This window comes from Protopterus annectens, chromosome 15.part0, assembly GCF_019279795.1.
Source record: "Protopterus annectens isolate FY-2018-M chromosome 15.part0, PAN1.0, whole genome shotgun sequence".
NCBI classification, from domain to species: Eukaryota; Metazoa; Chordata; order Ceratodontiformes; family Protopteridae; genus Protopterus; species Protopterus annectens.
Window position 1 is genome coordinate 320,612,652 of NC_056749.1, and position 72,089 is coordinate 320,684,740.

Below are 72,089 nucleotides of genomic sequence, written 5' to 3' on the forward strand. Positions count from 1 at the left end.
TCTGCTAGAGAAGCATTATTCTCCTGCATTATAGCCAAACTCTGGAACTCCGTCCCATCCTCAATTACCTCTGTAACTTCTTGCACCCACTTCAAATCCTTACTAAAATCACATGTGAAAACTTGACAGATATGCCCTTGCAACCCCCCTCTAATACCATCCACTCCACCCATCCACTACCCCTCTCAGCCCCCTATCAACAACCTACTCTTACCAAGCTTGGCTACTCATGTTCCCAGCTACCTGCCACGTAGTACTAACTTCTTGTAGCAACAACTGCTAATGGCTGTTATGTACTTCAAAAACAGATTGTATCAATTGTTCACCGACGAATCTCAACTATGTTTGTAACCATGTTTAGTATATGTCACCATATTTTAAAATTGTACTATATTCTACAGCTGTTTTACATCTATATTTTATTCCTGTCTTATGTCCTCAGCTGGACTAATGTCTATATTTTAAATGCTGTGTTTTTTAACTGTATAATATAAGTACTACTTAATGTGGAGCTTTTCTCCCCATGCCTCCGCTGAAAATGGACCTGTGTCCATTCAGACTCTCCTGGTCAACAAATGTAAATAAATAGAGAGAGGGGGGTACACATACTATAAATAATATATGACAAAAATAAAAATGCACATACACTGAAACACAAATGATCAAGGATTTCATTTTGAGAAAAAAAATCAGAAATACTGAAAAGCAAAAACATTGCAAAAGCAAAATAATTTCATTTTTGTGATGCCCTAACAAAAGCCATATGACTGCATTCTGACCAAATTTGACAAACTAGTGGCAGTGTTATGGAAAGGAGTTTTTGTAAGGTAAGGTACATGATTGGGTTTAGGGATAGGGTTAGTATGCAGTAGTAAGGATTGGTAGGGAGGTTTCTGACAGTATTTATGATGGTAAAATAGGCCATTTTCTACTGTGAAATGTTGTTGAAATGCCATAGCTGGGAACTGTGCTTTGTGTTTAATTGCCTATGATAAGCAAGGTTTTTTTTCATACTAGCTAGCAGAGCTAATGAGAAACTCACATTTAATTCTGTAACAAAATGGCTGACACTATGCATTTGTAACTGGAGAGGTATTATAAGGGTAACTTCGTTTAAAAAAATGGCTATGCTAAAATGTAAAGCATAAAATATTGAGAGCTACCAAAATTAAGCCCTATCACATGGTGTAGAAGGATAAATCCCTGACTACATCTCAGATGTTCTGAGTCTGAGTAGCAGCCTATGTAGTGAAGGCTGATAACTATGAGGTGGATTCTAGCTCACCCAAACTGGTGGACAAGATTTATAATCCAGTTTGACTGTCTGTTATTTAAAAACAGATCCTTGCCAGTGATGAAGCTAAACCAGAAACTAAAGATGTGATAGTTATGGGTATATGTTGGAACCCTCTTGTGTAGACATATGTATCTGTGATTCTAGCAGTGATGCAGCACTCATGTAAACCAGAGCTTTCTGGGATGCCAAAGTTAATGAGAGTTTTATGCTTAGCCTGGTAGACTGAGAGAGGGGGGAATGGTTAGGGCTGAAGAAGGGAGAGGGGGTCATTTTAATGTGACCCTTCCTTATGGAGCCCCTGGTCTGGACAGTCTGTGAGGAAGCTAAAGTGACAAGGCTAATTATCCTCAGAAGGCTATGTTAACAAAGAGCCTTTATGCCAGCCTAAATGACGGCTAACCATGGATGGATATTTTCTAACTTGGTGGCCACATTACCTTTGATACAAAGCAAATAGACAAACACTAAGAAGGAGCTCATGATAAAAAGGTAGTAAGGCAAAAACGACAAAGAGGAAGCATTACATTAACACTGTTGTCAGTCACTTTCTTTCACAAAATTATACCCTAAGTTTGGTTAAGAAACTCGGCACTTGTATTTTGCTTTTCCAACATGAAGGGTGAAGTCACAGTCATTGCTTGCTGTCAAGTCCTTAAGGCAGTCAAAAATACATGCAAAACTGAAGGCACATGGGATGAAACTAAGTACAGATAAGACAGTGGTAATTGCAGCAAACTGGGGAAATCAGAAGAAGCTAAGAATTGAGATAGAAGGGAAGATAGCAGAAAAGGTTAATAGCTTCAAGTACCTGGGAGGGGTGGCTGAGGACAAGGGAATTCTGAATGAAGAGGTCAAAGCAAGAATCAGAGGATTGACTAATTTATGTAACATTGCAAAGGTTATATGATATATAGCAATATATTTGAAGTATAATGTTTGTTAATGTTCATTTGTTCATACAGTTTGATTACTTTTCTATAAATGTAAATTTGCCTATGTCACAAGTGATAATTCAATAAAGTTTAAACAAAAAAGAATCATAGGGGCTACAGCCAATTGGCATAGTGTCAGGTATAGTGTATGATAGAAGTATGCCACAGAAGTTGAAAAGTAAGCTATACAAAACAGTGGTGCGACCAGTGCTACTATATGGTGCAGAAACCTGGGCAGTAAAGGCAGAGCAGTTGAGAAAGCTTGATGCAATGGAAATGAAGTACTTAGGAAGGTTGGTAGGATGCACACATAGGGTCAGATGAATAAATGATGACAAGAGCATAAGCCAAAGTAGCTCCAATTACAGAAAATATAAAAGAAAACAGATCTGCTGAATATTTGGGACAGACAGGAAGTAGGTAAGAGGAAACGATGGAGTCTAGCACCCCACCTAAGTACCATGCTCAATCATAGCCTCTCCTTAGGCTTTGTGCCCGCTGAATGGCACACAGCGACGGTTATCCCTCTCCACAAGGGGGGGAGCCACCATGGACTCCGGGAACTACCGACCTATTAGCCTGATGAGCCTGGTCTGCATGGCCATGGAACGTATCATCATGGAACTTATAAACAAAGACATTGGTAATCTCCAAACTCTGGACCCCACCGAGTTCGGGTTTGTAAAAGGCAGATCATGTCTCCTAACCCTGACAGACTTCTTTGAAGCAGTCACCAAAGCCATAGATGAGGGTATGGTGGTTCACACAGCCTATCTAGATCTTGCCAAGGCTTTCGACACCATCCCCTACTCTGGAATTATAGATAAACTCACTAAACTAGGTATAAATCCCTATGTCACAAGATGGGTTGCCAACTGGCTCACTAACAGAACCCACACTGTGAAAGTAGCAGACTCCAAATCCGACTTCAGACCAGTGACAAGTGGAGTACCACAGGGTTATGTCCTGGGTCCTCTCCTGTTTGGCATCTATTTCTCTGAAGTACAGGCTAACACAGAAGGTCTTTGGCTAACAAAGTTCACAGATGACTGCAAGCTAGGAGCCATAATCGAAACTCCTAACAATGTGGACATCCTACAAAAGGGCCTCACTGAGACAGATGCCTGGTGTCAAAGACATGGCCTCAAGCTCACTGCCAACAAGTGCATTGTCATCCCCTTTGGTAAAAACTCTGTACCCATGAACTACAACATAGGCAGTAGTATACTTAACACTGAAAGTGTGATAAGAGACCTTGGGACACAGGTGGACAGTAGTCTCTCCTTTGATAATCACATCACCACAGTAGTCAGGAAATCCTTCTACATGGCACACCTCATCACAAAAGGTTTCTCATCCAGAAAAAAAAGAGGTAATTGTTCCCCTCTACTCATCACTCATTAGACCCATTATAGAGTACAACGCCCTTTTGGTAGGTACCTCACAAGACATCTACAACAACTGGAAAGGCCACAGAAATACCTCACAAAGAGGATTACCAGCCTCAAACAGATGCCCTATGCAGACCGTCTCCATCTTTATTCCGTTGCATAACGCCTACTCAGAGGTGATCTCTGCCTGACATACAAAGTTATGTCAAACCCAGAACTGTTAGACATGCTCCACTTAAAGAAATCCCAATTCCTCTGAGCTACACGCTCTAGAGACCAAAACCTTGTCACCACAATAAACAGAACATCCTGGAGGGATAGATTCCTGTCCCAGAGATTTCCCATACTCTGGAAGAAACTACCTCTCTATATCAAACAAAGCTGCTCATTAGCACTCTTCAAGAAAAATCTTGATGATTGGATCGGAAATAGGAAATTCATCCCAGGGATCACCGCTGTGGCTCTGCTCAACGGTGGCACAGAAAAATAATTTTCTTGGGTGGCAAAAGCCAGGGTACCTTTTTGGCTGGACTTGTATAGGCCCCAGAGCTGATAGCCTAGTACCTGCCTATGAACCTATGAGCCTAGCAAAGAGGTAGATGGATTGTGTGAGAGAAGATCTATAACATTCAGTCATGAGTGTCAACGAAGGCAGGAGTGTAGCACTGAATTGAGAGAGATGGTGACAGTTAATATGATGCCCTGACCCATGTAAAAAATGGGGAAAAAAGGAGGTTGATGATGATGAATCGCTACTCAGCATGCCAGCCTTGCCTTTGAACAGATGAAAGACAAGCATGGAGATATGGAGAACTGGGTGAGATGACAAGGTGTGTGTGTGTGTGTGTGTGTGTGTGTGTGTGTGTGTGTGTGTGTGTGTGTGTGTGTGTGTGTGTGTGTGTGTGTGTATATATGTATATGTGTATATATATATATATATATATATATATATATATATATATATATATATATATATATATATATATATATAAATATATATATAAAACATGTTCACACTCAAACCCTGTACCGTGATTGCAGGAGACAGGAGCTTCAATCCTTTACACCAACTACCAAACTATCACCAGGGGTGCATTTTCAAGGACTGTTGAGTTTCAATGCATGTTCAAAGAATCTTGCCTTTCAGTGCATTTTTTTTACAGAATGTTGTGTTCTAGTGCATTTTCAAGGAATGTTAAGTTTTAAGGGAAGAAAAGTTTACTGTTTTTTTTTTTCGTTTAGCAAATAGCCATTATTAGTGTTTGTGTTATTAAAACTGAAAGTAGTGTTAGTAGCACACTTGCCTTTGGTGCAGAAGGCTGTGGGTTCTACTCCCTCACCATGTAGATGGAGTACTGATATTGCAGTGCCCTTTAAGGGTGAATGGAGGTGCTGAGTGTGTCCTCCTTTGAATGTGATGCCTAGTAACTATGTACCTGATCTTAGTTTGACAGCCATTCCCTTTTGCAATATTACCAGTTTCTATTTTTTTTTTTTTTTTTTTAATGTAACACAGGCAATTTATTTTACAAGGGCAGCCAGCACTGAATTTGTACATGAAACAGTGATGTGTAAAGTTGCATGCCAGCTGCATCCTCTTCATTAGAAATAGATCTCTTTAGAGTGGAATTATTCAGATGACTTTTACCTCTGCAGAGATCATGTTTAATGATTGATATTGGTGGATTTTAATGACACGTTTGAATGGTCTTATGTGGTTAAAATGTTATGTGGCGAAAATGTGGTTAACATTGCTAGTTTTGTCATTACTGGTTTATATGTTTTGTTTCATTGCTTACTGAAAAAACATGTTTAAAACTGAGAATATAAAACATGCACTAACAACTTGTACTATATTATTCAAGGAAAATAATTTAATACTATCAGGAAGGTAAATCAGGGAACATATGCTTGGTCCTAAAATTGTGTGCAAGGGGTCTATGGTTTGAAAACAGCCCAAAGGTAAACTTAATCCATCACTGGTAAGATGCATTTTCTTTGAATTTGGGTTTCATTGTGTTTCAATAACTGTGAGTTTCAAGAGCAGAGAAGATTACTGTGCATGCTGAATCAGTTTACTTTATGAGATTGCACTGTTTTGTTTAGCAAATGGCTATCATTGTTTATGCTATAACATTTGAAATAAAAGTTTTAAATATTTCTAATCAATGAAAATTCACCCCAGGGATAACACCAGTGGCTCTACTCGACAGAGGAACTGGAAACTAAGGTCGGGTGGCACTATGCCAGTGTAATCCTATGGCTGGCTTGTAAAGCCCCCAGGGCCACTAGCCTAGTACACACCTATGAACCTATGTAGAAGTAAAGCAAAAAAAATATATGAACACTTACAGGTTTAAACAGTGTTTATGATAACTGGGGGAGAAATAGCCAAGTAATGGAACACTCAAACGTGTTGGAGGTTTGCTGGCAGATGGATAACCCAAATCCATTACCCTGTCTATAGCCCTATTTGACCATGATCTGGCTCTACCTCAGTATCAGCAATCAATCCACCTTTTGTAGGAATTGAACCCACAGGCCTCTGCACCAAAGGCAAGTGTGCTGCCTGCTGTGCCACTGAAACTGTTAATGTATGATTATTACATAGATAGAAATTAAAGTTGCCATATACTATTAGAATTCATACATTATGTACAGCATAATGCAATTAATGTTTCAGAGAAATTTAGTAATTACAACTTAAGGATATGTAAATATTCAAGCACGTAGACTTTTGAATAGGTGATAACACACTAGACATTTTAAATAATGTTCAAGTTACCAGGCAATGTAACACCAATATGCAGTTTTCCTTGATTATATTTGATTTTTTTTTGATTTATCTACTATAATACTTAACTTTAGTGGATTACCATTTATATGTTTATACATTAAGATATCAGTTTAGAACAGCAGGATAACAACAGTGTGCCCTGTATCACTTACAGATGCAGTGTAATGCCTGTAAATCCAAGTATCACTTTTTTACAGGAGCAAGCTGTCCTGCATGCTCGATGTGGGACGATGTATCCCCATACCTCTGCTGTATAATGATTCCTACTCTGAGCCCGCATGATCTTTGAGAGGCTTCTATTTTAGTGATAAGATGTCAGAATAAGAATAATTAAGTAATGGGGGCGGGTTCAAAGTTGCATGGATGCTTGCTGTCTACCAAAAACATGTCTCCAGTATGTCTTCTAGCTTATACTTGTATTAGAAGAAATCACTGGATGTATTCCTTGAATCCAGTGCTCAGACATAGGTTCATAGGTAGGTACTAGGCTATTGGCCCTGGGGCCTATATAAGCCTAGCCAAAACGATTCCCTGATTTTTACCACCCAAGAAAATTATTTTCCTGTGCCCCTGTCAAGCAGTGCCACAGAAGTGATCCCCGGGGTGAATTTTCTTTTTCCCATTCAGTCGTCAAGATTTTTCTTAAAGAGGACCAAGGAGAAGCTTTGCTTGTCATGAATGAGTAGTTTATTTCAGAGTATGGGAAGTCTCTGGGACAGGAATCTATCCCTCTAGCATGTTCTGTTTATTGTGGTGACAAGGTTTAGGTCCCTGGAGCGTGTGTTTCAGAGAGATTGGGATTTCTTTAAGTGTAGCACTTCCAACAGCTGTGGGTTTGACATAGCTTTGTATGTTAGGCAGAGATCACCTCTGAGTAGGTGATATACGATGGGGTAGAGCTGGAGTTTTTTGAGAAGGTCTGCGTATGGCATCTGTTTGAGGCTGGTAATCCTCTTAATGAGGTATTTTTGTGGCCTTTCCAGTTGTAGGTGTCTTGTGAGATACATGCCAAATGGGGCATTGTACTCTATAATGGATCTGATGAGGGATGAGTAGAGAGGAACAATGACCTCCTTTTTTCTAGAGGAGAACCATTTTGTGATGAGGTGTGCCACGTAGAAGGATTTACTGACTACTGTGGCAATGTGGTTATCAAAGGAGAGACTACTGTCCACCTGTGTCCAAAGGTCTCTTATCACACTTTCAGTGTTTAATGAGCTACCGCCTATGTGATAGTTCCTGGGTACTGTGTTTTTCCTAAAGAGGATGACAATGCACATCTTGGCATTGAGGTTGAGGCCATGACTTTGACCCCAAGCATCTGTCTCTGTGAGGCCCTTTTGTAGAATGTCTACATCATTAGGTGATTCTATTATGGCTTCCAGTTTGCATTCATCTGTGAACTTTGTTAGCCAAAGAACTTCTGTGTTGTCCTGCACTTCAGAGAAGTAGATGATGAATAGGAGAGGACCCAAGACCAAACTCTGTGGTACTCCACTCATCACTGGTCTGAAGTCGGACTTGGAGTCAGCTACTTTTACTGTGTGAGTTCTGTCAGTGAGCCAGTTGGCCACCCATCTTGTGACAGGGATTTATGCCCAGTTTAATGTGTTTTTCTATAATTCCAGAGTGGGGGATGGTATCAAAAGCCTTGGCGAGGTCAAGATAGGCTGTGTGAACTACCTTGCCCTCGTCTATGGCACTAGTGACTGCTTAAAAGAAGTCAATCAGGTTTAGTAGACATGATCTACCTTTTACAAACCCAAACTGAGTGGGGTCCAGGGTTTATAGGTTACCTAAGTCTTTGTTTATAGGTTCCAACATATGTTCCATGGCCTTGCAGACCAGGCTCATCAGGCTAATGCGGTGGCAGTTTCCGGAGTCTGTGGTGGCACCTCATTTGTGGAGTGGGATAACCGTCACTGTGCACCATTCAGTAGGCACATAGCCTGAGGTGAGGCTTGACTGAACATGGTACTTAGGTGGGGTGCCAGTTCATTCTGTAGTTCATGCAGTACACAGCATGGGATGTTGTCTGGTCCCATGGATGCTGTGTTCTTGGCTTTGGAGAATGTGGTCTTTACTTGTTCATCTTTGATTACAGGGGCTTTGCATTCTTCCGGTATTAAGATGGGCACTTTGGAGGGTGAAACGGGTTAAAGTTAGTACTGAACCTATCTGCCAGGATGTTGGAAGTATCTGTTGGTTCTGTGTATTTAGTGCCATTGTGCTGTAGCTCAGAACAGATCTGAGTGTTGCCATTGAGATTCTTGACAGAGCTGTAGAATGCTTTGTGGTTGTCTTTGGAATCAGTGGTGATTTTATTTTCATAACTGACTTTGGAGGAATTTATGATGGATCTCAGCGTCTTGCTGAGGCTGACCAGGGAGTTCCACCAATCTTGGGATTTTTCCTTTTTTTTTGCAACAGCTTCTTCTTTCTGTTGTAGAGTTTGTTAATGGCAGGGGACCACCAGACTGGCTTCTTTTTTTTGGAGGATAGCATCTTGGTTCTGTTGTGGATGGCACGATCCATGCACTTGTGTATGTGCTTATACAGTGCATCTGTGTAAGATTCAGCAGTCGTACCTCTATTTTCCATCTGCATGGGTGTCATGAAATTTGCCACTTCTGTCTTAAGAAGCATGAAGTTGGATTTGGAGTAGTTTTTGATGCTGGTTTCATTAATGGGGGGTGGGGGTGGGATATGGATGTCTAGGGTGATTAGCTTGTGGTCAGATCTGACCAGCAAGGAGTTGACCTCTGGCATGAAACACCAGTTACTCTCCTTCATGTCTCTTTTCATGTAGTCCAGTGAGGCACATCTCAGGTCATTCACAGCAACATGGACAATGACAGAGTAGTATTTGTACTTGTGGAGTGACCTAAGTGCATGCATTATGTGGTGGATCCTGGCACCTGACAAGTAGCAGACAGTAACTTTCTCCTTGTTTAGCCTGGTGAGTGGGACATCAGTGTGCCTGATGATAGTCACCTATGACTGGTGTGTTGGGTATGTTGATTTGCCTTATGGACTGAGGTTGAGTGGTACACTGATTTTTTTGGGTTATGTGTCATTTGGGTAGTGTTGGCGGTGGAGGTTGTCTGCATTTCAGCTTGGGAGGTCTCTATTGCTTGGGCAGATTTTTATTGACAGCCTCTGTGAATGTGGGTGTGTGCTTTGTGTTTCTATGTGTAGGTTTTGGTAGTGTGGGTTTGAAGGACTGTGTGTTGAGTGTGATTTGGTGCAGATGTTAACCTTCTCTTCTTGACTGTCTAGTCCAATCTTGGCTGGAAAGAGCTTGGCTTCCAGTCTGGCTATATAAGTGCATCACTTACAGGTTGTAGTGTTGCGTGGTAGGAGGAGAGGATTGTCGGTGTACATGAGGCAATTGGTACATTGCCCTAAGATGCCCAGATTCATCAGGTGGACAGGAGAAAACACTGGCAGCTGACCCATGGACATGCCTGGATAGGTAATTATTAATTTAAGTACTAAGAACTGTTTTCCTCTTGCAAGTGAGGAAAGGTGAGTGCTGTAGTAATTTGTAGTTTATTTTCATGCTTACAATGAGTTCTGAGCAAGTGCTGAGCACAAGGAAACAGTTTTGAGTGCTGAAACAAAAACACTGAATAGTTCTAGCTAAAACTAGCTAGTTTTAGCACCAATCCCAAGAAGAGAAGCGGGCCATGGCCTTTTTGGTGATCCACAGTCTTGTCCCAGATGATGCAAGGGACTGCAGGCTTGTAGCCTTTTTCTGGTAGATGCCTCGAATAGCAACCAGACTAATCTGGTATGTTAAGCACAGATACTCACTCTCCAACCAGAAAGAGTCAAGAATCAATGCACTCTGCTCCTACTCTCACCAGGTCAGAATATAAGCACATATTCTAAGCTGTCACCTATAAAGCAGTTGTTAAGCTTTCTGGTGATCAGCAGTCTCCAGGAAATAATGTAACTGCACTCCTTCTCTCAGCAGGAGAAAACAGAAGTACTAATCCCAAGATGACTACTGAGAGGCAGAATGTGGGCTCTACAATAACTGGTGGTCTTGCAATAGATGCTTAAAGGTAAGATGAAAAAATGGTTTATTCTAAACACTGCAGTATGTACTAGAGGAGTTAGATGGAAAAGTAGGTAACTTAAGTTTTACCTGTCTAGAAGTTAAGTTTTAGTGGAGAGTCACTATTTTTAAAACAGCAAGATTGAAAGGGGGTGGTCACTTTTGTATTCTGGTACTATGGAATACAGTAGGATGGCAAATAAATTTAAATAGTTGAAGGGGAGTGATTTCACAAAATGATAATTTTTTTGCTTACACCAGTCAGTAAAAGCAGAGAGAAAATGAGATATATGGTCAAATTAACATAAGGGGCAGGCAACACAACATTATCTGGGTGGGAGGATGGGAAAAATTTCTGTCTGACTCACAAGAGACAGAGGTGTGGTCTCTTTTCAAGTTTTAGTATGCAGTTAAAAGCAGAATACAAGTAAAGCACAGGGTAAAGAAAACAAATCACAGTATACAAAACAGAAAAATGCAAAAAAGTAATACAAAACACAACAAATAAAAGGCAAACTAACCTTTCCCTCACAGCAAACTGTAGCAAAATCTGGGTGAGCCTTTCCAGTAACAAACCACATATGATCAGTAACCTGGTCATAGTTCTCTGTTATACCATCCTGTATCATTTGGATTCACTGGTATAGCTAGCCCTTTTATTCTCCTCCTCAACGGTAAGTTAAAAGTCTCAGGAAAAAAATGTAACAAGCAGCTTACGCCAGCTAACAGGGGGCAACAAACTCTTCAGCCCTGACTGAAAATGCATTATCAGCATTAATTTTTGAATGCCAGTATTTAGCTAACTAAAGATAAGACTAATAAAGTGCATTTGGAAATGTATTTTCTGAATACCGCTAATGAAGATAACACCTCCAAATAACTTCCACCTAGGGCAGGTACACCCTTCTTACTCCTATGATTTGCCTTTTATCTTTCATTCAGGGGCAAGGTGGTAAAACAGTAATGAACAGCATGCACAAGGAAACGCATTCTTGACACAATTCTCAGGTATCCACCCCCAATTTCTTAACCTGTTCTTTACTTTTTACAGTATATGCAAATGATATACAATAGAGCTGGTAGCTGCCAGGGATTAATCCATTTCAAGGTAGCCACATCATTTAGGCAAATTTTCAAACTCCACTCCTGAGGTCACAAAGTAACATGGTAAGATGATGATATTTACTTTGAGTTGAAAGCCCTGTCCCTTATGCACCAGTATAAAACTGGTACTTCCTGTTAGAGATGCAGTTATGGTCATTCTGAATTACTGGTCTGAGAAATAGAATTACTAAAAATCACATGTTCCTGTTGCAAAGTCTCTGTTCTTTTGCCATATACATGAATCAGCTGTATTACCGAAATGCAGTGGGATTTTTTGGATAGTATCTTTGCATACAGATTAACAACATAAAGTGAATAATTTTTGCATTTGCCAAATCATGTCTAATGATTAATGCAGTTTAAGAAACACTTGATCACTTTCTTATTTAGATTTGCTGTTGCTATTTAACTGGCTAATGAAGTTATAACAAGAATGAATTTTAATAGTCACTGTTACTGAAACACACACTAGAAGTAATGGCCAACATTCAGCAGTACATTAAACACTTGGGTCTTTGGAGATATTCTCCAGAAAGTTATTTCTTAGCAAAGAAATACAAGCTCTGTGGGAAAAGTGAATGCTAGGCATAGATACCTTGGAGAGCAAATTAATGGACAGATGTAAATGGAGATACAGAAATCACGGAGAATACATTGAAGACAGCATGAAAGAAGGGAAAATTATGAACTAGACTTGTGGAAATAATTACTGCCTTCATCACAGCTCACGAGTGTAGCCAGGCATATGACGCAGCATGCACTTATATTTATTTTGTATGGTGAGATGTATTAAAATTTTAATTACAAAATAATCCAATATATATACACCATGGATTAAGTTTATTAAATGGCATTTGCTTTTCAGTCTCACCGGTTGATTACTTTTTGCTTAAGTATCTCATTTTAGTATCTTTTTATAAAGTATTTTGTTCCAAACTTATTCCATCCTAAAATAGGGAGGGTCTGTGGTGTTGGTACTACAGTTGGAATATGGAGCCATATCCTAGAAGTTGCTGTATCAGGTGGTATACATTTCCAAAAATCTTGGACACAGTCATGCAATCACTCCATAAGCATAATGTGCCAAAGAAATGCTGCAAATATTGTAGCACAAAATGTTACCTTCATAAAAATTTTCAGAACTTGTCTCCAGTTTTGTCACAACAGCATGAGAATTTGGTGAGTATAAGTCAGTTAGCATGAGTCATACTGGAGGAAGAACAAATAGAAAATAAAACACCCACATCTGCGTATAGGATACAACATAATAACACAGACAGAGAAGGAGCTGGGCATGATGTCAGTGACATCCATAAATACCTTACAACATGAGTGATGATCCCACAACGTGTAGGAAATACATTTGTTTTAAAAAACATTCTAAGCTTGTTTCTCGCTTTTCCTGTTACTAGAGTAGTCCAGATACAGATTTGCTGTATCAAAGACTGTTTTGTAAGTTTCTGAGTTTCCCAGACCTTTCTGTGTTAGAAGGAAGCCTTCCAGCTTATCAGTGGGAGTGGTAAGCACTATGTAACCTATCTACCACAAGAGCAGTGGTTTCTGGCTCTGAAATTGTAGTTTTTTGGCCGTTTGGGCAGTTTTTCTATTCCTTTCAACTTTCTGGTTTAAAAGTCTGTGTTTGCACGGGTTTGTACTTATTTAAGCTCTGCGGATCCTGTTTTGGTGTTCTGCAGACTACAAGAGCAACAGAAAGGAGAAAGAGAGACTTTAAGTGCCTCAATTTTGATTTTTTCAGATTATACTGCTTTCTGCACTTGATTTAATCATTTTTTCATTTAACTGCATTTATTTTAACTGTATTTGAGGTTGCGGTGGTGGAGCAGTCAGCGTTGTCTCCTCACAGCAACAGGTTCTCCGATTTGATTCTCGGCTGGAGCACCTTCTCTGTGGAGTCTGCATGTCCTCCCTGCAGTCTAGTGATGTTAAATACATGCAAGTAGGTGTGTGCATGAATGGGTGTGTCTTCTTTGAAGGCTGAGCATTGGGCTGGCACCTCAGCACCATAAAAATCTAGTGCCAATCATCAGCGGACTGGAGTTCTGCTGTGGTGACCCCTAACCGGGAAAAGCCAAAAGACATTACTTTATTTGCTTTAATATTGCTACACACTCGTGTGCTAGCTTGAACTGCACTTAATGTATTTTTATTACTGTTTTAACTGTTTTTTCTGCAAAAAAAAAACAAAAAAAAAGTATTAAGCTTGTTTTCCACCTTTCCTGTCACTAGAGTAGTCCAGATACAGATTTGCTCTATCCAAGACTGTTTTGTAAGTTTCTGAGTTCCCAGACCTTTCTGTGTTAGAAGGAAGGCTTTCAGCTTATCAGTGGGAGTGGTGAGCACTAGGTAGTCTATCTACCACAAAAGGAGTGGATTCTGGCTCTGAAATTTTAGTTTATTGGTTGTTTGGGCATTTTTTCTATCCCTTTCAACTTTCTGGTTTAAAAGCTCTTGTTTGTGTGGGTTTGCATGCTGGACAGCGCCACTAAGCTGAAGTAAACCATTAAAGGTGTCAGAAAGTCTGCTCTTCAGATTTTCCCTTAGATCTTGCTAGTTCTCTTCTCACTTGCACTTTAATTAGCTTATTTGCCTAGCAATTCATCAGGCTTTTTGTAGCAATTATTTTAACACATGTAAGTGCTATCAGCACTAGATGTCCTATAAGGAAACAGCTCCAGTACTTAGTAATGATGACTATCCCTCCTGGCATGTCTAAAGGTCAATTCCCGGTGCTTTCTCCTATTAACCTGGTGAACTTTGACATTCTGAGGCAGTGTAGCAACTGCCTCATGTACACAGACAACCCTCTCCTCTTACCTCCCAACACTCAGACTTTTGAGAGATGCACTTGTATCTCCAAATTGCAAGTCCAGCCAAGACCGGAATAGCTGGTCAAGAGGAGAAGGTCAACACCTGCACCACACCACATGTAACACATAGCCCACCAGAACACCCACCATCACAGCCCTCATGTAAAAACACAAACCACACACCCACCTTCGTGGAGGCTCTAAATAGAAAGCTATCAGAACAGCAGAGACCTCCAAACCAGAAACGCACTCAACCACCACAACCCAGCACAAACCACAAGACACATAGATCACCTACACAGTGTGCCCCTCAACCTAAGTCCCTAAGGCAAAATAGCTTACCCAATACAATAATCATAGGTGATTCAATAGTAAGGCATACTGATGTCCCACTCACTAGGTTGAATAAGGAGAAGGTAACAGTCAGCTGTCTATCAGGTGCCAGAATCCGACACATAACATACATACTCAGGTCAGTCCACAACGAGTACAAGTATGACTCTGTCATTGTCCATGTGAATGACCTTAGATGCACTTCCCTGGACTACATGAAAAGAGACATGTTGGAGCTCTTGGATTATGTGGCCCAGGCAGGTATGACCCTAGCCCTGAGCAGCATCCTACCATCTCCCAGAATGATACCGCAGTACAAACAGAAAATGATTGACTTCAACAATTGGCTACGTTTCTGGTGTCATTCTAAGGGGATCTGGTATCTGTCTGCTTGGGATGACATGATTGACAGACCTCGACACTTTGCCAGAGATGGCCTGCATCTGTCACCCACTTGCTAAGGCTCTTGCCACCACTATAGTGCCTTTTTTAGGTGGTGTTCCAAAGAACAAATTACCACCATAACAGCTATAAATAAATGCAATCTGAGGGTCATGCTGCCCAATGCTAGAAGTCTAACTCTCAAGATGCATTTGCTTGAAGCACTCCTCAGTGGAGAACATCGACATTTGTGCTGTAACGGAGACCTGATTTAAAGCAGTAGAAAGCACCCCTGCACTACCAGGTTATAACTCATTCCACACGTTTCATGCCCAGAACAAGGATCAAAGCTCCAAAGGTGGTGGTGTTTCCATATTCATAAAGGATATGCACAACTCCAGACCCAACATAACACATCTGAGATACTCCAGGTGCAACTAACATTGGGTAAGATGGCAATTCAGATCATAATCTGCTATAGGTCCCATCTCCAACCATGTCTCAAGACTCTCACCCCACATTCCTAAGCACCCTGGAAACTATTGAGATCCAACCCAACACTCTCATACTAGGTGACTTTAACTACGCCTCCATCAACTGGGAAAACTACTCATGCACCAATGCACTGGCCCAATGCTTCCTGGAATTCATCAATTCCAGTGCCCTGAACCAGCTCATTCTTACCCCCACTAGATGAAGCAACATACTTGACCTGTTTATTTCTAACATGGGCAACCATTGCTGTACATCAATGGCCAATTACTCCCTGGTTAGATCCGACCACAAACTAATCACCTTGGAAATCCACATCTCACACATAACCCCCCGAAAAGGTATCCCCCTTGAAAAACTTCTCCAAAGCTGACTTTGGACTCCTAAAAACAGAGGTGGCTAACTCCATGGCACCCATGCCAATGGAAAATAGATGCATGACTGCCACATCATACACCAGTGTACTGTACGGACATGTACATAAATGCATGGAACTAGTCATACCCAACAGAATCAAGACGCTCTCCTCCAAAAAAAAGGAAGCCAATCTGGTGGTCCCCTGCCATTAATAGACTCTACAACAGAAGGAAGAAACTGTGCAGGAAACAGGTGAAGTCCCAAGACTGGAAAAATTCCCTTATTAGCCTCAACAAAAAGTTGAGATCCCTCATCAAAACTTCCAAAGCCAGCTTTGAAGGCAGAATTGTGACAGACACTGAAAACAACCACAAAGCCTTCTATAGTTATATCAAGAATCTCTACGGCAATACCCAGATTTGCTCTGAGTTACTGCACAATGGTACCTCCTATACTAAGCCAACAGATATTGCCAACATACTGGCTGACAGATTCAGTGCCAACTTTGCCCCTCTCTCTCTTCTAAAGGACCAAACTCAATACCAGAAAAATGCCAGGCACCCAGCATTACTGCAGCACAGGTTAAAGCTGCATTGTCCAAGGCCAAGAATACAGCTTCCATGGGACCCGACAATATCCCTGGCTGTGTTGTACATGAATTACAAAGTGAACTGGCAGCACATCTGTGTGCCCTGTTCAATCACAGCGTCATCTCAGGCTTTGTCATTACCAAATGGCGCACTGCTACAGTCATCCCTCTCCATAAAGGGAGAGCGACTACAAACCTTGGGCGTTATTGCCCCATTAGCCTGACAAGTCTGATATGTAAGGCTATGGAGTGCATAATCATGGACCTAATTAGCAAGGATATAGGGAATCTCCAAACTCTAGATCCCATACAATTTGGTTTTGTGAAAGGTAGATCATGCCTGCTCAACCTAGTCGACTTCTTTGAGTCAGTCACCAGAGCGGTAGATGAAGGTAAGGCAGTTCATACAGCAAACCTCGATCTGTCCAAGGCCTTTGACACCATTCCTCACTCAGGAATTAATGATAAACTCACCAAACTAGGCATCATCTCCTATATCGTTAGCTGGGTTGCAAATTGTCTCAAAGATAGAACCCACAGTGTGAAAGTAGCGGACTCCTAGTCAGACTGCTGATCAGTTATGAATATAGTCCCACAGGGATCAGTCCTGGATCCTCTCCTGCCATCTATTTCTCAGAAGTCCAGGCCAACACAGAAGGACTCTGGCTGACTAAGTTCACAGATGACTGCAAGCTGGGAGCCATTATTAACTCCCCAAGTGATGCAGACATCCTACAGAAAGGCCTCAGTGAGACCAATGACTGGTCTTGAAACCATGGCCTTAAGCTTAATGCCAAAAAATACGTCATCATTCCTTTTGGGAAAAACACATTTCCCACTAATTACAACATTGATGGGAACCCCTTGAACAGCGAAGGTGTTATAAGAGATCTGGGGACACAGGTTGACAGCAACCTCTCTTTCAACCACCACATTGACACTGTGGTCAGAAAGTCCTTCTATGTGGCAAATCTCGTCACCAAGGGTTTTGCATCCAGGAAGAAAGAGATCATCATCATTGCTATCTCCTCTTCCCTCATTAGGCCAGTCATCGAGTATAATGCCCCAATTGAAATGTACCTCACTAGACACCTGCAACAGCTGGAGAGGCCACAAACGTACCTCACGAAGAAGACCCTAGGCCTTAAACACATGTCCTACATGGATAGACTCAAAAAAACTCCAGCTATTTTCTGTCTCATATCGTCTACTTAGAGGCAATCCCTGCTTGACTTACAAAGCCATGTTTGACTCAGCTCTGTTAGAAATGCTGCATCTAAAGAAATCCCAATCCCTCTACACCACATGAGACCAGAGACTTCAGTCTCATTACCACAATTAAAAGAACATGCTGGAGGGACAGGTTCATAACCCAGAGACTGCCCATGCCTTGCAATAGACTTCCCATACATGTCAAGCAGAGTTACCTCACTGGCCCTCTTCTAGAAAAATCTTGATGAGTGGATGGGAAATAGAAAGTCCACCCTGGGGATCACTACAGTGGCTCTACTTGATAGAGGCACTGAGAATTAACGTCAGATGGCACAGTGCCAGGGCACTTCTATAGGCTAGGCTTGTAAAGGCTCCAGGGCCATTAGCGTAGTACACAGCTATGAACCTAACAGCACTGAATAGCTGACCTTGCTTTGGGCACTGAGAAAGAGATATACAGAGGACAATGCAAAAATGAAAGATTAAAGCAAAATTCAACATGATCGGAAACCAATGCCGAACACAAAGGGAAACATACTCATTCCTTGCTCCCTGGCATATTCTACTGTGGATGTTAATCAATAATAGTTCATCCAGTTCTTATGCAGCTAATAGCAATAGAGCAACATTGTCTGCCATGGACAAAGCAGCAGGAGTACAGAAGAGTCACCAGCACTGCATGGAGACAAAGCTGCTGACAGGAAGTGGTTGTCTGTGCTCCGCATTTGTAGTGAGTGTGCGTGCATGCATACATGCTCCTCAGAAAAGAAAAGTATACCACCAGTATAACTGCATAGTCTCCAATTATATATATATATATATATATATATATATATATATATATATATGATATTAACTTGTTAAACTAAAAAGTTTGGAATGTTAATATAGCTTTTCTCTAGCAGCAAGAGAATGATAACCTTTATTCACAACATAACTGTTGAACTGAAAGTATTTTGGAAAAGGAGATTCGCCTCCAACCAGTAGAAGGGATAATACATGGGCCATATATGACAATGTTCTGGCTTCTTGAGGTCACTCTCCTAACAGTTCAATTAATTTTTATTTTCATAATTTGCCTGTTGTCTACTAACTTCTTCATGATACAGTATCATTCTTAGGAACTGTCTGTTCATAGGTTGGTACTAGGTTATTGGCCCTAGGGCCTATACAAGCCTAGCCATAACAATTCCCTGGCTATTTCTTCCCACACTATTTATTTCCCTGGACCCCTGTCTAGCAGGACGACTGATGTGATCTCGGGGTGAATTTCCTTTCTCCCATCCAATCATCAAGGTTCCTTTTGAAGAGGGCCAAAGAGGCAGTCTGCTTGACATGTATGTTTCTCATGGGTCTGCTTGACATGTATGTGTCTCATGGGTCTGCTTGACATGTATGTTTCTCATGTACTTCTCTTCTTCTTTTTTTTGCCTTGAGGTGATTTTTTTCACGAATGGAGGGGGAGCTATGCTACACTGCAGAAGTCCAAAATTAATGCAGAATCACATCACATGAGGATTTGCTGTTAAAAAACACCTTACATATCCATTTCTCTTCGGCTTTTGAAGGCTCTTTCATAAATATATTTAATTACTATTTGGCATTGTATATTTTGGTTAATAAAAGCTGCTCTTTGCACTAAAGGAGCATCATAAGGCAGTACATGGCATAGTAATTAACATTCCTTCCTCACAGTGCTTTGCCTCTGGTTCTATTCCTGAGTGAGGTACATTCAGTGTTTATAGCATGTCTCTCCTCTCTGTGTTGATGGCTGCCTAGATCTCTGGTTTCCTCCTACATCTGAAATGCATGCCTAAAGAGAATTAGTGAATTAGCAGTATTCTTTATTTCCCATTAGTGTTTGTTTCCTGTTGTGAAATGGAGCCAAAGTCTGGTTATGCCCTACACCCACTACTTCCTATGTAGGTTCTGGCTTTCATTTTACCTTCTATAGAATGAAACAAATATTTGAAAATGAATGAATGAATGAATGAATGAAAGGCTATGTGAGTGAATAAATGAATATAAGCAAATAGTTACCTTTCTTAACCCAGTAAATACAGTACTGAATGGAATTTTACACAGTGTGCATAGAAATCAATGGACAGGCCAACACTTGCTTGCATACGTTCTGGCATAAAAAGTACATGTGTATGCTATCTATGACATGGGACTCTTCAGGAAACAGCCAACTTTAGGCAGTTTTGTATAAACATGTTTTGTATACCCATATTATAGATATTCAAGCTAAATAAGTACAATTTTGTCTAATTTTACTGAGGTGGTTATTTACTAATGAATAGAAATAGTGGAACAATCACAGTACAGATCTGGTATCTAAAAGATTAAAAGCAATATCGACTGAATTAGTAGCAGTCCAGGCATTTGAAAAAAATCGGAATCACCATCATTTGTCATTTAAATAAATGTGGAATGATTATTACACTACATTGTTGGATATTTAATATGTATTTTTCTTTATTATTAACTATATTATATACACATTCAAACTTATAAGGTTTAATCTCAAGCATTTCAATAAATTCCTTACATTCATTAGCAGACCTTCTGTCCTTAGTAAATAATCATGATTAACAAAAATTCTTTTCATCCAGACCAAGTGAAAACTCTTCTTGTGTAAATATGGATTCATGACTGTAGACTTTCCATAAATGTTTGAAAGAAAGGTGCTATATTTTCATGTGTAATTTGTACATCTAAACTGTATACTACTCTCATAAGTTCATGTAAATCTTAAAACAAACTGTATTATGTCCATGTAATTATTTTCATCTGAGCATCTAATTAACCTGAGAATTATCTAGCCTACCATCATTTTTTTCCATCTTCAGCACCTCTAAACCTGTATTCATTTTAACTGCCTTCCAAGTCATAATATTCACTACTTTGTGTCAAACCCTACAACACTGCCAAACTATATTATACTTACCAGCCTAGATGGTACATGCTGCTGCATATTCTCTGTTTTGTCATAACGTTATCGGTCTTCCTGTCCATTTTACTCTGGCAGCTCTTCTATCCTAAATATAAAGTTATCCCCAAATATTTTATTTCCATAACATAGCAACTTGTGTACATTTTTCAGATGAGGGGACAGCTATCCAGATGGGGGAGAGCATGCAGATTCCACAGTGACAGTGAAAGGAGGACAGGATTCAACCTTGGAGCTTTGAGACAGAAACCTCAGCACTGAGACTTCCTGAGTTTCTATTCCAGCAAATATAACTTGTTTTCACCTTTGTCTTCTTACTACTGTATCTGTTTACAAATGTCTACACCAGTATACAACATGTTTGTCTTGGCTTGTAGCACATGCCTTAGCCAACACACTGATATAAAAAGGAGTAATGGTTGTGGTTTTCCAGCGTCCTTGTCAAAAAGTACACATCCCCACTACCAAATGCAAGCAGTTTATTTAGTTTACTTAGTTAATTACTTTTTTCCTTGACTGCATTCGCTAGGACATTACAGGAATTTCCGTATTCTTTTTTTTTTTTTCTGGAGAAGATTGGATGTCTGAGAGGGAATTGGAAGAGACACTGAAGAAGAAGAAAGTGAAATTTAGTAGTTTTGTTGGAGAGGAATAAATAGTGCTAAAGCAATGGTGATTGAGATCTGTGAGGCTGTAATGACATCTCTAAAGGGAATCCAAATCACATTTTGCTTTAAATGATGGATGCCCAACCAAAGAAGTGTTGTGATAAATAAATGTGCCTGTCATCATACTTGAATGAGCCCAGAACATCCTCAATGAGTGATGGAAAAATTGTGTGTGTTCAATCATTTGAAGTGAAAATATATACCATGTTGTATTACACTGAGAGATCTCTTACTTGGCTTGATTTTTCAAAGGAATTTCAATTACAAGACCTGAATAATGATGAAAATGAAAATCATAAGAATGATGAAGTAATAAAGGAGGTGAAATTTGAAAAAAAGGATGATTAAGATACTGTAAATGGGCATTTGGTGGCACAATTATAAGACTTTCTGAAGCCTAAAAAAGTATTTATAGCTAGGGATAAAGTAGATATGAAAAATACAAATGAAGAAATTGAGACTGAGCAAAAACTGGAAAGCAGTGTAGAATTTGTCGAGAAGTGGAAATATTGATTTCAGTTGAGAACAAGTGAATGAAATAAAAGGGTTGGTTAAAATATAAAGAATAAATAGTTTGAATTGTGCATCTATCTATTCTTTTAATGTAAAACATTTAAAAACTGGTTTAGAAGAAAAGAGGCATCATATTATGCAAAGGAAGTCCTCAGCAAGAAACTTTCAAGATGTGACATTCATTTCAGATATCCAGGGGAAAGTAGTAGTACAGAGATAGAAATTAATTGGGTCAGAAAGAATGGGTGTGGTTTTATTAAAAAGAAAACAGCAATCACTAACGTTTTACATATAGTAGTTATAAAAGTGGAAAGCATTAGTTGTAGATTTCATGTGTGATTTGTCATACAGAACTGGAAGACTGTGTACATATACAAATTTATCAGAAATAAAAGATTCATTTCATAAAGCCTTTCCATGTGTGTCAGTTTAAATGTCTATTCAATAACTCAAACTCGACTCCAAAAATAAACAAAAGGAAAGGTAAGAGGAGATGCAAACAAATGCTGAGTGTTACGCAGAACAGGCAACTTGCACTTTGGGGGGTAGGATTTCTGCAGGTCTATAACAGAAGATTGAAGTTTCAAAACTTCAAATCTAATAAGGTAGACACCATATGATCGAAGTCTTGAAACTTCATATTTTTTAACGGAGATCTCTGTACAACACGGAAAGAGAAGATTTCCCTTTTCTGCACTGTAGCGATCTTGGAGTTGGTATATTTAAGTAGCGGATGTGTGGGGGGTGCAGGGGTGCTTGCCCCCTGCTTAGAGCATTTAAATTGTTTGTTTTTGTAGGTTGCTGTGTTTTATTACATTTTTGATGTTTCAAGATTTCGATTATATGGTGTCGACCATATCAGATTCGAAGTTTTGAAACTTCGATAATGTAATATAGACCCAGATTTTTGCATATATGAGGAGTTCATTAAGAAAAAAGAGACAATTTATCATTTCTATAAAGGGATTATAGTAGGTAAATTGAGGTGAATGTGTAACTCTGGTTTCAAATCTTTGCATTTTGGTCCAAGTTTAGAAATGGTAGTTCAGTTAAGTTAAATAAAGGGTATAAGACACACGATCCCTATAAAAACACATCACAAAAGTTTCTATGCAAAACATTATGGGAATGTGCTGATAATTAAAAAAAAAGCTGTACAGGTCATAATTAGCTTTTGATGATAAATTTAAGATAGATGTTTTGCTGGCAAAGAAAGTGTTACTTAAAGAAAGTAAGAACTAAAGAAAACTGCTAGAATAGCACAAATTAGCAGCTCACCGTGATTAGGACAGTGTTAAAAGAAAAAAAGAATTTCTGAAAAAGATAAATAGACGGTAAAAAACTGGGACTAGAGATATAAGTTTGTAATTCAAGGATAAAAAGAAAAAGTTTGTCCTGTTCTAGGTAGTACAGTAAGGAAGGAAGATGGATTAATGTAGTAAGTTAACGATTACAAGGCATATTTCATAAAACAAGAAAAAGCATAATGAATGCTGTGGAGAGTTATATAAGAAACGTATGAAAGTTAATGTGTGGTAGACATTGAGGCAAAAAGAGTCTGTAAGTTATAAAGAGAACTGGAGGGAAAACTTTGGAGTTGGATGTAGTATAACAATTAATAAAGCTGAATATAACTGCAGTTATAGATTAAACTGTGACTGTTGTAAATGCTTAAGTCAAAAAAACAAAATATTGTTTGTAAAGGTCAAAAACAAATGATTAAATTGTACTGCAAAGGATGAAAAAGTAATATTAAAATTTATTAGGAAAAGAGAAAGAGAACTCTTAAAAATAGAGATCTGCTGCTTAAAAGCAATATAAATTCAAAATCTGTTTATGAAGATAATGTAAATTAAATGAGCAAGAATACTGAGCAGAGTTACTGAATAAATATACAGGATTTTTGCAAGAGAAGTCAAGAAAAGTATTGCTAACAATAAAAGAATTGCAGAGAATTTATAAAAGAAAACCGAACAAAAATAAAATAGTTATATATGATGCAACTAAAGCCTTTCACTGAATTAATTATTACCAGCAAATTGTAAGACACTGCATTATTTTTGAAGAACAAACTGCTAATATTTAAAACATGAATTTGGAAAAGTAAAAATAGACTTTCATTTAATCATGAACTGCAAGAAATATGAAATTAAGTATAATTAGTTATTTGGTTTAGAATTTGTTACTTAGTGTACAATTTAGCTGTGGTTACTCAACAAAATAAAATCTAAATAACTATCAAAGGCATCAGTCAGTTTATTGGCGTATACATTATGTAGATGATATTAGTAGGGCATTCAACATCTGATCCCATATCTGTCACTTCCTTTAGTAGCGCTTCCCTGTAACCAAAGCAACGTCATTCTTATATATGGCTAAAGTATTACTAAAGTGTGAGCTAAAGAATGTATATAAAGTCTAATCTATAGGTTCACTTTTTTGAATTGGAGACAATTTATGTGCATACAATATGCTCTGTATGGATGATCCAGATTTGTTTAAAGCAACAATCTCTTGACACATTTAACTAAAGCATTCATCAGGGAACAACAGAAATGCGCATGTAAGGAATGTCACATGATAAAAGTAATTGTACCCAACAGAAACTTAAACTGTTTTAAAGACGTATGATTAAAAACAATGAGTTCATCACTTCATCTTAGATTTTGCTGTTGCTTCTTTATCTGTCTCTTAAAAATGACATTAAGATTTCATCTGGCCAGTATACCAAAGCCTTATGCTTTTTAGAAGGGCATCACACGTATGCTCCCCACTCAAGGCATAGGGAATAAAGGTGATGTACAGACATGCCTACCTCAGAACTACTTTGCTGCCACTCCAAATGCCATCTTCAGTTGTCAGTCTGAATGCACCTTCATTTCTGCTGGTTACTAAGCAGATTTCAGATAAGTCCCCTGTTGTGTTTTTTTTCTTCTTATCTTGCCTTTTTTATTTTAGTTATGAGGTTACATGTTATCCAGAAAGGGAAAATGTCAGTGTGGGAGACAGATTCTCCATAAGGACCATCACAAGCAGTGTTTGTTTGCCTGGGTGCTTCTAACAACTGCATGTCATGCCCAATTTGTCAAATGTTTGTCCCTAAGATTCTTCGTAGTAGTTTCTCCTCCTTGTCTATCTACCTAGAACTCCAATGTCTTAAGCTGTTATCCTGGCCTGAATGTCAGCCATATGCCAAGAAGACCAAAACGTTAGGTTGGATTTGGCTGCTATACTGCCTCCCCCAGACATCTCTATTGAGGCTGGTGAAAGCCCAGAAGATTGTCCAATTATTCTATTGCATTCCTCTGCAGTGACTGTTTCAGAGGCCAGCATGGGTTTGACTTCTCTCACGTTCTCAGAGGCTCTGCAGACATCTGTTATGGATGTTGCGGGGAAATCATTGTGAATCATATCTGAGGGACAGTGGAATGTTCCACAGTTTCTTGTAAGGATGGAGATTCCCACAATGTTGATTAAGTGCTGGCAAGGGTTCAGACCTCCCAAGATCTTCAGGGGTGATGCCCCTTTGAAAAAGAAGCAGAAAACACATTTCCCCTGCTCCTAAGGATCCTCAGCATGAACAGAAGGATTTTACACAAGGGGTTGCTTAATGCTCTCATGGCTTTTCTTTCTGGATACAATCTGCTTTATGAAGGAATTTTTTTAAATGGGACTGTACCCAGGTATCTGATGTCCAGAAGTGGTATTATGAACTCCTCCAAATGGAGACTCCTAAGCCCTCTGCTTCCTGCCTTCTTAGACACTTTTGCAGCAGCTTTTCAGGCTCCTGATTGTCATTCCCAGCCCCAGGCCCTAAAAAAAAAGATTATGTTGTATAAGGTGCCTGATAATTGCAAGTTTCTTTACAAATGTTCTTCTGATGACCCCTCTGTTGTCTCTGTTTCTTCTGACAAACTTTCCAAAGTGTTGCCTTCTACTAAATTGCTTCCATCAGGACAGTAGGGTCATGGAAAAGTTAGACAAACATGTGCACACTGCTGCTGCTGCCCTTGTCTTTCGAGCTATTAACTACCAGACGTTTATGACCAGGTATGTTTTAGTTCTTCTCTTTCAGGGTTATCAGGTTACTTCTAGCTCTTCAGGTTTAAGATCTGGTTATCCATAACACAGACTCATGACAGGATGCTTCACACAGATCTGTTTCAGGACATTGTCCACTAGTGACACACTCCTCAGGAAGATCTTTTTGCCTCCCCTCTGAACAGGCTACTCTTTTGCACCAGTGTCCCAAGTCCTCTGCCATGGCAGGTGGATGCCTTCCCTCCCCTTCCTCTCATGCCGAGGGTCCTGTTCAAGATAGAAGAGGACTCTCCCAAAATCTTGTTGTTGACTCCCTTTTGGCCCGGACAGGATTTTTTCCCTCTTCTGGACTTAGCCAAGGGCAATCATCACAATTTACCTCACAGGGTAGATATACTCACACAAGAGAATGGGTCTCTAATCCATCCTCATCTGTCCACTCTTCAGCTGACATTGTGGGTAATATGGTTTTGATCCATTTTAAGCACCACCTTTTTCCTGAGGATGTGCTTTTGGTTCTGCAGGAGGCCAGGAAACTCAATACCAGTAAATCTAATTTTTCCAAATGGAGGAGATTTTATGTCTGGTGTCATGCCCGTAACCAGGATCCACATTTTGTCAAAGTTCCTTTGGTTCTCTCTTATTTATGTGAATTGCTGGGTTGGCATACTCTTCTGTTAAACCTCACCTTTCAGCTATTTCTGCTTATCTGCCTATGACACCTGCATAGGACGTTTGAGGTCAAATAATTTTTTAAAGGTTCCTTCATATTAGGCCTCCCAGGAAGCCTATTCCTTCTTTATGGGACCTTAATTTTGTTCTTGAAAAATTGACTCAGGCTACTTTTGAGCTTCCTTGCAGCATTGTCATTGGGAGACTGTTCTTCTGGCCCTTTCTTTAACTAGAAGTGTGTCTGAACTTCAGGCCCTTATGGCTGCCCCTCCTTTTTTAAATTTTCACAGAGTGTCTCTTCGTACTAATCCTTCATTTATGCCCAAGGTGGTTAATGACTTGTCTCTTAATCAGTCTATTAATTTGCCCACTTTTTCCCTTCTCTGCAATCTGCTAGTGAGAAGATTCTTCACACCAGATCAGATATTATTTGGGTAAGACTAAGGCCATTCCAGAGGGGGTGATAGTGTGGCTAAATTACTTGAATTAGAAACAAGAATGATTTTGAAGTTTAATACTTTAAAGCCCTTTGGTTTAAATCAGGAATTAGGTACATAATAATTAATATTTATTAATTGATATTTTGTATTTATTTTTGTGTGTATGCATAGTTTTATTAGAATATGCATTCATATTAATATGTGTTTATTTAATTATAAGTTTGTCACTTTAAATGTTTATAATGTTTAATATGCTACTAATTAGTTGATTAATAACAGCTGTGATTTAGTGTGTATTTATACTTGCTTGGAACTTGAAGGAATTGTGATCCATGAAGGTGAATTGCCGATGGATGGATTTGAGTTGCCGGTTTCTCAATTTTGTTGGTGTTGCTGGTGTTTTGTGAATTTGAGGTGCTTGCTGGCACTTATTGACCGGCATTAACATGTCACAGATGGCTGGGGCTCCTGGACAACTTTATTTGCCAGGGGGCATTCATTTCTCTGATATCATAAGTGAACGAGAAAAAAGTTCACCATGATGGATCCTTGGAATGTGGGTGACAATTGTGATTCAGATGGGCGTTTTGTGCAGCTGGAGAGACTAATGGCTAAAGAAGTAGCATTGTTCTTGGATACTCGACTCTTGGAGAAATATGTAAGTTTGAATTTGACTCCAAGGGGGCTACATATAGACAGGCTTCCTGCTACACAGTTTTCGGAAATGGAAAATGACCTCTTTGAAGAGTGGAAGCAAGCATCTTTAGATTGCACTTTAAACAGGCTCCGCATCTTGATAAAGCAGAACATGAGAGTGCATGAAAAGTTAAAAACTGAAATCTTGCTCCTACAGGATGAGGTGGTAGAGGAATCCTGTTACAGGGTGCAGATTTCAAAGATTAATGAGAAAATCTCTAAGTTAGAAAGTGAAATCATTCAGTGTAAAAGGAACAAGCTGTTATGTGATTTAAAAGATTATTTGTTCTCATGGCAACATGAGCCAGTACGTAGCAGGTCAAGGGTCAGAAGCAGAAGCCAGAAGCGGCGAAGCATGTCAGCGTCTTCAGTGGAGCAGAATGTTTCTAAAAATGTTACCTTTCCTACCTCTTTGTCTTCCATGACAATGGAGATTGAGGATAGGAATGATACCTCAGTCTCTCCCACAACTGAACATTTTTTTCAGACTGGTAAATCAAGTCGGGGGAGAAATGGCAGGAAGGAAGAAATCATTTCAAATGATGAACTGGTATGTGAATCTAATGCACAGACTTTACTATTTGTAAACTTATCTGGTCTCAGCCTTACTAGTGATATGAAGGCTGTATTGTCAAAAGGTAGTAAATTTGTACCTACGTATTTTCCCTCTTTGGCTGATTTATATTTAGAGCTTAAGGCATTCAGCAGGAAACTGCTTTTGAAAGTTTATTTTCATAGAAATTTTGAAAATTCCTCTGAGAATGTTTGTTTAAATAATCCAAATATGGATAATGATTTGGATGAGGATTTACTAAATATGTCTTTATATGAATATGATGATGTTGAATTTTCTGATATGGATGAAATAGTGGAAAATACAAGTTGTTATCAGACCAGATATGGGAAGTTACCTTTACCTCATTTGATAACTGAAAACAAGTTTGTACCTATTATTAATGTGCCTGCTATTGCTTTATTTTTAAGGTTCTGTTTAAAGAAATTTCTACAACACTTGATGAATTTTAAAGTAAGAGAAAATGTTATAATTTAAGTAAAAGTGAATGGTTGGCTCTGAAGAGCCTTAAACAAGAGAGGACTAATTTCATTTTCAAGTGTGCTGATAAAGTTGGCAATTGGGTCATTTTGGATAAACAGAAATATTGTGATATGGTAGGTGATTTATTGAAAAATGTAGAGGAATATAAAAGGTTAAGTACGGACCCCGTAGTGGAATTTAATGATCAACTTTTGGCCTTATTAGAAAGAGAGGAACATCTGGGTTTTTTTGAATATAAAGATGTATGTAAATTGTACATCAAAAAACCTATGACTCCTATTTTTTATGCCTTGCCTAAAGTGCATAAAAGTCTACAAAACCCTCTGGGTAGGCCGATAGTTTCAGGGGTGGGTTCCTTTTTGAATAACATCAACATTTTTCTAGATTTTCACCTAAAGGCACACTTGAAGAAGGTTGTAGCACATATTTCTAATAAGAAACAGTGCTGGCAAGAAGTCAGCGTACCAAGGCTTCCAAGACAAATTGTAGTTGTAGAGCAAAATGCCCAAAGTTAACAAATCTCACTGAGAAACCTCCTTGTAAAAGCAGATAAACTGGTGAAAATCCAACTCCAGAAACAGCATAGAAAACAAAATCTTCTTTAATACAGAATAAAACAAGCGCTTTCACCTGGCAATCCCAGGCTTTGTCAAGTTACGATGTTGTTCTGGCAGTGCAGTGCATTTATATTAAACTGCTGAGCCAATTAAACAATTAAAAATCACCAATTACAATAATCAGAGTCAATTAATTAAATAAAACATTCAGTCAAACTGTTTTAAAATGCTTTGCACAACTTAAAAATGCCAATTGCAGCTCTCTAAAACTTGGATTTAAAACCAAAAAATTTCTTTAAACAAAATGCTGAAAATAATGATAAATAATAAACCTTGACATTAGTTAATCATAAATAATAAACCCTGACATTAGTTAATCATAAATAATAAACCTTGACATTAGTACTAATGCAAAAGTAATGATTTTGCAGCTTTCAGCTAATGCTAGCTTGAGTGCAGTGAGGAGTTACAAGATGTTTAAAACCCACATCTATTGTTCTATTGTCAAAACCTATGTGAGCCAAAAAAAATGAGGAGATAAGACTTAAACCGGGCGAAAACACTATGCCACAGTGTGCACCAGCTGATGGTCAATACAAGGACAGTATGTTAATGTAATAAACATAACAAAACCAAATGTTAATAAACTTGTGTTGTGTTGTGCTTTAATTGTGCCCCAAAAAATAGGGTACACAAATAATATACTACTAAGTCAAATCAAAAATCAAGCTTAACAACTTTGACATAACACCCTGAAGCAAAAACTAGTGGGAGATGACATAAGTCAATGAACTTTTGTTTGCACTAGAAATAAGTATTGTGTGAAAAGTAATTTAAAACACACATCAGTTTGATATGATAAACTCCAACAAAATATCATAGTGTGTCCCTGTTTGCCCTAAGGACACAAGCAAGACTAATGCTGTCATTCATACCCGGGAACTTAGTGGCGTCTAACTTAAGCTGCCATGTCAATTCTCTATTGGCAAGACGAGTCTCCCAGTCACCACCTCTGGGGTCTTGAGTTACTCGTTCTAGAACAAAAAACTTTATGTTCATGTGACTACAAGTAAGCGAGTGTTTGAAAAAAGCATTAGTCTCTTTGTTCTTAGCAATTTCATAAACATGTTCGTAGATTCTCTTTTTAAGCATTCTTTCGGTTTTACCTACATAAAAACCGTGACAAGTGAGACAAATCCCGAGGTAAACCACTCCAGAGGAAGTGCAGGAGTAATGATCTTGAGCCCTTAAAGTTATATGTCTAGATGGTAAATGAACATGATCGTCATTTAAAATGTAAGGACATTGGTTACACATCCCACATTTAAACGACCCTGCCCTTTTAGATGAAACAATGGTGGTGAAGGAGCTCTGGGTGTAAGATGATTGTTCAAATATGCCTTTAAGGTTAATGTCCCACTTCCTTATGAAGTGTATTTTGTCAGGTAATGCTATGCCAAGGTCTTCCTGTGATGACAATACGGGCCAAAAAGAACGCATAGTGTTCTCAATCAGTTGTGCATCATTAGTGTATGTGTACACAAAACTCCTCTGTGTGTTCAAGGAACTGACTACTGGCAATGTAGGCAAGGGCAAACCTTTATCTAACAGAGGGGGGTATACAGAATCCCTTTTCGCCTCAATTTCCAAAATAATGTTCTGGATCAGTTGGATGGGATAGCCTCTTTCAAGAAATAAAGTTCTCAAAAATTCTATCTCCTTAAGAAACAAAATGGGGGAACTGCACATCCTAGATGCTCTTATAAGTTGGCCTTTGACTATGCCTTTCTTGATGTAATAGGGATGAAAACTATCAAAATGCAAAAATGCATTTGAAAAGGTGTTTTTCCTGTAAATTTGTGTTTGGAAATCAGTTTTTTCTGTATCCTTAGTTAAGAGTACATCCAGATAGTGCAAAGACACCTCACGGATGTCATAGGTGAAGGAAAGAAAGTCAGTAGTCGAGTTAATGTATTCAAAAAACTCGAAAAAACTTTCTTTGTTGCCCTGCCAAAATAAACAAATGTCATCCAAATAACGCTTGTAAAAGACAATAAAGTCTTTCCATTTTGAAGAATGGATATACAACTTCTACCATTTGTATAATACGATGTTCGCGTATGCTGATGCGCACGGTGCACCCATGGCCACCCCTTTTCTTTGCCTGAAAAATTCCCCATTAAAAAAGATAAAATTGTTGTGTAAAATGATGTCCATACATTCAACTAGTAGATTAACTAGGTTGTTACTCAACCCAGATTCACTAACTAAGATCTCATTGAACCAATCAATACCCGTGGTGTGAGGAATACTGGGGAATAATTCAATGACATCTATTGTGACCATTAAAAGGTCAGGGGTACAGACATTCAAGGGGATGCTGGCCAGGAACTCCCATGAGTCCTTACAAATGTAGGAAAGTGTGGAGACAAATTGTTTTAGGTTGTGGTCCACAAATTTACTAAGAGGTTCTGTGATTCTACCCGCCCCAGCCACAATAGGTCTAAATTTCAGAGGCTCAAGACCCTTGTGGACCTTAGGAATTCTGAAGAGGACTGGAATTTTTGGCTTAGGGACAAAGAGGTAATTAAATAGCTTTTCATTAATTGCCCCTTGAAGCAGATGGTCTTGCAAAGTGTAATTAATGTTAGCATAAGCAATGTTGAGCTAATTTTTCGAAATTTGCTCATAAGTATTGATGTCCTGTAAAAGGTTGTGAATAGAATTTTCATAATCCAAATTATACATGAGAACCACCCCGCCTCCCTTGTCGGGTTTCATAACCCTGATGTTCTCTTTCTTTAGTGAATCAACCACTAAGTATAGTTGAGAATTACAATAATTGTAGGGAATATTAATATTTCTAGAAAGACTTGACCTAAGTGTTTTCTCTACTAACTCTTCAAATGTTTTAAGACTAGGGTGCGTTGGTGGGTTAAATGTACTGTGCCTGCTAATGGCACTATCTGGTGGAGTCAAATCTTTGAAAAAAATGGCCAAGTTCAAATTTCTAATGAACAACTTTAGTTCAATTAGCAATCTGGGCAAGAAAGATGGTCTAGGGGGAACAAAGTGTAACCCTTTTGTGAAAACATCAAAAAATTCAGGAGTGACAGCAGACTCTGTATAGTTGAAAATACTGAAGTTATTACTGGTAACCACCTGGTAGTTTGATTTCAACCCAGCACCAACGTCCACGTTTAAAGTAGAAATTGCAAAATCAGTTACTGCCTGCGTGCCCTCCCCCAATTCTGTTGATGTGATGTGTTGATTCTCCCCGTTGGTCTGCCCTGGGGAAATTGAAAAACCTGTGGTTGATTTCCACCACCTTTTTGAGCTAAACGCTCACTCCTTCTGACTGGCTCCATGTTTGGTGTGCTAACAAAATTCCTATTTTCGTTAGGAATGTGTGAACCATCTAAATCAGGAGCTACCTGCTTATGTCTACCTGGCATTGGATAGGCCTTACCCTCTCTATATTCAGTCAAGTCTCTCTCTAATTTTCTGGCCTTCCTATCTAAAATTTTTAAACAGTGTTGGTCAATTTCCACAAAAACATCATTATACTTTTTCTTATAACCCAAGAAATTCTTATGTTTGACAATGCTATCATTAAGTGTGGTTAATTCATTTAACATAACATTAGATTTATTTTGGTAGTCTTGTACCATCAGGTTTGGCTGTTTCTAAGCCAACCATTTGTTCTTGGATTTCTAAGGTCATTTCCTTTTGTTATTACTTTCATGGGAAAAGTCTTACTGCTTCTATAAAGTCTCATTCTACCAGGGCTATGGCTTCCTCTTGTGCTTTTTTTTTAAAGAGATTGGACACCAGTTCCATTCTTGAGGCTGCTACTAGGCCTTATGTCCTACTTTTACTAAACATTACAAGCTGGATGTGGTTTCCAGGGCTACAGCTAGTTTTGCCAGGGCTATTCTGCATGGTTTTCTTGATGGGCCTTCCTCCTCCCAAGTTTTCCTTTGAGCTTTTGTACTCTCCTTTTAGTAAGGAATACTGCAACAGTGATGTGGAAGGAGCAGTACAGTTGTGTAAAATCCTACCATAACAGTAGATGTCCTTCCTTTGACTATCGCTGTATTCACTCCCTCCCTCCTCCCCATTTTTCCTTTTTTTTTCTGGATGTACATGTTCCTCCATTTTCTCCTGGGGCTGTTGTTCCTCCCGAGGCTTTTCATTTCTGAGGTAGGCATGTCCGTATGTTAGCTTTATGCCCTACGCCAAGAGCAGGGAGCATACATGTGATATATGACATTCTTCTAAAAAACCTAAGGTATACTTGCTGGATGTAGGGCTTACCCTTGGCAGGGGATATCCTTAGTAAGGAATACTGCAACAGTGAAGGAAAGATCATCCACTGTTATGGAAAGATTTTACACAGCTGTACTGTCTGCCATCGCCTTATCCATTAACATCAAAAAGTCAATAATGTGAATCATAAACTTCTTAAAATTATTATAAAGTATACTGCATTTATATAGTGTACTGACAAGCGCTTTTATTTCTAATATTATAGAGCTGTTTATAAATTCTGCTTTTCAGCTCCCTTTTAGTTGTCCCTATATAGAATGTCTCACACCAAACACATGGCATCATATACTGCATATCTACATAGTTACAGGAAAAGGAAATCTGGTGAAGTATAAGTAGTCTTAGAACTGGCATAATAGGAAATAGATGAATCCTTTACAAAAGACCAATTACAGTTAAAACATTTATAAATATGTTTCCCCAGATATTTAACCTCTTTTTTAATGTTTCGTTCATGCAAATCTTTTATATTCATACCCCTTTTCCTGATAAAATGATAGTATTAACCAAAGCTTTCTAATAAATTACAATTAAAAGTTAAATTGTTCTTAATAATATGCTTAATATAATTATTGTCAATAATCTAAATAATTTATGAATGTGTTAATGCTACAGCTTTTTTCCAATTAGTATTAATTACTGGTCTGTATATTTTATTTCCTGCATCGACAGCATCATAAAACAACTCTATACCCCAGGAAAGCTGTATATACAGCATTCCATTTAAAATAATAATGGACCTACTTCGCTAATGTAAATAAGAACTGCTGTGAGAAATCCTAAAAGTACATTAAAATGTATATCATTCAGTAATTTGTAAACTGTAATATCCACGCAAGTAATGGTATCTATGCTCCTTGCTTCCAAACTCTTAAACACTCAGTAGTATCATTAATAAAATCGATAATTCAGTCCAGCTGTGATTTATTCCAACTCAGTGGGTGTTTGTTCATTGGTAGAAGTAGCCAAAGAGGCTCACCTTCCAAAGCATTGTGAGTGCCACTTAGGGAGGTAGACAAGGAAGGACACATCTCTCCCTGACCTGGCAGCCATTGTAAGTCAATAAGTCACCTGTTGGGAATGGATTAGAGGGATGGAGTACCATCTGGCTCATACTGCAATGTATATATTCATATTCAAGGAAAATGAATGGGCTACTAAAGAATCCTCATCAGAAATGAATGGTTCATGGGGCTCTTGCCATGCCTGTGAATGCCTGGCTGTGACCTCTGTAATAGCAGGTTAGGTCCAGGTAGAGGAGCCATTAGCAGAATCTTTTAGAGCAGTAAAAATAAGACATTTATAACTTAAGTTTACAGTAAGATATGGAAAATGAATGAAAGTATACAGAGGATAGGATTCTAGTTGTGCAAAAAGTGTATGGGAAGTGGTAATGAATTATGTTTGCACTATTCTTTACTTCATCCAGCATATAAATATTATGAATGAAAGATTTTTTACTTTATTGTATTCAGTTTATTGGTGACGTTAATGCTGCTGATAATTTTTCATATTATTTTATCTGGTTAAAGTGAATGTAATGTGTGAGTATTGGTGTTGCGAAATAAAATAAAGTGACCCTACACTTTTCTTAAGTGTTATCGGATCAGTTAAGCTACCATTAAGTAAGGCAGACAGGAGAACAATTAAATACTGCATCCAAAGGATGGTACTTTACAAATGCTGCCACCCCTTAGCACTACAGTGTTATTACTGCAAAGTAAATGCAGGTACCTAGTGTGTAACTAGAATCCCCATCCTCCTAACCTTCTGAAAGGAAACATTAGTCTACTAAATGCTGAGCCATTGATACCAGGTTTTGCTCATTGATATGTAGCATCATCAGTGCTAAGATTAGAGGTATGTTGGTCAGTGACATTGGTTTGCAAAGGGAAGTGTCCTTATAATCTCTCTTCCAGACAATGAAACACAGCACAGATTTGCTACATAAAGCTGTCCTGACATCCAGTAGCAAGACGGGTTTACTGATGACCTCTAAACACAATTCCTGCTTAAATGCCAACAACAAAGAAGGAAAAAAGTAGCATGCAGTCACAGGGCTATTCCATTTAGAATAGAATGCATCCAAGCATCAAAAATGGATATTTTTACAAGCCAGGATGGAAAATGACAGTGCATTGCAAAGTCTTGAGAAAATCACTAGCATAGATTATTGTAACAAAAGCATTTACCTTAATCTGAGCCATGTGAAATTGATACAGGGAAAGCAAATTAAACTCCTTGGATATCTTTTTTCTAATAATAATGGAGACTCTATACCCAAGCATGTAAAATAAAGATGTATATGAACATAGTTATGTTGTTTTGTGAGCAATTTCAGTGCCTGAGTATTCTTTGGGCCCTCAGGAGCTGCCTTATAAATATCTAGCTCCCAGGTATCATGACGAATTTAATAAGCTATCACATAGCAGTCATTGTCATTTGGAAACTAACAAAGGTTCCAAGAGTTTTAAGAAAGCATATTTCGTAAAATATGATACAACCACATTCAACTCATAATTGCATGCACAAGACTGGTTTCCAGTGAATAGCCTCCCATTGCATAAAGCAGTCAACTTCTTTAACTCAACGTTATTACTGACCCAAGTCAGTTTCTTTTACTTTGCAAAATGCATATTCAATCTGCAACTATGCCTTGAATCACTGCAGAAATAAAACTAAACGTGCAGAAGAAAATACCTAGATAATGTTTTTCATAAATTAAATGCAAGTCTGACCTGAATTTTAATGTTTCCAGAACTAAGATTTAGAGTGCTATACTTACAAGGAAAATGTTACGTTATAGCTCTCAGTAAAGACAACACATTCAAATAATTTCATCCATGGAATTATCAAACGTCACCCTGGATTGTATCAACCCAACAACCTTTCTTGAAATATCACTTTTGCTAAATGTTTTGCCTGTCTTTACCATAACTGAATTCAGCAAATATCAGATATTCCAAATGACATTCCCACCTCACCCCACTAGTTGAATTAATCTTTCCTTACTGTGTACGCTCCATCTGTATTTAGTACTTTCTGCAGACATAGTAAAAGACTTTAACCTGCCTCAGCAGAATTCAGCAGTCTACTACCTGATGTTTGGGTCTATATTACATGTACAGAAAACATATTCATCGAATACATCTTCCATAAACAACAACCAATTAAAATCACTTCAGCGAACCACGCAAGGTTCCCCACGCTTAGAAAACACTTGCCCACCAACCTAAACTTGCCCTTTTTCCCCAATGTAGTGCAATTTTGGAGTTGGTATACTGTATATAGTTGGGAGAGGTGGTTGGCACAGCCCCCCACTTGGATGGATTTGAGTTAGTCCATTGTGTGTTCTGGATGGTTGGTGGGCAAGTGGTTGTGAACCGTGAGAAAACTTCCGGGGTTCGCTGAAGTGATTTTTGCCAGTTGTTTTTCACGGAAGACGTATTCAATGAATACATCTTTTGCAGACATAACATAGACCCAATTTTTGCAATAAAAAAAGTAATCTGTTATTTTCCTGCAGTCATTGCCTCAGTAGATCTACTGATGATGGATGTGTCCCATTATATTGGAAGAATGGAATTTTCACCTCTTCATTTGGATAATTACTCATTTGCCCTAAATAGCTATTATCCAGTGGAGATCGTTAAACCTGTTTCAAAAATCCTCCCAAATATATTCAACAACTTTGTGATATTAAAGTCTGATATTATTTTTATGATACAGCATACCTGCCTTATACAGGCACAATGCTTATTTGATCTGCTAGAGCATGTCATGGGAAATATGTCAGAGCTATCATTCTTGGTATCTTGATTGTTTTCATAGTTTTCCTTTCAAATATAATGGAGGTCTTAGAAGGGTATAATTTCAAGATATGTGGCACCAAGCTGAGTGGACCAGGATTACATTTGAATGGGGACTTCCTGAAAGCTTTTACGTATTTGGATAACATGGATTCCCAGGAATACTGAATACTGAAACAAGTAATCTTACCAAGAGCTGGAGTTTCACCTGAGGTCCAGTTTGTTAAGCTTCATAACTGGACATTTGATATAGGTAGACCAGTAAAGGTTACAAATGGCTGACTTAATGCACATCTAAAACTGTGGCTAGAATTTCATGGGAAGAATGTAAGAAACATCTTAGAAATATCAGCAGTGCTTAGGATTAAAAGAACACACCCACCCCTTAGTAATTTAATAAATTTAAGAAAATAGTAATCCACGGTGACCCTAAACATATGGAAAAGCCTTTTTTTTTGTTCTACTTTGCCCTTCGGCATGACAGTCATGAGCTCTCTCTCAGTGAATCAGCCATTTGCTCCACCATCACCCATCATCAGTGTTTGGATCAGCCAGGAGAGCCATTGTGCAGGCAGATTTCAGGGGTGGCTTGAGATTTATTTTTATTATTTCCTACCAACATATGGTCACCCACTGACAGTCCTTGGCTGGCAATGAATGGCAGCAAGGCCCTGCCCACTTTCGAGGTGCCACACGGTTGTTTCCTCACTCTCTATCAGAGAAATCAACTTGTTATTACTGTTCCTCAGAGCACCCCCCCTCCCCATTGGAAGGCATGCTGAGCCTGCCTCATTAACAGTTTAATCTACTACTCAGACTCAGGTTGGTAGGTCATGTCAATGTTTTATCCATCTATGCCACCAATACAGGCCCATTGGAACATTTACTGTTAAATGTAGTCACAAACCCTAAGTTAGACTTGCAGACATTAAAGGCTAATAACTTGTGTTCATCTAAGCATGCTGCTTTGCCTGCAAACAATAAAAAAAACTGTCACCAGCTGAAATATTTTATATGTTCTAGATCAGGGCATGTAGCAGCTAATGCATAATTAGTGAAAACAGTATTATGTTCATAAAAAACTGTTAATGTTTGCCAACAAATTGGACTTAAAATCATGTCTTTGAAATTTGAAAGTATGGAATGTGATACTGCATTTTTAGCAACTACAAGTGCAGAATCTGTTCTGTCACTGTGCTGTTATCAAACTTGACAACTATAATACTATGGAGTAAAAAAAAATAAATGCAGGGATTGGTGGATAAGTATTACCACATTATTCAAAATCTGTGTAAGCACAAAACAACAAGTGGAAGAAAACTGAACTGATGTGTGCATGGAGTCAAGCAGCAATATATACTATATCTTGTAACACAGGTAGAAATGGACTGTCTTAGGTAAAGTGTTCCACCTATTAAGTTTAATCCTTAATTCATAATATGATCATTGAGAGAGACTTTCCCCACTTTGAAGAACTATGGAATTTGTGTGTATTTTTTGTGAGGAGGGGGTTAGTTCAACCTGATATGCTGCCAGAAATACATACCATTACCAAGAAAATGTGTATAACAAGAAGATGTAAAAGGAGCTAAGATTCTCCTGTAGATGGAAGGGTTAGGTAATTCTATTTTTGCCCAAAGTCTCTAGTTGTTAAAGTAATAAGAAACTTCTTTCTGGAAATCGACAGAGAAAGATCTATAGTTATGGATTCACTAAGAGATTTTGTTATAAAAACTGAGGTAGACATAGGGACTGAGGAATCTGAACAGACCCCTCAACATTTTCCTGCTACAACAAATAGGTGTGCCAGTCAGAAACACAAGCAGAACTCTAAGGGTGAAGAAAAAAATATTGAAGGAGAGAATAAAAAACTAGTGGTACCTCAGATGTTAGAAATTTGTTTTCATGAGTTGCCTTTTATAGGGGAAGTAGTTGATTAAGGTAAAAAGCTTTTATGTGAATTTGTGTAGTAAGAGACAATGACCTGTACTTCAAACCAAAATACTAATAGAAGTTATGCTGACATGGCCAGCTTACAAATAAGCTATATACGTTTTAGGAAGGCACAGTAGAAAGACATTACCTTAAGCAGAGCCAGAGGGATTATTTTTTTTATTTATCTATCTCCGTTCCTGACCCATTTTGTCCCAATAGGCAGGTAGCCTTTTTTCAGAGGAGACCCAAAAGGACTAAATGAAAAATCAGTGGAACACAACAGTCTAACTGCACACCTCTACTTTGAAGTAAAAAATTACAGATTCTACAGGGTAACAAAAGACTGAGAACATACATTGAAAAATCAGTATCAAAACTTTTTAGAACATTTGTGATGGTGTGTGTTTGTAATCACATTCTTGGTGGACATTTAGACATGGATTAGACAAAAACTTGGGTTTTAGCTAGATTTTAGTGACCTGGTATTATAAAGGACATAGATAACTTCTACCCTGCCTGCCCAGAGTTTTAAAGAACATCACCCACCCCCACAATTAAGACGTTTGCTACTCGTAGCCCTTGTAGATGTCCCTTTTGAGTGCATAGCAATGGGGATATTTTAGGACTACTTGTAAAACTAAGTAAAAGGTATAGGTATATTCTAGTCATTACTGACTTTGTACAAAATTTCTGAGGCAGCACCCCTTATGAAGAGCTAAAGCAAAATAATATTATTCACAGCCTTTTTCTAGGTTTGGAGTTCCCTGGAAAATTCTTACCGATCATAGGTTCCCATTTATGTCCAGCCTAATGCGTAAACTCTGTTTTGATTTTTTAGCATAAAGCAGCTAAGGATGTCTGTATACCACTCACATATAGATGGGCTAGTCATGCCTTTTAACAAGATTTTTAACATTTATGTTGCAGAAGGCTATAAAAATAGAAGAGAGAGAGAGAGAGAGAGGTTTTCTTATCTTCTCTGTGCTTTAAGAAAAGTATCTCAAGCCTCAAATGAATTTGCAACATATGAACTTCTGTATGACAGACAGCCTTGAAGCTTGCTAGCTATAGTCAAAGAATCATGGGAAGAAGAAGAAGACATCTTTTTTAAAAGAATAAAGGAACAGTTTTTTATACCTGCAGAACAGTTCAGGATATGAGAGTGTAGAAACACAGTATATGGAATATCTCCAGGAAACACAACAAACAACATATAAGAGATAATTGGACAGAAATGAAGAATCTAAGTATGGGAGGATAAATTACAAAAAAAAGTGTTTGACAGCATCCCAAATTTATGGATATGGGCATGCTTTCAAATGTATAAGATACATCCTACATCACTTACACCACAGTGACCATGAAGCAGTGGCAAACCACTTTACAGTTAAGCCATGACAACAGGAAATTATTTTCACAAGGATACAAATTAATAGGAGGATATTCCATGGTGATTCTTTGTCACCGCTGCTGTTTTGTCGTGTCCTTATCCCACTAAGCTGTTTACTGAACAGATTAGGGACATGGTTAAAGTTTAGCTCCCACAAAAACTCCTTGCTTAAAGACTTCTCATCTACCTTTTTGTGAATGACTTAAAATTGTATAGTACATCAGACAAGGACTTGAAAGCATAACTGCAAGTGGTTAAAACTTCCTCAGATGGTATAACAATGTTATTTGATCTTGATAAATGTGCAAAAGCAGTATTTAATGCAGAAGAGTTGCAGTACCAAGAACATATCACTCTGGAACAGGAATGTGATATAAAGAAACTTGCGCTGGAGGAAAAAAATATTTGGGAAGTAATGAAGGATTGTCAATAAAACATGAACAAAAATGAATAAAACTCGATAAGGAACACTTCATAAGACTAAAACTAATATTGAAAACATAAAACTCCAAAAAATATCACAAACAGGTCCCGTCACTACATAGTACTATATAATGACAGATTTGTTTAAGCTCTTTTGTCCCAAATCATTGTGGGACTTCTATATTTAAGTTCATGGATATGATTTTTAACTAATTATTTCTAACTGATTAATGTATTTATTGTATTGTTTAAAATCAGTCAAGTGTCTTACTTCATTGTCTATTTAAAGCTATTTTTGTGCTTGTGTTACATTCTGATGAAGTCCCATGATGATTTCAGAAAAAAGCACTTAAATAAATCTGTATTGTATTGCACTATGTAGTAGCTGGATCCATTCATGATTTTTTTTGGAGTTTTATAGTTTCGCTTTGTGTAATATTGAAAACAACCTTGATATCTAGGAATAAAGTCCAAGCTATAAACCAATGTGTTCTTTCTGTTCTAAATTACAGTTTTGGGGTGATTTGACTCAAAGGATATTACATCAATTGAACAGGATGACAGAAAATGCTTAGGTTCATAGGTAGGTACTAGGCTATCGGCCCAAGGGCCTAAGTAAGCCTAGCCAACAAGGTTCCCTGGCTTATGCCACCCAAGAAAGTTATCTTCCTGTGCCCCTGTTGAGCAGAGCCACAGAAGTGATCCCGGGGTGTATTTCCTATTTCCCATCCATTTGTTAAGATTTTTCTTGAAGAGTGCTAATGAGGAACTTTGCTTGACATAGATGGGTAGCTTGTTCCAGAGTATGGGAAGTCTCTGGGACAGGAATATATCCCTCCAGCATGTCCTGTGTATTGTGGTGACAAGGTTTAGGTCCCTAGAGTTTGTAGCTCAGAGGGATTGGGATTTCTTTAGGTGTATCATGTCCAACAGCTCTGGGTTTGACATAGCTTTATATGTTAGGCAGAGATCACCTCAGAGTAGGTGATATGCTATGGAGCAAAGCTGGAGTTTTTTGAGACGGTCAGTGTAGGGCATCTGTTTGAGGCCAGTAATCCTCTTTGTGAGGTATGTCTGTGGCCTTTCCAGCTGCTACAGATGTCTTGTGAGGTACATTCCAAAAGGGGCATTGTACTCTATAATGGGTCTAATGAGTGTCGAGTAGAGAGGAACAATGACCTCTTTTTTCCTAGATGAGAACCCTTTTGTGATGAGGTGTGACATGTAGAAGGATTTCCTGACTACTGTGGCAATGAGATTATCAAAGGAGAGACTACTGTCCACCTGGGTCCCCAGGTCTCTTATCATACATTCGGCATTAAGCAGACTGCCGCCTATGCAGTAGTTCATGAGTACAGAGTTTTTACCAAAGGGGATGACAATGTACTTTTTGGCATTGAGCTTGAGGCCATGGCTCTGACACCAGGCATCTGTCTCAGTAAGGCTCTTCTGTAGGATGTCCACATCATTTGGGGACTCAACTATGGCTCCTAGTTTGCAGTCATCTACGAACTCTGTTAGCCAAAGCCCTTCTGTGTTGGCCTGTACTTCAGAGAAGTAGATACCAAACAGGAGAGGTCCCAGGACTGAACCCTGTGGTATTGCACTTGTCACTAGTTTGAAGTCAGATTTGGAGTCTACCACTTTTACAGTGTGGGTTCTGTCAGTGAGCCAATTGGCAACCCATCTTGTGACACAGGGAATTATACCTAGTTTAGTGAGTTTAGCTATCATTCCAGAATGGGTATGGTGTTGAAAGCCTTGGCGAGGTCAAGATAGGCTGTGTGAACCACCTTACCCTCATCTACAGCTTTGGTGACTGCCTCAAAGAAGTCGATCAGGTTCAGAAGGCATGATCTGCCTTTCACTAACCCAAACTGAGTGGGGTCCAGAGTTTGGAGGTTACCATTGTCTTTGTTTATGAGTGCCATGATGATACATTCCATGGCCTTACAGACCAGGTTCGTCAGGCTAATAGGGTGATAGTTCCTGGGATCAGTGTTGGCTCCCCCTTTGTGGAGTGGGATAACTGTTGCTGTGTGCCATTCAGTGGACACAGAGCCTGATGTGAGACTATGATTGAACATGGTGCTTAGGTGAGGAGCCAGTTCATTCTGAAGTTCATGTAAAACGCAGCCTGGGATGTTGTCCATTCCCATGGATGCTGTGTTGTAAAATGCAGCCTGGGATGTTGTCCAGTCCCATGGATGCTGTGTTGTAAAACGCAGCCTGGGATGTTGTCCGGTCCCATGGATGCTGTTTTTCTGGCTTTGGAAAGTACAGCTTTTACCTGCATAGTTGTGATTACAGGGACTCTGCATTCATCCTGTATAGTTATGGGCCCTTTAGTGGGTAAGACGGGGGTACAGTTAGCACTGAACCTATCTGCCAGGATATTGGCAATATCAGTTGTTTCTGTAATTTTCATGCCATTGTGCTGTAACTCAGAGCAGATCAGGGTGTTGCCATTGAGCTTCTTGACATAGCTATAGAATGCTTTGTGGTTGTCCTAGAATCTCTTTTTGCCTGTACTATAGCAAAAATCTGGAACTCACTCTCAAATCATTTAACTTCTACAAGCTTTGCTTCACTATTTAAGAAACTACTCAAAACCCACTATACTAACAACTGGCTGTGCACATGCAACTCCCCAGGCTAAGCCACTATGTTGCAGAGTTACAAGGTTTCCAACAAAGATCACCTATAAGTTTCAAACCTCAGAATACATATTCTTACTAGAAATCTGTAACCTCTGAATACTTATTCTTAACAAACAATGGTCTATTTGATGGCTGTAAATGCCTGTGTAAAAATGTTGAATTGTTTTTATGCTCTATGCAGAAATGTTAATTATTGTTTTTAAATGTTTAAATGTATGTCTTAAGAACACAACTATGTATTTTAAAACACGTATTGTAGTATTGTATTAACTGGAGCTTTTTTCCCCGTGCCGCCACTGAAAATGGACCTGTGTCCAGTCGGACTTTCTCTGTCATCAAATGTAAAATAAAATAAATAAAAATCAGTGGTGATTTTGTTTTCATAGCTAGCTTTGGGGGATCTTATAAGGGATATCAACTGCTTACTGAGGCTGACCAGAGAGCTCCTCCACTCATGGGATTTTACTCTCTTTTGCAACATTTTCTTCCTTCTGTTGTAGAGTTTGTTTATGGCAGGTGACCACCAGATTGGCTTCCTTTTTTTGGAGGATAGCATCTTTGTTCTGTTTGGGATAGCATGATCCATGCACTCGTGTAAGAGCTTATAGAGTGCATCTGTGTAGGATTCAGCAGTTGTAACTGTATTGTCCATCTGCATGGGTGTCATGAAGTTTGCCACTTCTGTCTTAAGAAGCATGAAGTTGGTTTGGAGAAATTTTTGACCATGATTTCCTTAATGGGGGTTGGGGGCAGGATGTGGCTGTCTAGGGTGATTAGCTTATGGTCGGATCTGACCAACGAAGAGTTGACTTCAGGTGTGGAACACCAGTCACTCATGTTGATAATGACTAGGTCTAGGATATTGTTGCCCCTGGTGGGGGTGTGGATAAGTTGATCCAGGGCACTGGAATTTATGAATCCCAGAAAGTGTTGAGTGAAGGAGTTAGTACATGAGCAGTTTTCCCAGTTAATGGTGGGGTAGTTGAAATCGCCATCATTAGGGTGTTTGGTTGAACCCTAATATTTTCCAGTATATCAAGAAAAGAGAAGTGGAAATCCTGGGGCATGGTGGGGGATCTGTAGCAGGCTACAGTTTGAATTGCAGTTTTGCCCAGAGTTAGTTGCACTTGGATAACCTCAGTTGCATTATGCTGAGCAACTAGTCTGGAGGTGTGGATATCCTTAATGAATATGGACACACCTCCGCCTTTGGTGTTCCGGTCTAGGTTAGTTGGCCGAAAAGTGTGGTATGAGTTATAGCCTGGTAATGCAGAGGTACTCTCTGGAGCCTGGAACCAGGTCTCAGTCACTGTACAGATAACAATGTTCTCCATTTTAAGGAGTGCCTCAAGGGAGTGCATTTTGAGATTTAAACTTCTAGCATTGAGTAGCATTACCCTCAGTTTTTGCTTTCCTGTTCCTGTTACGGTGGTGAATTTGTCATTTGAACCTTGCCTAAAAAAGGCACTATAGGAGCAGCATGAGCCTTAGCCAGTATCCGGAGTCCCACGGGTGACAGGTGCAGGCCATCTCTGGCAAAGCATCATGGTCTGTTGACCATGTCGTCCCAGGCAGACAGATAGTGGATCCCCTTAGAATGACACCAGAAGCTTAGCCAATTGTTGAAGTCAATCATTTTGTTCTTGCACTGCGGTATCATTCTGGGTGATGGCAGGATGCTACTCAAGGCTAGGGTCATACCTGCCTGGGCTACAAGATCAGAGAGCTCTTCCATGTCTCTCTTCATGTAGTCCAGGGAGGTATGTCTCAGATCGTTCATACCAACATGGACAATGACAGAGTCATATTTGTACTTGTTGTGCAGTGACCTGAGTGTGTGGGTTATGTAGCGGATCCTGGGACCAGACAGGCACCTGACAGTGACCTTCTCCTTGTTTAGCCTGGTGAGTGGGACATCAGTGTGCCTGACTATAGAGTCACCTATGACTAGTGTGCTGGATACGTTGTTTTGCCTTATGGGCTGTGGTTGAGTGGCACACTGAGTCTGTAGGCTATGTGTCATTTGGGTTGTGTTGGGGGGGTAGAGGTTGCTTGTGTTTCTGCTTTAGTGGTCTCTGTTGTTTGAGAAGATTATTATTGAGAGCCTCTGTGAATATTTTTGTGTTTCTATGTGTGGATTTTGGTGGTGTAGGTTTAGTGGGGCTATACTGTGGTGGTGGTGCTGCGGTAGCATTGTCGCCTCACAGCAAGATGTTGTGCCGTTCAATTCTCAGCTAGAGCGTCTTCTGTGTGGAGACATGCGTGAATGGGTGTACCTTCGTTGAAGGTTGTGTGTCAGAGCTGGCAAACTCGGCATGTAAAAAATATACTGCCAATCATTAGCGGACCGGAGTTCCGCTGTCGCGACCCCTAACTGGGAAAAGCCGAAAGACACAAACAAACAAAGTTTTAGTGGGGCTATGTGATGAGTGTGGTGTGGTGCAAGTGTTTACCTTCTCCTCTTGACCGTCAAGTTCAGCCTTGGTTGAAGAGAGCTTTACCTCCAGTTTTGCTAGATAAGTGCATCTCTCACATGTTGTGGTGTTGGGTGGTAGGAGGAGAGGGTTGTCTGTGTACATGAGGCAATTGTTACATTGCCCCAAGATGCCTAGATTTATTAGATACGAGAGAACACTGGGTGCTGACCCTTGGACATGCCTGAATAAAAAATACTTCCCTCTAGACAAGTGAGAAAAGTGAGTATTAAGAGCTGTTTTTCTCTAAGCAAGTGAGGAAAGTAAGTACAATAACTGTTTTCCTCAAGGTAAAGAGGAAGGTTGACTGCTCTAGTAATCTGTAGCTTATTTAGTGCTAACAACAAGTTCTGAACAAGTGCTGAGTATGAATAAGCAAAGTCAAGTGCTAAAACTAAGAATCTGTACCTGTGTCTTGTGGTAGATAGGCTATGTGATGCTTATCACTCCCACTGATAAGCTAGAATGCTTCCCTCCAACACAGAAAGGCTTGGAGGGCTTTGTGTAATATGCTTATCAAATGATATATAAAAATCAGTGCATGTCAAGATTATATATTTCTTGCTTGGAAGGAGGTATGGGCCTCCTCGGAATTGATTACATGTACATATCTGCAGTTGAGGGACTGCATACATAGCTGCTGACCCAATCAGATCCAAACATAGTAAAAGTTTTAAAACATAAGGAGAGAAAGCCTAAGATGAGCTGTCTGCTTAGTTTAGCAGAAGCATTCCAGTGTCATTCAGAAAAGGAACCCAAACCTGAGGTAGACAAAAATCAGACAACAATTCAGTGTGCCAAAAATGAAAGAACATAAGGAGAAGGATCAGATAAGAAGGAAAGAAATGTGGAAAAGCCATAAATATTGTGTTAAGTACAGAGATCTCTTGGAACAACCTCTCGCTGATGAGGATTTGATGCAGGAATGGTTACGGAGGGGTGTGTAGACTACATACACATTGGTTTACAAAGTCCACTGAACATGTGAATGAAACAGACAAATGCAGGGTCTGTAGAAAAGAAATGGAAACAGTCATAAGAGACAAATGTAGGTTCTGTAAAAAAAAGAATTGGAGATGGTTAAATTACAAATATAGGTTCTATAATAAAGAATTGGAAATGGTCAAATATTTTGTTGCTGAGTGTGAAGCATTCATTGCAGAGGGCCTGTACAATGGGAAGTACAATAGTGCATCGACTGATGCATTTGGGATGGTGCAAACACTATAATACAGAAGTAGCTGAGAAGCATCGGAAACATGAACTACAATGCATTACAGAGAATGATGAAGTATACATCACATGGGATCACTCCTTACCAACAGTTTGAAAAAATAGATGGGAGAAAACCAGATACAGTTGTCCATGAAAAAAAGAAAAATAGCATTAATCATTGAAATTGCTACATGGTGATTAATGTCTTACATGCTGATAGACAACACCAAATCATAAAGTAATGGGATCTACAGGCAGAAACCAAAGCAATGTGGGTGCTGTGAAGAGCACTTTTGGCTGACATCAAAGATTTAAACAATACTAATATCATGAACTTTAACTGTATCCTGATTTAGGAATGGGGTCCACTCCCATCATGGTATTAGAAACCCAAAAGATTTGGAGAAATTAAACTAACAGAAATGATTGTCTCAGAGAGGTCAAATCAGGAGGAAATTACATGCATTAGTATTCACTTTTGAAAATAAATTCCTTTTGAAGTGGTGAGGACATTTTTGAATACTGAAAGAGAGTGAAGAAAATTATAAGATGAGACAACCAAAGAAAAGAAAAGAAAACCAGAGCATTTATACCACATAAATGTTATACAATCTTTGAGACTAACTGATGTCTGTGAACGTGTTTGCAACATGGCATTTAGAATCCTCAACATGTCCTTAAGTTAAACTAAGATAATACTATATCTGCTTCAAAAACAGGAATTAAAAGAATGTATAATTCAGGAATAGGGTCACATTCTCAGAGCTGTCAGACAGAACCAGTTTAATCCAGCACAACACAAAAAACCATGCCTAGCTTAAAAAGTCTGTTTGAAATCATAATAAATTCCACAATAGCAGTGGTAATCAGTCATGGTAGAGGTAGCAGAAAATGTTTGTTTGGTGTCTGAGAAGAATCCCAAAGTGAGTAGAACAGTCTCATTGCAATGGTTTTCATTTCTGATGAATCTACAATATTCTTCAATGATTTCAAAAATTTAAATTACATCTCTCATGTCTGATTCATATCTTGTGCTCTAAGTATGTGAACTTGTTTCTTTAGATTGGGCTAGGCAAGGTTCATTTCACATTAGACCTAACCTAACTGTGTCAAGCCCTCTTAGGTACTGATCTGATTTAAAATCCCCTGTGAAGAATTTTGACAGGGATGGACTGTGTCAGCTAAAGCTGTTACAAGGCAGTGAACATTTTCCTATTTACTCTGTTTGCTACAAGGAAGAAATTTTCTTTTGCAGTAATAGATAAACACGCCATCTAAGAAAGCTGTTTGAAGTGACTAGTTTGTTACCATTTAATACTAACTGAATGTTGCAGTAAACAAATCTGCAATGATGGTGTCAGATTTTAGTGGAATGTTATCTATATGTTAAGTAATTTATTATATTTATTTATTTATTTATTTTACATTTGTTAACCAGGAGAGTCCAACTGTATTTTGGTCCATTTTCAGCTGAGGCCCAGGGAGAAAAGCTCCATAGATACATACGTACAGACAGAGTAATTTGACAATTGTATACATTTGTACAAGACAGTCACCTACTTTGACAATTATCAGCTTTGTGCAGGAACACTTGCAAAAAGTATTCTAGATATGCCAGAATATATAGCAGATTTAAGAAATTATAGACTTTTATGCATAAACACGGTCATTTTAGTAATACACAGTTGTGCAAGTTCTCCTTTAGTTCAGTAGTACAATCACTGATTTATCAACTGGAACAGCTGAAGTATCAGAGTTATGGTAAAGATAGTTTCAACAAGAGGCCAGGTTTTAGAGATTCATAGTAATTAGAGAGAGGGTTAGTCAGGGTTTATAGAGAGGCATAGCCAATGTATTTTTAAGTGTTTTTTAAGAGATGTTTTAAATTGAGTTAAAGAGGGGACTGCAGTGAGTTCAGCAGAAAGAAAGTTCCAGATTTTGCCAACAGAGATGGTAAATAGAGAGTCACCAGCTAAGTTGTTGGTTTTAACAGTTTGAACTAGCATTCTATTGGAGGAGCGGAGAGTTTTTAGGTTACTGTATGGGATGATGATATTTTTAAGTATGGGTGTGTTTTCTGGTTGATGGAGAACTTTGTGTGCCATGATTAATTGATTATACTGAATTTGACAGGGTAGTTCTAGCCAGCCTAGAGCTAGAAGGTTAAGACACTGGTGTTGTCTATATGGTTAACCTGTGGCAAATCAGGCAATATTATTGTAGCAGCTACTGGGTTTATTTAGGTTGGATTTACTTAGATTTGTATAAATAGGAGAAGCATATAGCAGGGTTGAAAGTAAATGTGTTCAGGCAATCATGGTCTTAGCAGATGGGGTAAGAAATTATTTAATCCTATATAAAGAGCCAAGTTTCTTATTTACTGTCTTAATGGTACAGCCGATGTGAACATTGAACTTGAGATTGGTGTCAATTAATACATCTAGTAGCTTAGTAGGTGGTTCTGGGGAAATTATAGTTTCATTGTTGGATTTTATGGTAAGTAATGGCAGTGGAACCTTAATAGTGGGGGAAGGGATAACATCTTTGTTGCATTTGATTTAATGGAAGATGCCGGTGAGTGAGCCAGTTTTCTACCTTATTAAAAGTACTTTGGGATAGATACTGTAAATCTGTCGGAGAGGTAGCAGAGCAGATTAGGGTAGAGTCATCCGCATACTGAATACACATTGCTTTTGGGATGACTGTATTCAAATCATTAATGAAGATAGAGAATAGGAGCAGGCCTAATATAGACCTCTGCGGATCTCCAAGGGTGATTGGTAATAGGGTGGATAGGTTCCCCTTCCATAATACAGCTTGTTGTCTGCCACTTAGATAAGACTGAAACCAGAGAATTGCTTGGTTATATAGTGAGAGTGTTTTTAGTGTACTTATTACTAGGTGATGGTTTACCATGTCAAACGCCTTGGATAGGTCTAAGACAAGGGCAGAGGAGAGCTTGTTGATGCTATGGTTTTGATTTATTGTATGAGAGAATGATAGGAGGGCTGATATTGTACTATGGTATGGTCTAAAACCATACTGGGAAGAGGCTAGATGATTGTTCAGATTGAGATAAGGTTGGAGTTGTTAGTGGATATATTTTTCCATGATTTTTGCCAAGAGTGACAGGATGACTATAAGTCTATAGTTTGATAATTCAGTGGAGCTACCTCCTTTATGAAGATGAATAATATGAGAGATCTTCCATATGGAAGGGATGTAGGCTTTGAGAATGGTTCTATTGATTAGTATTGAAATGGGGTATGCTAATTCATCTGCGGCTTTTTGTAGATACGCTGCTGGGAGGAGATCTGCTGATAGGGTGGTGGGTTTTAGTTTCTTGATCAGTGACCTGATAAGGGATGTTGGTACTGGTTGAAAACTGAAGGACAGATGTGTTTTGGGTGTGGGCTTGATAGTACATGGGCTATTGGGGGTTAGATTGTTGGCGATAGTACTTGGGCTATTGGGCTATCGGGGGCTAGATTGTTGGTGAGAGATTGAATAGTTTCCTTAAAGAAGGTGTTAGCCACATTTTTCTGTAGGTTTTTGGAGGGTAGTCAAGGGGGTAGGGCTAGTGGAATGTCCTGGATGGAAGAGGTTATTTAAAGTAGCCCAAAATTTCTGTGGGCAATTCTGGTGTTTGGTAGTTGGTCCTTTGGGGATTTGGTGGTTCTCCAAGAAGCCAGGCTTTGTTCCTTTGTATGATTTATTGTCTGGTATCTTTAGACAGCCATGGTGCTACTTTTTTATTGGTTCTGATTGTTCGAGTAGGATGCGTGATTGTCAAGGATTTCAAAAAACTTAGAGTTAAAGTAAGCAACTGCTTCATCTAGTGGGAACCATCATTTTAGGTGAGATCAGTCACATGACTTGAGCTCATTTTGGAATTTAGTATGATTAAATTTCTTATTGCTCCTTATGGTTTTGAAGATGACTGGCTGAGGAATATCATTTTTTTTTGCCTGATTATATAGGTGAGGTAGTGATCACTAATATCCTGGGGTTGGGCGCATGTTTTATACATGTAGGGGTGGTTGTTAATGAGAATCCAGTCTAGAATACTTTCTTTGTTGTGGGGCATATTGATTCTGGTGGGGGAATATATGACCTGAGTAAAGTTGTACAAATTTAAGTGGGTGGTAGGGGGGTCTGAGGAACAGGTGTTCCAGTCGATATTAAAGTCCCCTAGAACAATGGTTTCTTGTGGGCAGTTTATGGTTAGCCACTTGAGGATATCTTCTAGGGTATTTGTGTTGTTACCTGGAGGAATATAAATGCAAACAATATTTATAGATTTATGTCTGTTAATTTGCAGTTTAGTAATAAGTATTTCTGCATTATTAGTTTGAGGAGCTTGTGGTGGACTAGATGTGGTTACATCTAATGTGGATTTATGCAATACTGCTACTCCTCCTTCCTTCCTAGAGATGCGGTCTAGTCTTAGTATATTATATCCTGGGGGTATAACCTCATTGTCAGTAGTAGTAGATTTGAGCCAGGTTTCAGTAATAGTATATCAGGGGAGTGCGTGGCCATGAGGGCATGAATATAATGGATTTTATTATTTAAGCTTCTTATATTGAGGTGACAGACCAGGAGTGAGTTGGAAGGTTTGTTTAAGTTTTTCAGGCTAGTAGGGGTATTATTTATAAGGTTGATAGCATCTGGGGGGCTTGGGCCAAGGTTAGGGTGCATGTCCCCATCAATTATGAGGTTCGGTTGTAATCTGTTTAAGTATTGTTTTTTTGATAGTGCCTTGTTTTGGGTTTAATATATTTGGCTCTAATTAGATGCTGAAATTTTGTAATGATAGGGTTAGGTGAGAGGGGGAGTAGTAGGTCTTTAAAGTTATTTGATGGATTTGGGGTGCTGGTCTGGGAACTAGGGTAGCGAGAGCCTAGGAGGTCCTGGTGTTCATACGCTGTTAGAAGATAGGTAGTTATCAGTAGGGGTATTAGACAGTAAGAGGGCTTTAATCTGGGAGCTAAGGTTGGGGTTTGTAGAAACATTTTAGAGTTATTTTAAATAAAGCCTGCTAGATACTGGAGTAGGAGGGCTCCTAGCCAGTTTAGGGAAACAACAGGGAGGTAGATAGTGTTACAGTAATCATACTATATTTGCCAAAGGAAACTGTGCTGCTGTGTATTTAGGGCAAACCTACAATTAAGACAGCAAGAATTTATTTGGTCCTTCCCTTGCTGGAAAAACTGAGTATCAGAATAAGAGTTGGTAATCCATCCCCAGATTGCAGTTATTAGAAAACTTTATGGCAAAGCACACCAGAAACTGTTGAATGCAGCTTGATTAAAATACAGAATCAAATGTAAAATCAAATGCTGCGACCATGGAGATGATGGTATACAACTAAAATCAGATGTAAATTTTAATAGCAAATATAAACATTGTTAAAAATTCACAAATAAAATGTGGTAAAATATATGTATAAGAGCTCTAAGATAAGTGCTTTCAGATGATGCCTTTCTCATATCTTTTAGAATATGAGAGACAACTGCACATAAATAACTGAGAAGTGCTCTGATATCTTAAAGAACCAATGATATCAAGGTTTCATCATCTTAGTTTCTGCCCCTTGAATAGGGGTTTTAAAGGAGCCATTCCATATAGTCCTGGTGTTTTTTCAGCCTGTAAGTCTGTGATCCATCTTAGTTCATTTATCTCAGCTCTATTAACTGTATCACCACCTCTTGGACTCTCTTTTATAATGTTCAGCACCATAAAATGAAATTTATGGCCAGGATGAGCAGAGATATGCTGACTTAAGGCATTGTTTTTATTTTGGAGCCTTATATCACTTAGGTAGTATAAAATTATATCCTTGAGGGGTCTGTCAGTTTTCCCAATGTAGAAACAAATGCATGTATTACAGTATGCAGTGTCTATAATGTTTTTAGTGATGCAATCTGCATATGTGTCAAGTCGGATGTATGAAGTGGTTACTAGAGTCAATTTATGAACAGACTTTGCATCTTCTGCAAGGAAATGTGCCTTTGCATGCTGCAGTTAAGGTGGATCCTTTGTTGGCTTTCAATGTCATATTATCCACTTCAGATTCCTTCTGTTCTTAAAACAAAACCAGGGATTGTCACCAACGATATGTTTGATATTCTCATTCGCTGTGAGAATCTTACAATTGTTCCTTATAACTTGGCACACCTGTTTTGCATCACTGATGTAAGTCATTAAGCATCTTAATCCTCCAGCATAATCCTTTCTTCCTGTTGTTTTCTCAGTTTCATCTTGCCTAGTGTCATTAGTGAAATGGGACAAACCTGTTGTATGCCTAAGTGGGTCTATATTAAATCAGCGAACACTTAAAAAGTGAACGCTGATTTATCAACCCCATGTAAGCGAAAGCTTACAATCCCGAACACTTAGAACAGCGATTCCAAAAAAAGAAAAAAAAAACTTTAAAACATTACATAAAGTGGGGGGCTGTGCCCTACATAGCCCCCTACTTAAATATACCAACTCCGAGATTGCAGTACAGTGACAAAAATGGCAAAATAACGAAGGCGGCCAAGCGATTTCTTTCCCAGAGAAAGAATTTGCTTATATGCCATTTTAGTATTTTGCCATTTTGTGCTTTCAAGTTTGATCAAGACGTCTTCGATCATATAATAGGGAACCACCTAAGTGCCCTATTTTCCAAGACTTTTTCCTGAATTTCCTCATCCTTGTATCCTCATTGTTTGAAATTTCTTCTCTGTCATTCTGTCTCTTCTTCATAATCCTGCTCATTAGTGCATATCCTGGATATTCTTAACAGTTGCCCTTTGATGACATGTGGATAGATATACCTGGGATTCATGCTTGTTTTATGTAACAAGTGGTTCCTCCAGCAATCTTTTTTTGTGCAAGAATGTATCATGGCTACCATCTATGTCTCTCTGAAGGATGACGTCCAAAAAGTTCATTTTTCTGCTACAGCTATTGACCTCAAACTGTAGAAAAGATATTGTTTTGCTCAAGTAGTCCATGAATTTGGTAAGTTCTTGTGTATCACCACTCCCCCAATAGAAATGTCATCCACAAATCTCTTGTAATAGGGTATGTACTTCAACCACTGATTCATCATATTGAACACACAACTGGATTCCCACTGGGTAAGAACTATATTAGAGTAACTGCTGACACATGGTGTGCCCAGGTCTGTATTAGATCACCGGACACTTAAAAGAGCAAACAGTCATTAATTGACCCTATATAAGTGAAAGCTTACAATTCTGAACTGACAGAACAGTGATTTTTTTCCCTATGGAAAAAAAAAATCGCTGTTCCAAAAAAAATAAATAAATAAAATACTTTAAACATTACATTAAGTGGGGGGCTTTTCCGCCCACATCCCCCTACTTAAATATACCAACTCTGAGACAAAACTACAGTGCCAAAAATGGCAAAGTAATGAAGTGGCCAAGCAAATTCTTTCCCAGGGAAAGAATTAACTTGAAAGTTGCTTCAATATTTTGCTGTTTCAAGCTTTTGAGTTCAACCAAGACACATTCGAAAGAATGCATCTTTGGTCTTCTAATAGAGAACTTGTGTGCCATTGCAACTCTCCATTTATGTTCCACAAAAATAGAGGCAGGTTTGGTGAGCCATCCTACACCAGATACTATGGGGCACATTGGTGGATTCTGATTATCCTTATGTATTTTAGGTAGACCATTAATAGTGGGTATCAGAGGGTGTGCAACCAATAAATAATCAAATAGTTCTTGTGAGATGGAATGTGTCATCAATAAATCAAATAAGCTGTCCTTCACTTGATGTATAATTTTATTTACTTCCTATTTGTGGATTTCAGTACAAGTCTTCTCATCTTCAAGCATTTTTAACATCCTATTGTGGTACATGGATCTATTTAAGACTACAATCACACTGCCCTTGTCAGCAGGCCTAATCATGATCTTGTTATGATTCATCAGTTCATTTAATGCCTGTCTCTCTCCGAGTTTAAATTATAGAAATCCTGCCTGTTATTCCCATTATGAAGTTTGGATACCTCTTTCTCACATACTTTTAAAAACATCTCTACTACTGGATGAGAAGCAGGAATAAACACGCTAGGCTTCTTTAAAATATTTGCTGCATCAGTTAGATCAATGTAGTTTGCATTACCAAAAGTGTTCTTAAGAAGGATATTTCTTCCAAAGCATTTAATATCCCTCTCAAGCTCACTCTTAGAGGGAAGTGCTGGTATAAAAGATAGACCTTTATCAAGTAATTATTTTTGGGCTTCACTTAAAGTATTGCCTGGTATGTTAATGATTAAGGATTCATGAACTATGCGGTCTCTTACGTTGAAAATTTCCTCCTCTTTCTGCTTCTGCTTATTGAACGGTCGCTTCTGTAAGATGAATCTTTTTTCATTAAGACTGGTAACTCTGGAAAAAATGAAGTGCTCTTGGTAGAATTTTTAGGTCTAGCTTCTGCGTTATTGTCACTTACATTTGTCTGTGGATTTATAATAATTCATGAATTTTGGAGCTCAAATTGGTCTTATGAATGACTGTACTATCTTTGGGTAAATCAGTATGAGCAATATCTTTCGTCCGCTCGTTCTCATGATTTCTCCTAATTGTGACTGCTTTAGTATTCTTATCAGAAATGCTGCCATGATGGTGGGCATGTCCTTGCTCAGATACAGTAGTGTCAGCATTTCTCACATGTCTTTTCTGTCCAGAGTCAGTACATCTTGGCCAGTCAAAGATATTGTATTGTTGGTGACAAACCCTGGTTTTGTTTTAAGAACAGAAGGAATCTGAAATTAATACTATATCATGAGAAAACCAACAAAGGATCCATCTTAACTTCAACATGCAAAGGCACATTGCCTTGCAGAATATGCACAGTCTGTTCATACATTGACTCTAGTAACTGCTTTATACATCCGACTACTGAGAGAAAATATATGCTTGACACATATGCAGATTACAACACCAATTATATACATTGTTTGTTGTAATACATGCATTCATTTCTATGTATGGATCGCAGACTTATAGGCTGATAAAACACAAGGACTGAATGGAATGGCTCCTTTAAAACCCCTATTAAAGGGGCAGAAACTAAGAAGATGAAATCTTGACCTCATTGGTTCTTTAAGATATCACAGCACTTCTCAATTATTTAAGTGCAGCTGTGTCTTATATTCTAGATGATCTGAGGAAGGCATCAAGCTAAAAGCGCTTATCTTAGAGCTCTTATACATATATTTTACCATGTTTTATTTGTGATTTTTTATGACTTTTATATTTTCTATTAAAGTTTACATTTGATTTTAGTTGTATACCATCCTCTCTGTGGTTGCAGCAACTGATTTTACATCTGTTATCAGAAAACTTGGTTAGCCGTAGTCCTTTGATATCAGATTTCATGTTAGGGAAATCTACAATAAAGTGGTGGGGGCCCTGCAGCAATCCCTATCGGACACGTCTTGAAATCTTTTTTTCCTTTTTTGCTTAGATCAAATACTCTGACTTTAATTGCATGGTTTCTATCATAGCCAATTACCTACCTAGCAAACTATATAAGGGTTAATGCTAAGTTTAGTGTAGACAGTGCGGAGTGTGCGCCCCTTTACTCATGGCCACATTATCTCTTCTGAATCTTTTGTAACACTCAACCATTTGGAGTGAGCATGGTTTGACTTTTTTTTCAAAGCCAAACTGGTGTGTATCCAGAGATGTAAGGTGACTTCCATCATTCTTTTAGTTCAGCTATAATATGTTTCATAGCCTTGCTGATAATACTAGTGTAAGTAATGGGACTTTAGTTCTCAGAGTAGGTGGAAGAACCACAGGGACAGTGCAACAGCTGCTCTCCACATCTCATGAATATGTAACCCTTGACCCTTGGAGAGATTCAAGATAAAGAGTAGAAGGAGAACTTCTGACTGGTGATGCCTCTGCTTCTCAGCAGACATTCAGAGCATTGTCAGAACCCACGGAACAAATATCTTTAAATCTAGAAAGTTCCAAAACATCTTGTTCCAAAGTGCTTTTGGGGGAGAGATCAGAGGGGAATGGGAAGGCTGTGAGGGTAAGGCGGATAGTGTGAAGGTGGAGGAGACTCTGACCCCAAGAATATTAACAATGTCTTTTTTATCAGGGAAAGCAATACCATTAGAGGCAAGCTAACCACAGAATTGCTATTTACCTCTAAGCTTCCTAATATAGACAAAGAACTTCTAATATATATATTTTCTTAGAAATGCATTTCCTATAGTAAGTTTGAGTAGCTTTCTTGTTTTGAATGCCTTTTTAATGATGACTTGGACAATATTTGTAGATGGCTAAGAGATTTTTTCTTTTTCTTGCAGAATTTGATGATTTCATAATGTTGCCTAATGATGACATGGACATCTTTGTAGATGGCTAAGAGGTTTTCCTTTTTCATGCTGAGTTTGTTGATTTAGTAGTATTGCCTATATGTTCTTTCAACGCATTCATATTACGAAGTTATGCTGTTAGGTTTTTCTAACTTGTCTCTCTGTCTAGACATTTTTTTAATCTTTGCTCTTACAGTTTGTCATTTCTGCTGACTACAACTGCATTACTTATATTTGTTGACTGAATATTTCTCTTCTGGAATTCCTGCTGTAAAATAAACCTCCCTGCTGGACCTTTCAGATAACAAGCGCATAGCAAACAAATAACATTGCTGTTTTCTTTTTGCAAAATATCGGTTAATATTTTTCATTTGAAAAAGCTCTATGGATATCAAGCTTTGGTCAGCTAGAATTTGTTATAAAATATGACAGCTCTGTTCATATGAAGGGGTCTATATTATAAAGACGAATGTTCAGGTTGTCGAACACCTAAACAGCGAAAGCTGAAAGCCACAAATGGCCACTTCTGCGAATTTTTTCACAGGGAAAAAAATCTGCTAGGCCAGCAGACCGTAAAACAAACTTTCAACCCTAATCAAGTGGGGGGCGAACCTCCTCTAACTACATATACCAACTCTGAGATCTTTCTACATTGGGGAAAAGGGCAAATTCCCGTTAACAGCCAAGCAATTTTTCTCCCTGTGAAAAAATTAGCGGAAGTGGCTGTTCGTGGTTTTCAGCTTTCGCTGTTTAGATGTCAGATAACCTTAATGTTCATCCTTATAACATAGACCCCATATGAAATACCAGTGGCTTTATTCACTGAATAGCAATATGCCATCTAAGCATGTGTAGGCATCTGTCCATTCACTCCTCCAACATAAAGCTCAGAAGAATTTCTTTCGGGTTTCTTCTATTCTTCCTTAGCTACTGTTAGTTAGTCTAAGGGAAAGATTAAAACATTTCACCCAGTTTTTCATGACAGCAAGGCAATATATGCAGGCAAACAACTGGCTAATGTGTTTAACAAATACTTTTAATAAGGGGCATTATGATACAAAGGAAACATTTTATTACAGATTAATAGTAAGTGATGAATATGTGTGCTCTACTTTTAGTCTGCACAATGTGAGACTTCCTTGGAATGTTGAAGGCAGGATTATGGAATGGGTCCTGAAAATTTCCCAGGCTTTTTGTGTTGTCTGTAAAAAATACATAACTGCAATGTTTACATACTTCTTTTACAAAATGCTACTATACAGCCATATCCCAAGTGGTTGGGAACTTGCAGATTTTATACCCATTCGTAAAGAGGGTCCTGTGGAAAAAATTACCAAATATAGGACAACTACACTTACGTCACTAGTTGGAAAGAATTTTGAAAGGTGTTTAACAATTCTGAAGTGTGAACTACATGGTTGCATAATAGACACCTCATGAAACACAAAATAGTTCAAACTTTACCAATGTGATTAAATTTTCTAAGCCTGCCTCCTTCACACTAGACCATGGATTATCTGCCATTATCATTTTATTGATTTATGAAATGTTTTTGATAGCATACCATGCACTGTTTCTGTAAAAGTGATGCACAAACGTTTGTTAAACCATTATATAATTTGTTGGGTCACAAATTGGATGAATGGGAAGTTACAAAAAATGAGAACATGTAAATAAAGGTGTCCCATAGAGTTCAGTCCTGGGGTCATTGTTATTCAATATTGTTTTTTTTTCATTAATACTGAAAATTTCAACTGTCTGTATGGCCTAGTATGCTGATAATTATATAAACATTTGGATGTGTAGTTACTACACCAAATGCTATTGATACATTCAATCAGTACTTAAATCAGGTTACTTCCTGGTTAAAAGTTAATGAGGAGAAATGCAGTATACTTTGATGAAGTTAATGTTAATTTTAATGTGAAATTAGGATGCTGACAAATACAATGACTTCCGTATCATTGTTACTAATAGTTTAAGATTTAGACAATAAAAGTTAAATTGATTAAAGTGTTTGGTTTATTTCTCAGGAGCTTTGATACAAAAATAATGAATTTCAAAAAAACATGTTTAGAACATATATTAAACCACCAAGAATGAAAAATAGTCCAGGAAACGACTCAGCCAATATATCCAAAGAATTTATTTTATAGTACCAACAATTGATGTTCTCCAGCGCCTTGGCATAAGCCTTTTAACAGAGTATAACAAAACCCATTTCTCATTCCTTTATATAGTAAAAAAACTATTCTAATAAAACAATTAAAAAAACACTTAATTACAGCAGCCATTTCCAATCAAGCTCTCTATTTAACCCCTTAGGTTGTAGAGTGTCAAATTTTAAAATAAACAGTGCTTCTTTCCATTGTAGTTTATTCTTCAAGCACATACCTTTCACACAATGTACTTTTTCCAAAATTGTGCCTGTTAAATTTTTACCATCACTGTTATGATATTTTTTAAAATGAAAGCCTAAAGGGCTTTCTACCTTTTCATTTTTAATATTTCTCAGATGTTCTAAGAACCTGACTCGAAAACTTCTTTTTGATTCACCTATGTAAAATAAATTGCATTCACATTTGAGTACATATACAATACCCTCTGTGTTACAACTAAAATTACCATTCACATTAAATGTCTTTCCATTTATACAGTCAAAAGAATTTACTGTTTGGTTACATATACTATAATGACCACATGATTTAAAACCATAATCAAGACTTCCATATCATTGTTACTAATAGTTTAAGATTTAGACAATAAAAGCTAAATTGATTAAAGTGTTTGGTTTATTTCTCAGGAGCTTTGATACAAAAATAATGAATTCCAAAAAAACATGTTTAGAACATATGTTCATCCAATTATAAAATATAATATGTTTTGTTTATATAGTAATGGAGCTCTATTATTACTTGAAAGTCTGCAGAATAAGTTTACAAACAGAATTCCAGAGATTAGTGACAATTCATAGTATTCTAGATTAGACAGCTTTGGTGTTTTCTCTATTAACATGTCTTTGAGGGTTAAGCTGTGCTTGATATATACGGAGATTTATTGAATGAAGAGCTTCATCTAGTGTTAAATGTTGAGTTATCAGACTCATGTAAAGTTGACAAATATAGAACTGTGCTGAGATTTAGATATTTATCACAATCAATGGTGTGTCTGTCGAACAGGTTACTATGTTTATCCATTTAATTCAGTACAGCTAGTTTTACTTGAAAGTTTGAACTTATGAAATTGTTACTTTGGCAACATTTTGCATTAGTTCTATAGGAAAAAAAACACACATTTAGCTGCTACACACATTTGATACAAGTAAGAAACACAAGTTGCAGCTACAACTTGACTGACTTCAATACCATGTATGGTAGCAGGGCAAAGGATGTGTATAGTTCTCAGCAGACAGCACTCGCACACAATGACAGTTATGTCACATCTTATTATAGCAGTGCAGCCATCACTAATAAGGATGCATCTTCCCCTACACTGTCATCTGTTGCACGTTGAAAAATTTACATCATATCAGAATATAACAAAAAAATGTATTTTAATTTTTTCAAGTTCCACTCAGTGTTCCAATGCCCAGAGTTCCTCAGGGAGTTTTTGTGGAATTTATTATTAGTTGTTTGTGTCGTGCTCCATTGATTTACTCTGCTGCAATTGTATCAGTATGCAAACAGCATTTACAGAAGTCAACATCAAAATGAATGCTGCTTGCAGTCGTGTAATGATTGACTTTTACCAGACCTGACAAGTTTGTTTGGATAAGTACGTACGTAATAAATCATGTGCTCTTACAGTAAGACCCAGTGTATTGAGTACGTATAATAACTTGTATTTACATTGTTTCTCAAAGAATTTTAATTGCCTTTTTCTATCTGATCGTTTCCTAACTGGAATTGGCTGAACCAATTTACTTTGATTATTTTTGTTGTGACATGAAGCAAAGCCATTCCATGATGAATGCACTATATTATTAAAGAATTTGCAGTGCTTTCAGTCTTAATTTGAATTTGATCAACAGATCAATAGGCTCACCTCAACATGAAGTTTGTGCCATGATCTGTGACAAGGCCCTGGAAAAGTGGACTTGTGTGATCTGCAGGAAAAACTGCAAGTTGGTGTTAACATGCAATCCGTTCGCCCAATTCTTAGAGGAAATTTAATATTCTTCAGTACCTCTCTCCAGTGCCAGAATGAAATTACAAGTTCTTCATACTTGTGTCATGAGATAATTCTGATAACACACTTTCAGTGCCAAATATTAATGTAACAACACTGTGCCTTTTCAATTAAGAAGAGCCACTATCAGAAGTCTTTTTAACACTTATGGATGAATGTGATCAGAATATTTAATTCCCTTTCTTACTATTTTCTTTCTAGCATGAAGTGTAAAACAAAATAAAAATACTAAGACCTTGCCACGTAGTATTAGCTCTACAAATGAAGATGTTCTAGAATAAACTCATAGAAACGCTGTGACTGTGGGACATTGAAACCTGACTGCATAGCAGTTTCTTCCTCTATCACAAACACCTGAAAGCCACCCATTAAATTCAAAGTATTAGTACAGCTTGTAATATGAATGCATGATGAAGCCTTGGTAATAAGGGTTTAAGTGCTTAAGTATATTTATGTTTGTGTGCATTTTGTCACTGAGCTTTTTGTTTGCTTGGTTATACATACAGAGATATTGGAGCTGCAGTTTTGTTTTAGCAGCTTGTAATCAGTATATTTGAGGATATAAGGATGCCTACATTCTGCCAGTGTCCATAGGTTAGTATTAGGCTAGCTGCCTTTGTTGGCCATTTTAAGCTTATCCAATTTCCCCTCAGGGAAAATCAAACCCTGAACCTCTTGTTTATGAGATAAACACCTTAACTATTATGCCAATTCTGAAAGAGTGTTCCATACTGAGATTCGAACACTAGCTGCCCATGTTAAAACCACGAATCCTAATCACTAAACCATATGGAGCATATGATGTGGGGGGCAAGGCTCTCACACCTCCTGAATGTATGCCCACACTAAACACATGAGTAAACAACATCTAATAAATGAAAAATTCCCTCAAATATTGCACATCAGTCTAAGGGAGTCATCAATTTTGCTCTAACATGAGTGAGCAAAGTAATTTCTGAGATTTAGTAGTTCATGGATATATGGTAAAGCCCTGCATTTTACATTTTTGGACTACAGAGTCAGTGTGTTCTCAAAAGTGGAAATATGGTGGATTTATGACAAGAGCACCTACATCCTGTAAATGTATTATAATTTGAAGAAAGGGGCTCAATATTTCTCTGGTGTATTTTAAATTTCTCTGTTATATACTACTTAAAACTGCAAAACAAATTGTTCAGTTTGTTCTGATAGCTTTGCAGCAGGCGGCCACAGTGGTGTAGCGGTTAGCGTTGCCACCTCACAGCAAGAGGTTCTCCAGTTCAATTATCGGCTGGGGTGCCTTCTGTGCAGAGTCTGCATGTCCTCCCTCTGGTCGTGTGGGTTTCCTCTGGGTGCTCCGGTTTCCTCCCACATCCCAAAGACATGTTGTAGGTGGATTGGACACTCTAAATTGGCCCTAGGCATGAGTGCATGCATGTGTGTGCCTTCTGTGGAAGGTTGGGTGCCGAGCTGGCAACTCGACACTGTAAAACTCCCACTGCCAATCATGAGCGGACAGATGATCCACTGTGGTGACTCCTGACCGGGAAAAGCCGAAAGAAGAAGAAGAAGAAGCTTCAGCGGCAAGCTTAGTGTTATTACTAAGCCTGAATGGAATTTTAAAAGAACATTATTAATTTCAGTTTGTAAAACCCAGTAGCTCAGAATTTCAGAAACTCACTCAAACTGAAACTCTTCATATTGCTGAGTTTACATAGCCTGTTTTCTCCCCATTCAATGATGTTACATGGTCTAAATTTGTTTAAGTAGTAGAGGTTGGGGACAAAGCACTCCAAAACTTTTTTTTTTTAGAAAACAGAACATATAAAGCCCATTGGAGTTAGGACTTTGATAACTTGTGACAGGATGAGTCAAAGGGTTGCCATCAATTTGGATATCACTGCTACTCTTCAATTAGCACCTGGTTACAGAACATGTACTGTTCCACCAAACCAAAGTTCTTACCTTATAATGGCTGGAGCTCCCTTCACTAAAAATTATGAACAATGAGTTCTTCCTTACCCCAACCTGATAGCACAGAGATTAAGATGCAGGATTATAAACTGATAGACCTGGGCTTGACACCTGGTTTGGTCATAACTGGGCAGCAGCAGTATCTATGTAGAAGAAAGGCCTGGCAATCTTCTTTCATAATATGTCAGGAGTGTCGCCATGAGTTGATTTCAACTTGACGGTATCTAATTCAATTACTTGCTTACTTAAATTCTTTATTAGAAGAATTGCCTGTCCATTTATGTTGCTGCAAAAAGTACGTTTGACTTAAATGAGGTCCTTCTAGTAACCATCAGAATTCATAGTAGATACAGTGCCTGGCCTGAATCAGGCCAGTGAATTCAGTCTGTGTAGGAGACTAGGAGATTAAATAACAATTCTGCATGGAATGGTACTGTTTATTTTGTTGGCATTCCAGGACTTTGACTGGAGTGTGTGTTAACATTATATATAGCCACACATCTTGTTCTTCCATTCTACATTTGCCATATACAAGATGATTATTGTGTTGTGTATGAAAAAGATGCAATCAAAGCAGTTTTTGGTGATGGCTAGCAGGACATGAGAAGAGTTGTATCTACAGACACTTTATGCCTATGATAAGCTTCCATCTTGCCCTTTTCTTTGTCTCCAATAAGATTAGAATGAACGGCTCACATTTTTTAAATATTTAATGTATACATTTTGTTGTGAATGCAATGAGGGTTAGGACAGACAGGGATTCAATGTTTCAAGCAACACACATTTACAGTGTTTAAATATCAAATAAATGGAAGTATATTTAATTTGGGTGATGGCTGCTGTAAGCAGGAGACTTATCCTTACTTTGAAATACTGTTTGATTGATGTACTTTATAACACAAATATGAACAGCTTTTAATGACGTATAATGAGCAGAGAGTCTGAGCTTCTTTATTTTTTGTTTTCTGCAAATGTTGCACATAAACTGCCATTTCTGAAAAGGAGGAGGAACTGTTTCCTGACTTTATTCCCATTACTAAACAGAATGAAGTATGCACAGGGGTAAAAAGAAATGAATGGATACAGTCTGTTTGCTTGTAAACAGCATTATTTGCAAAGATTGTTATTTGGGAAACTTACCTAGCAATTTAACTCTCATTAAGGCTACTTTGTTTCAGTAGCTTACAGTGTTTTCATTTATTTTTGGGCTACGATTTGCTTACAAAATTGATATGGTCATACTTTTTTCCAAACACATGCAAGAATAATGATTCAAATGTCTCAATAATTTGGTTTTAAATTCTTCATAGCTATCTTTCAATTATAGTAACTCCATTTCTGCTGTAAAAACAAACTCCAAAAAATGAATACCCAGTGCACAGAAGGGCAAAAAAAAGTCCAGTGTTTTTTATGGTGGAGCAAGACCACCACATTCACAGAACGTCTATATGCCAACTCAATGGTGGCACCATCTTGAGAAAGCAGGAAATCTCCCCAAAACAGTGAATCAGTACAGGTGGTCCAATACAAAGTGCACAAGCAGTGAAAAACAGTTATTAGCATTACGTTCCTTGGTGTCTTTTGCTTTAGTCACCTGTAGAGAAATGAGCAACTTGTGTATGTTCATTTTCTGTTAAGTAGTAGCCCAGATACAGAAATAAGGACATCAAAAATACTAAAAAGAATTGCTTTATGGTGCCCCATGCATTCCAGAATTGTCTTTGCAATTACCAACTGCATTACTACTTCAAATAGGCCATTTTAGTCACCCATCCCCATTCTGTGAAATCATTCTTTGTCTTCCCCAAGCTAGCCAATTTGTAACTTTAAATTATATCCTTAAGTCGTCTTTTCATAGGATTGAGGTACTTGTATAGTTCTTTTATATGTAATATGCCTTTTCATTCAAGTATTTTCATGTTAATTTTTTTCACAACTGTATTATGACTGCATATTTCATGTTCACCCATTTGTTCACATGGTTATGGTGATTTTATAATTTGTGACTTTTAGTTGCTGCATATATGAACAGATACCAGAAAATGGATCAGTAGGAATATTAAGCTGACAACTGCACTGCTATATTATGAAATATGCCCTATATTTTCAGGTCACCTTTTGCCTACTAAAATGTATTAGTGTACCACTTCTCTTCAAATGTTCAAAGCTTTTCATGGAGGATTCCCGACCTTTGTCATCAGATATCCATTTCAACCCCCTGAAAAGATTACTTTTTTGCCAAAACAGTTTTTTTACTGCCCGATTCAAAAGGCATAAAGAGTTGAAATTTCAAACAGAATTGTTATTGATTGCAGACAAAACTAAAGTATTCAGTAACAAAGGTTGTTTGTAGACTTTCTGCTCAGTCTGTCTTCCTTCCTCATAAATCCAGATGTGTTGGCTAGCACATTTACAGGAACTTTGGGCAGTCAAAAATGCGTCTGTAGTTGATGGGCACATTTGTGTAGGTGTGTTTGTAGGCCTGCCTGTGCCTTTCTTAATTTTCAGTTTACCTGGCTAGCACTCTACCCTGGGTAGATATGTTTATCCAACATAAAAATCTACATCACCTCATTGCTACTATCTTCTCTTCAACCTTCCATCAAAATACTTCTGATTCTTTCTTTTCAACTTTCAGAGGTGTAGCCTAACACAAATATGTTTTATACTCCCTTGCAATCATATCTATTAGAATGCACCTACTATGTAAATTCTTAGATTTGTTTGCTCTTGTACCTCTAATATTAAAACCATCCATTTGCATTTTCTGGATAATTATAATTGCCAAACATTTTCTTCCTCCAAAAGATATTTCTTACATTGTATTAAATATTAATGCACTTCTTTCATAAACAGAATATCCAACTTCTTTGTATTTATGAATTTCTAGATTATTGCCCACGTAATGGAAAGTGATATTCATTTGACAATTATCTTTATTCTTAAACTGTCTTCCTTACCCTTTACTTCCTCATAGGTTTAACAAGAGTCATCTCCCTTTTTTCCTTCTCATCCTTGTTTTAGTAATTTTCACCAAGGTATCTTCCTCTTCTATATGTAACAATTCTGCCATCTTTCCCATCCTTTCATTATCACTCTCTCTCTCTCATCCTCTCTTTACATTCCCTGCCTCCATTTTCCTCCATTGTTTTCTGTTCCCATTTTCTCCTATCTTTTGGATATTAGTCTGCTCTAAATTCTCCTGTACTTTACTACTGTTTTCACACATCTACAGTTTCTAAGACAGCAATCAACCCTTTCCAAAACAGCGGCATTCATAAGATGCATAGTCTTTTTGAAAGTTTTTCCTATTGTCCCCAGTCATCCTATGCATAATTTCAGATTATCATCTCCTGATCATTTTTTCTGCTCTCTATTTTTCCATGTTATTCTAATCTGTTTGGTAACTAACACTCCACTAAAGTTATCTAATCATCAAACCATTTTGCCACTGTTAATCTTCTTACCCAATTCCTTGCTTTTACCTTTAGTTCTTACCCCCCCCCCAATAAACATGTCTTATTCTGTAGGAATGTTCTAGCCCTAAAATTTGCCCCTGATAAAACTTTGTTATCCTTCATCAGTTCTTCCCCTATTTATCCATTCAGATCCCTATAACCACCCTGTCTAAGCTCCACTTCAGGTTACCATTCAAGTCTAGATTTACAACTTAGGTTAGCTTAGTTTTGACATTGTCTTGTTCAGTCATTCTTTGTAAATGTTTACCTCTCTACAAGTCTCTAGTAGAATTGCTATTAAACAAATTTTTTAAACAAAATGCAATTGTTCAAATACATGGAACTCTTCACTTTAACCTCTTCCCTTTATTTAATTGAATTTTTTCCAGTCAGCAAAACTTGCCCAGGTGTTTTTTAACTAAATTGTTTATATTGTTTGTTCTAATCCTCAAAGTGAATAGTAGAGAAGGAAGACTCTTCTGTGGTAATTCACCATATCTCATTGAATCAAGCCCTTTCATTTACAGTTCATTCAGTCTTAAATGTCATTCTGTTTGTATTTTTCTACAGCACCGAACCAAAGCAGCAGTAGTTAGAGATTTACAGCTAGCAGAGCTGCCCTTGTCATCTTTAATCCTAAGTAGCACATTCACCAGGCATCTGTAACTCATGCTTATTTTTTGGCTGGCTTGTTCAAAGAAAAAAAACATAAAGCCAGCAACTGAATGGCTGTAAAAGGATCATTTATTGTTGGTTAAACATTCTTCAGACTTCAAGCTCACAGATCGGTTTCGGCAGGAAATGAATTAAGCCTTCTTCAGTGTGATAAAGCAAAAAGCAAAAAAGGAAGTCTATTTATACAAAAATATTAGCAGCAAAAAGCAAAAAACATGATTGGTGAACTCATGAATAAGTAACACAATCAAAGATGTTCATTAAGTCCTGGATAAAAAAGAGCACCCAACTTAATTATCCATTTTTTCTCCTTAATATCTAATTTCTGATGCCAACCAGATTTAACTGTGCGATCACCTAAAATTTTATCAATAACAAAAAAGTGAAACCTAGCAGTAGAATGTTTTAAAGTGTGTTTATACAATGCATTGCTGGGTTTTTTATACTTTATATCACTAAGATGCTCAGAGATACGTAATTTAAATGGCCTTGATGTCTGTCCTACATAAAAACAATGGCAGCTGCAGCATGCCATATAGATAATCTAGTCACTATTACAATTCGCAAAAACTTTTATGTCATATACTATGCTGCAATTGCCACTAGAAAATTATTTGGTCTTTAATACATGTTTGCAATTAGAACAATGACCACAAGGCACACAACCAATGAGTTTATCTCCAAGCAAGGTAGTTTGTGTGATTTGCAACAACATAGAGTCTGAGTGGTGTTTGTAATGATTAAAATAAGTCCCTAAGTTCTTGCCTTTTCTAAAAGAAAATGAGCAATTTTGTGACTTGTTCAAAGGCCTACATCCTGTTCTTGTTCAATCTTTTCTTAAACTGCTATCGTATCCTTACGTGCTTGTTTTTAAGCTCCTCTTTTTATTGACTTCTTCATTCTCACTGGATACACAGAGTATGATACAGTCATACTTTCTTCAGAACTGGCTTAATTAGCATAACATTTTGTTTCTTTTCAAGGCATTTAAATAACTAATATGTAAATCCTGGATTTGCATTTCCACAAAATACCTTTTATCATCCCGTTGAAGGGTTTAAAATCTTAGAAGGGTTTGGAATAGCTTTGGCCAAGCATTCAGAAGGATGAATCTGACACTACTGATTCCATCTCTTGTTTGTCATAGGCAAAGGTGAGCAAGTGTTACAGGAGTCAAATCATACCCCCTACCTGCTTTAAACAGCCAAAAAAGTCAGAGATTTGACCTTCATTTGCTGTTCTCTCATTTGTCCATTGTATCTGCTAAATTCATGTTGACTGGAATCTGCTGAATCACAACTCAATGTGGAGTCATGTTCTGATATTCACTGCTATAGTATATATATGTTGCTAGCTATACTAACATGACTTTTTTTTCCAAGGCACAGGCCCCATCTTTATAGGCAAACAAGGATACAAGACTGTTAAAGGAAAATACCACCCTCTGGTACTATTAACATTGTACTATAGTTGTACTATAGTTATCTTTTCTCCAGATAATATCACTTAGATCTTGTTTGCTGCTTAGAAAAACTTTGAAACCTTTTATTTTTTCATTTCCACCTCTAAGGTCACACAGTTTTTTTTTTCAATTCAAAATAGGATTTTTCTCAGCCTGCACAACCTTGGCTAGAATGGATAAAGGATAAAATCAGTAAGCAAAGGAGAGTAGTGTTGCTGGAACTGAATTCATCCTCAAGTTTTGGTGAGTACCTTCATGAGGTGTACCTTTTTTTTTTTTTTACAAAATATCACCAAGACAACACTGTTATTTAGATTGTTTTATATAGCGTACATCATGGACAGAAGTCGGTTAAAAAATGAAAGAGACAGCTGCCCATTCCTGGTAGACACACTGGTGCCATGACTGGAATAAATGACAGTGTAGAATCCTAAAGACACAGAAACTTCCTACAATAGAGTTAGGCCAGGCTCAGGGAGAGGATGCTCCCCTGTTGTAAAAGGAAGTATAAGTCCTCAAAAACTGACAGGCCAAAAAAAAAAAAAAAAGGGCCATAAACATGATAGAGTGGACTATTCAGGATAAGAAATAAATTATGTATGCATGCAAGAAGCCCAGAGTTTCTAGATAGATATGTACAATAATAGTAAGAGAAAATTTAGAGGAAAGAAAAATACTTTCACAAGAAAAACTGAAAAGCTTCAAATGCAAGTTTGTGTTCATTAATACAACAGATCCATGAAAAACATTATATAGACCAAGAAGCCTTGAGCCGTTTGGAAAATAGTGACTCCAAAATACAAAAATATAAAGAACAAATTAAAGAGATTTTTTTCTTGCTTATTAAAGTTTTAATTTAGATCCTTTGGTTTGCTGACTTATGTGCAGCACTTTGTGTCTTAGCCACTTTTACACACATAACTTCTAGTGTTTCAATTTTGAAAGGCAGAAAAAGGAAACACAGACATGGGGATGACAGGGAAATAATGTTGTTGTTGTTGTTGTGTCTTTCGCCTTATCCCGGTTAGGGGTCGCTACAGCGGAACTCCGGTCCGCGAATGTTTGATAGTGGATTTTTACGTGCCGAGTTACCAGCCCTGATGCACAACCTTCAACGAAGGCACGCCCATTCATGCATGCCTCCACACAGAAGACGCTCTAGCTGAGAATCGAATGGGACAATGTCCTGCTGTGAGGCAAAAATGCTACCGCAGCACCACTACCGCAGATTATGACATAATATGGTGCAATATTTATGCAAAGGAGAACATGAAACTAATAAATACAAAAAAGCAGCTCCAATGATATTTGAAGAGAAATACAGGCAAAAGCCCCCAGATATGGAAAATTTCACTCTACAAAAAATAAGATCGCAAAGGGGGAGTGCAGAACAGAAGACTGGTGAAAGGATGTTAAACAAATAGAAGCTGAAGTTATGGAATACCTGTGAAGTGAAGGATTTAGTGTAGAATTATGTAGTGTACAAATTATGTAGCAACATGACAAAACTATGAGTCCCCAAAGTAAGGAGAAACAGGAGGTGCAGTAGATAAATTAAAAAGAAATATGGACATGGACAATTTTATATGGTGCAACATTTATGCACAGGAAAAAGCAAAATTAATCAATACAAAAAAAGCTCCACCAAAGATGTTTGAAGAGAAATACAAGTAAAGACATCAAACTATGAAAAATTTTACACTACAAAAAAAAAAAAAAAGAAAAAGAAAACAAAGGGGGAAGTAGAAGAGAGAATTCATAATGACGAAGTTAAAGAAAAAGAAACTGAAGTTCTAGATTACCTGCAAAGTGAAGGACTTAGTGCAGAAAATCCAGCTTTGGTAACATCATAGCATGATAAAAGAATAAGTCCCAAATTAAGTAGAAACTGGTGGAATGGAAACCATTTAATTAGTTTCCATATGAAAATAGTTTGATCTAAAAGAAAAGGTTCTTGATTTAATAGGGATGGACAGATATATTAAGATCAATGAAAGGAATAGATTACAGAAAGTCAATAAGACCCAAAATATTATAAATCTGATAAAAAATGAATACAGTAATCAAGATTATTCACAGAAATTCATGTGATATAACAAAAGTAAATAGTCTGCATCACTTTGCAACTAGATTAATAACAGATAAGGTATTACACAAAAACAAAGGGATTAAAGGAAAATAAGGGGAGAAATCAAGTGCCACCACACAAGTATCGAACAAAGAAAAGTATAAAGCAATTAAGAGATTCACTGATAGAAGAGTATAGAAGAGGGAACAGATCGATAAAACAATTTGAAAGACAGACATGATAAAAGCAAAGCACAGTATCAGAATAGACCAGGATCTATTGTACACTATTGCAAATAATAAACTAAGGGTATCAGCACA